The sequence below is a fragment of the Sarcophilus harrisii genome, chromosome 6, assembly GCF_902635505.1.
Source record: "Sarcophilus harrisii chromosome 6, mSarHar1.11, whole genome shotgun sequence".
In the NCBI taxonomy this organism is placed as follows: Eukaryota; Metazoa; Chordata; class Mammalia; order Dasyuromorphia; family Dasyuridae; genus Sarcophilus; species Sarcophilus harrisii.
The window spans coordinates 254,330,782-254,402,870 of NC_045431.1; the positions used below are offsets into that span (position 1 = coordinate 254,330,782).

Here is a 72,089-nt window from a genome sequence, read left to right on the forward strand (position 1 = left end):
AATGATGGTGGCTTAGCTGTACCAGATCTAAAATTATATTATAGAGCAGCAGTTACCAAAACTATTTGGTATTGGCTAAGGAATAGATTAGTTGATCAGTGGAATAGATTAGGTTCAAGGGATAAAACAGTCAACAAATATAGCAACCTAGTCTTTGACAAACCCAAAGATCCCAGCTTTTGGGATAAGAACTTACTGTTTGATAAAAATTGCTGGGAAAATTGGAAACTAATATGGCAGAAACTAGGCATTGATCCATACTTAACGCCGTACACCAAGATAAGGTCAAAATGGGTTCATGACCTAGGCATAAAGAATGAAATTATTAATAAATTAGAGGAACATAGGATAGTTTACCTCTCAGACCTGTGGAAGGGGAAGGTCTTTATGACCAAAGCAGAACTAGAGATCATTACTGATCACAAAATAGAAAATTTCGATTATACCAAACTGAAAAGTTTTTGTACAAACAAAACTAATGCAGACAAGATTAGAAGGGAAGCAATAAACTGGGAAAATATTTTTACAGTCAAAGGTTCTGATAAAGGCCTCATTTCCAAAATATATAGAGAATTAACTCTAATTTATAAAAAATCAAGCCATTCTCCAATTGAAAAATGGTCAAAGGATATGAACAGACAATTCTCAGATGAAGAAATTGAAACTATTTCTAGTCATATGAAAAGATGCTCCAAGTCATTATTAATCAGAGAAATGCAAATTAAGACAACTCTAAGATACCACTACACACCTGTCAGATTGGCTAAGATGACAGGAAAAAATAATGATGATTGTTGGAGGGGATGCGGGAAAACTGGGACATTGATGCATTGTTGGTGGAGTTGTGAACGAATCCAACCATTTTGGAGAGTAGTTTGGAACTATGCTCAAAAAGTTATCAAACTGTGCATACCCTTTGATCCAGCAGTGTTACTACTGGGATTATATCCCAAAGAGATTATAAAGAAGGGAAAGGGACCTGTATGTGCACGAATGTTTGTGGCAGCCCTTTTTGTAGTGGCTAGAAACTGGAAACTGAATGGATGTCCATCAGTTGGAGAATGGCTGAATAAATTGTGGTATATGAAAATTATGGAATATTACTGTTCTGTAAGAAATGACCAACAGGATGATTTCAGAAAGGCCTGGAGAGACTTACACGAACTGATGCTGAGTGAAATGAGCAGGACCAGGAGATCATTATATACTTCAACAACAATACTATATGATGACCAGTTCTGATGGATCAGGCCATCCTCAGCAACGAGATCAACCAAATCATTTCTAATGGAGCAGTAATGAACTGAACTAGCTATGCCCAGAAAAAGAACTCTGGGAGATGACTAAAAACCATTACATTGAATTCCCAATCCCTATATTTATGCACACCTGCATTTTTGATTTCCTTCACAAGCTAATTGTACAATATTTCAGAGTCTGATTCTTTTTCTACAGCAAAATAACGTTTTGGTCAGGTATACTTATTGTGTATCTAATTTATATTTTAATATGTTTAACATCTACTGGTCATCCTGCCATCTGGGGGAGGGGGTGGGGGGGGTAAGAGGTGAAAAATTGGAACAAGAGGTTTGGCAATTGTTAGTGCTGTAAAGTTACCTATGTATATATCCTGTAAATAAAAGGCTATTAAAAAAAAAAAAAAGAGAGGAAAAAAAAATAAAAAAAAAAGAAAGAAAAATTGACTTTAATATAAGGTTTAAGAAAAACATAAAAAGGTAAACTGGAAAGAGAAATCATAAGAGATATAATAATGTTAATCTGGTTACTTTTCTATATGCAAAGATAATATTTGGAACTCCTAGTTTTTCATTTTAGGGCAGTTAGATGAAGTATATGTAGACAGAGGGCATGATTATAAGTTGGATGTGATGGGATGTTTTTATGTTTATAAAACTAAAATTAAAAAATGGAAAAAGCAATGCACTGATAGAAGAGGAAAGGGGGAGATTTGGCATACAGTACACCATTTATTCATATCTACCAGAACACTCAAAAACACCAAGAAAATGATGGGTAAATGCAGAAGCTGCTAAGTGAAAAAAGAGACCACCTCAAGAATTATCAGCAGGATAGACCATCCATTTCTAAGTCTTAAAGACACAGATATAGGACTTTTGACTTAGTAAGAAAGCAGATGAAATTTAGTTTTACACTGAAAGTAACCAGTAAAAGTACTTTTATGGGGTCCTGAATGCTCTTTGTGAGCCAAAGACTATGTTGCATCTCAGCTACTCAGTGCTGATGGAACAGGATAAGGACGTGATCCTGGAGAAAGGGACTGAACATTTTATTGTGTTCCCAACATGCCATCGTCAATCAATGCTGAAGACACTGACAGTATTCTTCAGGTTGAAGTTGATCTCTAACAAAATTTCTAACTGAAGAAGATATTTTAAATGCCCTTAGGCTCCAGTTGTGTGGCAAAACACTTGGTGCTGATTCTCTTCCAGTTGACACAGAATAGGGATTCCCTGGATCATGCAACAAGTGAAAGAAATTTTTTGAGTTCTGTGACAAGAATTGGTTAAGGATTGCTCCATTCTCCAGCTCTATAAAGATAAAGGGAAGAGATTCTCCTTTAACAAACATGGGATGAGGTCCCCTTTCTTAATCACAATATTCTTCCCAGAATTTTCATTAATGGACTGATCCTAATGAGGACATTTATGTTAGCAAAAATATGGTACCATAGGAGATTTGAAGGTAGAATATGGTTCATATTGAGCTTTAGAATGATGACTGTCAAATATTTATGTCAGAAGGACAAAAACATCAAATGAGGGAGATGACATCAAAGGTAGTTGCAGTTTTGCAGATGGAAGATCAGGTAGAAAGTACAGATAGTAAAGAGTATCAAAACCTGAAGAAAACTCAAGGAGGGATGAAAACAGAAAATGTCTTCAGATTTGAGAATTTTAAAAACTTAAATTTATATATATATATATATATATGGAGAGAGAGAGAGAGAGAGAGAGAGAGAATTTTGAGTTGAATGACAATGGACAGCAAAATGATGTGATGTATATCAGAGTAAACATTTATAAATAGGTGTTCATTTTTAGTAATTTTTGAATAAGAGGAATATTTAAATAAAGATGAAATGTGAAGGAATATTGGAGATTTTCTTGTTGCTTTTTGTCTCAAAAAGGACCAATGACATCAAAGGTGATATATAAATTTGTACATGCAATGGATTTAAGGGATACACATACACACATATATATGTAAATGTGTATGTGTATATTTATACATATATATTAGCTTATATATAAACAAAAGTAATAAAATGAAAGTTATCCTAAACAAAAAAGGAAAAGGAAACATAAAAATTATAAAAATAGAATTATAAAAATTAAACAAGCCTTATAGGAAAATGAATGGCAACTTCCCACCTACTTTGTGGAGGTAGAAGGTCAAATGTTATTATACATTGCACATACTTAGGAGCTTTCGCTGTGTATTGATTAGTTGTCCTGGTTTTTGTTTTTGTCTCTAAAAATATTATTTTTATATGGAATGACTGACTCAGTGGGAGAAAGAAAAGGCTATTTGGAATAACTTTATTATTGTAAGAAATGATATTGATAAAAAAATTTAGAATTCCATTATTTTGCCAAATGATTCCATTTATTACTTTCATAATATTATTTATGTGTACAAATTCACTCTTCATTACATTTTATATCATCTCCCTTACTTGATGTTTTCTTCTTTCTGACACAAATATCTAACAATCATTTGAAAGTTTGATATAGACCATGACTCTGTCTTCCTTATAAATCTCCAGTGGTCCCTGATTTTTTCTAGAATAAAACTGCCATAACTACAATTGTAGCCTTCACCACATTGGACTCTTCCACTAACCCAATAGTTTCCCTTCCTAAATGACCCTTACCAATCTAATTCATTTTCTCTTGAGAATCCATGAAAAGTTCTTTAAAATATAATTCTGGCATTGTCAGGCTCAAGCAATAAACTCCTGACACTCTGAATCAATTAGTAAGATAAATAAGATAAATTAATAAGATATATAAAGAGCTGAAACTCTGAATAGGTGTACTGGAATTAGACAATGGAGCACTTAAGGCTAATTACCCATTGGACAATACTCCATTAGCATATGCTTGGGAAAATAGCCCTTCTCACTATTCTGTGCTGGCTCAATCTTTTGATATATACAGATAACCAGTAAGACACCCCAGGATCACTCTGGAGGAGGATGAGGAGAAGGGAGGTTGGTTGGTGGAGAGTGTATGGCAGTTTTGTTGATCCCCTTCACTTCTCCCCCTAAAGACCAAGGACTTTTGCTTATCCTGACTTGGCTGATTCTGAGGCCTCCAGGGAGCTAACCCCGACTTCACAAAGATAAAAGCCAGTTCCTGTTGTGAGAAATTTATCTTCTGAATTATGCAAAAAAAAAGTGCAAGTGTATATTACTTCTATGAATAAGCAATGCTTTGATCCTCAAGGCCCATTACTTCAGCTTATATTTCCTCCCCACCTACTACTGTTTGATGAACTAAAGCATACCATAGGAAAGAATATTTTCAGAGCACCTGGGGAACCCAACCATACACATCACCGGTGTAGTGAAGAAAGTGATGGTTTGGAAGTCAAAAGCTTGAACTTGTATCCTAATTCAGTCACTTTCCATTTGTGAGAGCCTGGGAAACTCAATTAATCACTTCTTTTTTATAGTTATTCAATCGTAAATGATATGTGTCTGTTTAAATCTTTAGAGAATCTGATGGAATATTGCCTGTAAAATTATATCAAATCATAAATTGTGATGTTATTCATTCATATTATTAGAGCAAAGGCTATTATTCCTTGATTCTCATAGTATAAAAATAACATCAGGAGACCTAGAATACAGGGAATTTTTAGTGCACACATCAGTGCTCATAAGAGCATGTGACCATAAGAGTTCTTCATTCCCTTTCTCCTTCTGATGACAAAAGAGAAAAAAAACCTCTCTCCAATTGTCCTTTGATTCTCTTTTAGAGTTTCTAATTAATTACTGGGTTGTTGGGGGTTTGCACCTGAGACAAAGGTTTATTTCTTCTTCAGACATTTGTCAGATTCCTCCTTCCAATAATGTTTCCCCCCTTGCCCCACACTGATGACATGATAATCACAGCTCTTCAGGGAAATGAGACAAACCAAGGATGTCCCTATAATTGTAGCCTTGGTCATCCTCAGCACACATATTCACATGCACACACATAATTGTGGACACAATTCTACACCATCTGGAAAGACAGACCAGTCTGGTAAGTGCCTTTATCTCAAGAGCTCAGATACATATATTCCTAGAAAATATATTCAAAGAGATATAAATACAGATATATACACATATGTGTATGTATACAAAAATATACATAGATGCATATGTGTGCATTATATTCTCTTTGATTTTTAGATCTTTCTAATTTGATAGGAACACACAAGTTTTTCAGTAAAACATTTTAATTGAATTTTATTCATTCATTAACAATTTCTCCACACCCATTCTCTGTCTGGAAAAACAAGTTGGATGAGTACCTTTGTCCCTGAACCCAGAGACATGTGTATCTGTGTTTTGTGCACACATATACACATAGATGTATATGTATGTATTGTGTTCTCTTTGGAACACAAGTTTTTTCAGTAAAATATTTTAATTGAATTTTTATTCTCTCATTAACAATTTCTCCATTTCTGTTTAATATCCAGAAAACTTTGTCCGTGGACTCAGAGACATGTGTCTGTGCTTTGTGTATGTGTGTATACATGTATATTATATGTAGATGTGGATATATGTATATCTATATATATATATATATATATGTATTTGTGTGTGTGCATATATTTGTGTGTGTGTATGTGTGTGTGTGTATGTGTGTGTGTGTGTGTGTGTGTGTGTGTGTAACAACACTCAGTTGGAATTTAGCACAAGGAGCATTAGGAGTCCCTGATCCCTAATCCCGACTCTGTTACACTCTAAGGTCAAAGTCTTGAATGTTTTCCTACATAGATCAATGTGTACATCAAAACTCTTGGCTTCTTCTATCATTGTCTTTAAACACATAAGTGTGACCCTCCATCTCCTCCCTAGTTCTGTCCCAGGGTTCTGAAATAATGTTAAAGCAGACTGAAAGTTCCTGTGAGAAGAGCAAAACTGTGCACATGTTTTGCTGATATGACAAGGTATGATCCCTCTGTATCTTTTTTTCACTTTCTTTCACCTTTATTCTCTTTCTCTCTGTCTTTTTTTATCTCTCTGTGTCTGTCCCTCTCTTTGTCTCTGTCTCTCTGTGTTTTTCTCTTTGTGTGCCTCTCTGTCCCGCTCTGTCTCTTTCTGTCTCTTTTATGTGTCTCTCTCTATGCTCTTCTCTGTCTCTGTGTATTTGCCTGTTTCTCTCTTTCTGTGTGTGCATCTCTCTGTCTCTCTTTGCCTGTCTCTGTCTGTCTCTGTCTCTTTTTGCCTGTCTCTGTCTGTCTCTGTCTCTCTGACTCTCTGTCTTTGTTTCCATCTGTCTGTCTGTCTTTCTCTAGCTCTCTCTGTCTCAGTATCAGTGTCTCTCGGTCTCCATCTCTTTTTCTCTCTTTGTCTGTCTCTGTCTGTCTCTGTCTCTCTGTTTGTTTCTCCATCTGTTTGTCTCTGTCTCTCCCTTCCTCCTTCTCTCTCTCTCTCTCTCTCTCTCTCTCTCTCTCTCTCTCTTCTCTCTTTCTCTCTCTCCCTCTCTCTCCCCCATCCCCCCTCCCCTTTGTTTTCCTATATCTCTGTGTTTATCTCTTTCTGTGTCTATCTCTCAATCTTTCTCTTACCACATACACAAACCATGGGTTATAAGCAGTAGTGAGGAAATACACTAATTAATCAAAAATCCTCACTATACACATGAGGAACTGAGGCAAAAATATTCAATGACTCATCCAAAAACACAGAAGCAGCACAGACCTGAGAGTATATTTGAACCTACATCTCAGTTTCCTCATTCAATACTTTCCTCCTCTTCCTTCTACTTGTAAGGCATGAGATGCCTACTATATCTTAATACAGTCTTAACACGCAAAGTGCCAAGCAGCTCTGGCTTTATATGCCATCACTGAGCCCCCATGACTATCTGTTCTATCTCTCCCTCTTTCTTTTTATGCCCATACAGGGTGTTCACCACCTCCATTCATTTAATCATGGCCAGACTAAGATATCATGGCTTCTTACATTTTATAAATTTTTATTCTCTTTAAAAAGACAAAGGCCGACTCTCAGCCTCTGCAGGCCATGGTAGCCCTTCAGCTTGGAGAGTTGGGAAAGGTACTTCAATAGAGGCAGAGGTATTGGGAAAAATTGAATCTGGCATTTTTACTGCCTTTTATAACTTGGGAATATATTTCCTTTTTCTATTCCTTCTTTCTGGATTATTTAGAGAAAAAAGTGGGGGGGAGGATCTGGAATAAATATATTCTAAGGTTCCCTTCAGTACTAACTTCATTACTGGGATCTCTATATGCCTAAAAATACCTCTCCCTCCTTGTCATACATCAACCTCACCTTCCTATTCCTCAGTTATTGTGAACAATGCATTGACAGATGCAAAACATGTCTGTGTGTTTGTGTATGTATGTATTTATGTTTTCTCAGATTAAGCCTTGATATCCATGGGGCATAAAAAGGCTAACTTCAACTCATCTCCCTCATTTCTCTGAAACCGCCATTTCTTATAGCCCATTAACAATCCATCATGTTTATATTCAACAACTGATTCAACCATTTCAAAGATCGATAGATATCCCCTCAGTTTTAAATATAAAGAATTATGGGTTCTTTCAAAATCTATCTCTATTGACAATATGAAATTCAGAATTTCTTATAAAATGTATTCCTTTTTTTCCAAGTCATCTTCCAATTTTGTCATCTGAGAGATCTAAACGTATTTTGTTCTATTTATTTTTCAGATTTTTCCAAGGTTTAGAAATACCCAAGTTTTTTCAGGAAAACTTTTTTTTGAATTTTATCCACTCAGCATCATACCATGACTTGTTTCTCTATTCCATACTTGTTTTTTTTTTTGTTTCCTCTGATCCAAATATTTAAATTTATATATATATATATATATATATATATATTCATTATATTTATTTATCTTTATGTTACATATTTATTTATAATATTCATATATGTGTATATTATTTACATTTTATATAATATTTATTTATATATTTATGTATATTATATAATATTTTATATCATCTAACTGAAATTTGTAACCAAAAAATTGCATTTCATTTTATCTTCAACAGTTAAAATATATTAAATTTGGGGATCTAAATGAAGGTAAGGTCATTCTTTTTTTGTTAACAAAATCAGAGTGAGCAGTATTTATGGCATAATTTGTGCATGCTGTTATCAGTTCCTTGGAATTCAAGTGCTGACATATCAGATCTGTAGCTACATTTAATACTTGTGTCCATGCAAGCCAAAACTACAAGAGCATATACTTCTATTTTTTACTTGTACTATGCTAGAGACAGTTTTTTCCATAATTCTCCACATTTATCAGGGGACTGGGAACAGTATCAAATTTGGGTAAGATTTAGGTACTGTTTAGACAATGACAAAAATTTAATGTAGTATTAAAAAATGTAAGTCGTTTTATCTAGCACATATAGTTATTGAGCACCAATGATGTATGTGGTTCTTTGAATAGCTAAAAACAGGGAAACAGATATGATCCTTACCTATTAAAAATTCTAAAAAAATTCTAAAAAAAGTTGTTGAGGTAAGGCAAAAATGATGAAATTAATGTGGACAATTGCGTATAGATTGAGGAGAAAACAAATGTCACAAAGTAATGCATTGATACTTATATTATCAAACTCTTTTACAGCATTATTTTATATAATCTATACTAGAAATACTAGAAATTGTTTCATAAAAGTAAAACCCAAAGACAAGAGAAATGGACTATTTTGTTAGAAGGCTTTTTAAATCATTAATCAATTTGTTGAAAATTTGTGATTGCCCTAAAACCTCACCATGATGCAAATTACTAATAAAATTAAGATAAATATTACAAGATGCAAAGTTAAGTGATCTGTATTTAGTTAAACACCTAGATCATAGAAGGAAATGAATGCAATCATTCACTTATAAAGAGCATTTACTTCAGGTTTCTTATTCTGTCTTTCTATTGTGTGGGATTAACAAGTGCCTAAGCAAGTCAAAATTGATAGCATGATTGATCCTTGTACAAGATATCAATAGTCTTCTTAGACTCTCTCCAAAATGTATTCTGTCCTCTCATTGTAATCAAGCCATGTCTCCTAGCTCTGAGCTATTTTCTACTTTACTTTAGATGCCCTTGCTCTCAATTTCTTGAGTGAGAAAAGTGACTTGCTATGAAATTCCAAATACTTATTCCCTTTCCATTGTAGCCATACACTCTAACATGGTCAATCCATTGTTTTCACCCCTTTATCATTTTTCTCTATAACTCTCTATGACTTTATTTATGAATTCTAAATAGTCGATTCCATTCTTCTGAATTACTCTATAATATTTGGTTTCTCCTTGAAGTTCATTTCCTACCTTCCTCCCAAATACTGGGCTTTTATAGAAACATAGTTTATGAAACCATATTTATAAGTTGCCCCGGCTTACCTATTTTGTTATTTTTTTATAAAGTATCCTTTTGTTTTTATTTCCTAATTCAATGGCTTTCTTACTTTCGATTTTGTTAATCTGTCAGGATTTGCATTTTGGCATTTAATTAGGTATTTTAAATTTTTTTCTGCTTTATTTTTTCAGTTACCTGTCCAATTCAATGAAGTGCTTTTTCTCTGTCTTATTGATGTAATTAGAAATATACAATTTCCTCTAAGAATCACTATGACTGAAGGCCAGAAATTCTGAGTTTTGTCTCATTATTTCTTGAATGAAATTGTTGATTGTTTCTATGATTTGTTCCTTGACCCAATTGCCTTTTAGGATTGAATTATGTAATTTCTGCTTAACTTTTAGGGTTTCTTTCCATTGCCCATTATTGGATGCAATTTTTATTATGTTATAAACTGAAAAGGATGTGTTCATTATTTCTGATTTTCTTCATTTTGTTGAGGGTTTTTTAGGCCCTAATACATAGTCTTTGTGTGTGTGTGTGTGTGTGTGTGTGTGTGTTATATCATGCTCATGAAAGTTATATTCATTTTTTCTCCCATTCTCCAGAGATCTATCATATTTGACTTTTTCATAATTTTATTCACCTCCCTAACTTCCTGTTCATTTTTTTGTTAGAATTATCTATTTCTGAATAGAAAACATTGAGGACTCCAAAAGTATACTTTAACCATATATTTCTTTCTGTAACTCATTCAACTTTTTGAAAAATTCTACGTTATGCATGTGATAAAAGAAAAATCAGACAAAATGTGGGGAAATGAAATAAAGTGAAAACAGTGTACTTTGATCTGCATTCAGAGATCATCAGTTCTTTCTCTGTCTGTGGATAGCATTTTTCATCATGAGTCCTTTGGAATTGTCCTGAATTATTTTCTTACTGAATTTCATAGTTTATCATTATAGTCTTGCTGTTCTCATGGTTGTGAGTTTAACTTTGCAGTTCATGTGTTTCCAAGATTTTTCTGAAATCCTCCTGTTCATCATTTCATACAGGACAATAACATCCCATTAAATTCATATAACTTTTTCAGCTGTTCCCTAATGAATGGGATATAGTATTTTCTTCAGTGTTTTTGTGTCTTTTTATAACATATTTGACTCTCTTTTAGTAATTTTATTGCATGATTTTCATTTATTTTTCTCATTTTTCTATTTTTTATTTGATTTTTAAGATCAAATGTTTTAAACAATTCTTTTTGGGTTTCTAACCAATTTTTTTCCTTTGAGACTCTTTATAGCTGTTTCGATATCATTGACTTCTTTGTTTTTACCTTTATCTTCTCTTACACCAGGAAAGTGTTTTTATGGTTAAAGTTTTGTTGTTGTTGCCATTGTCTTATAATTTCCCCAGTCTATTATCTTACTTCTAACTTTAAAGTTAAAATTGTTGTTTTCTGCTTTCAGGGATGATGAAGCACCCAGGTTTGAAAGGGTTTGTATTGCTATTTTTATATTTAATTTTGTAGGTCTGTAGGTTTTCAGTGCTTCCAAGATGGTATGATCTAAAGAAAAGTGTGGTCACTGATCTCCTGGCTTGCAGTCTAGTCTTTCCTAGGAAAGAAATATTTTCCCCTTGAAATCACAGATACTGTATTGCTTTGAGCTTTATTAACTGTGATAAAATCCCTTGCTCTCCTCCACCCACAATCACTAATCCTTCTTTTAACCTTAAAAGTGAGTTCAAGATCTCTGCTTCCTTTTGAGTGACTATAAACACTTTTCTCTGTCCTAAAACTATGACCAGAGTCCCTATGCCTCCGGGGCTATAAGTGGTAGTCTTCTTTTCCTTGGAAGAATGATTCGGAATTGCATATAAGCAATGAACAAAGGTCCCATACCTAATCCCAGCAAAGTGCCCTCTATGATCTCTTTCAAACCAGTTGTCTAAATTCCTTGCCATTTGTGGATTAAGAGTTCTAGAAGCTGCTTTTAGAGCCTCTAAACCGGGGGTCCTCAAACTTTTTAAATAGAGGGCCTGTTCACTGTCCCTCAGATTGTTGGAGGGCTGGACTATAGTAAAAACTTTGTTTTGTGGGCTTTTAAATAAAGAAACTTCATAGCCCTGGGTGAGGAAGATAAACGTCCTCAGCTGCTACATTTGACCCACCTTTTAGAGGTCTTGCTACAGCATGTACTATAGTCTGGACTGATCATCACCCTACTGATGATATTTCTCTCACTTTTAAATTAGTCTTGAGCTGGGAAAAATGTCTCATGAAAGTTTTTGTTGATTCTGCTACTCAAAAATGCAAATTTAAATGTTTGTTTGGTGGGGAATGCTGGAAATTTCAGTGATTTGCCTCCTATACTCCATCATCTTTGTCCCACCTTTCCTGAGAAGTTTGATGTTAATTAATGATTTCTACATAAGATCTACAGAGAAGATAAACAACCTCAGACACTTTTGATAACAATGTTAAAGCCTTATGTGGTGTTTTGAGGGTTTTTTTGGGTCATCAAAGCATATTTTGAATGTCTAAGGTTACATAAATATATGATATTTTCTTTCCCTTAATCTATCCATAGTAACTCACATACTTCAACAGGTTTAAATATAAAATGTACTTACTTTGGAGCTAAATTTAGAACCCGAAAGGTTAAGTTTTAACATGAGTATCTATGGGTTTTAGTTAATATTTAAAAATTGGTTATAATTATACTTGTATTATTTTCTCAATTTTTTGGAAAATAAAGCCCTTCTGAATGTGCAGAAAGCCCTCCCACTTCTATCTAACCTAAATAGGGGAAATGTTACAGCCATTCACATATTAAACAAAGGTCTGTGAAATTCTATTTGGCGAACTCTTTATTTGTAATATTCTAAATGTGCTTCTCCCTAGGCTGCCCTGGGTATGATAACAACAGTTCTGTCCAAATAAACAATGATCCCTCAAGAGAAAGTCCTATGGATTGTCTTCGTGATCCAGTTCTACCAATAACTGGTGTTCTTGGTAACAGTATGCTTTTTTGTATGTATAGCTTTAATTTTACAACTGGCTACAGGAAAAGATCTATAGACCCAATACTCATTCATCTGGTCTTTGTCAATGCCATTTTGCTTCTGTTCAGGGGAATCCCAGAGATGTTAAGGGTTAAGAAATGGGAATATTTTGTGAATGACATTGGGTGCAAATTCATAATTTACTTGCAAACAGTATTCAGGGGCCTTTCTCTGTCCAGCACTAGCCTCCTGAGTGTCTTCCAGGCCATTACCATCAGTCCCACCACCCTCTTTTGGTCTAAGATAAAAACTAAAGCGCCAAAATGTGTCTTACCATGTTGTCTTCTCTGCTGGATCTTCAATATGTTAATAGATGTGTTTGTACCTGTCTATGTGACAGGTCCAAAAAATAGCACAATTAAAGGGAGACTGAGCTTGGGGTTCTGTTCTTTAAATGTAAATGGCATGCGTCCTTTAAAATCTGTAATCTGGAAATCTGTGTATGATTTTGTATTTGTGGGTATCATGGCCTATAGTAGCATGTACATGGTATTTATTCTATACAGACACCACCAGCAAGTCAAGCACATTCACCACTCCAACCTCACCTCTAGTGTCTCCCCTGAGATCCAAGCCACGAGATCCATTCTGCTGTTAGTGAGTACTTTTGTCTGTTTTAGCATAGCCAGTGGACCTTTTATTATTTATATGGACAGTTTTCAAGGAACTATTTCCTGGACATATTATGTCTCTGCCCTTCTGTCGATGTCTTTTCAATCACTCAGTCCCTTTGTACTTCTCAGCACTGACATTCAGATGGCCACGTCTTTTTGTGTTCTCTAAAAAATGATAAATGTCTACAATACTTCTACTAATGTGATCTCAGATCAAATCCAATTAAAGCCTTACATGCTCTAAATGTAGTTTTACAACTTTAAAAAGTGTGAGAAAATTATGTGTTAGAGTTTTTTAAATGAAAACTATCAATATTTAAAAGATCCCTAGAGATGCAGAGTCCATAAACTTGGAAGGGGAAGAAATGAAATTATTTTTACAAACATCTAAGTGAAATTTGTTTAAGATAGTCAAGAAACAAAGCTAGCACAGGTATATTCAGGGAAATGATGATGAAATTAGAAGAGGAAGAAAAAGCAAAAATTGGTTAATTGCACAATATTTTTAAACAAAAGTAATTTTTACCTTCAATGTAAATGGACCTATCATATTTTGATTAAATTATGACAAATCCTATTTTGAGGAAGAAAATTTAGTGCTTCAGAAAATGACGAAAAGAAAGAGAATAACTACCTACTATGTGCCAGGAATTCTACCAATTGCTTTTTATAAAGTATATCACAATTGATCCTCACATCAACTCTGTAAGACAAAAGCAATTACTATATTTATTTTATCATTGATGAAATTTTGGCAGAAGTTAAATTTCTGTCCCAATATTACATACATTGTAAGCTTCAAGCTGGATTTGAACAGAGATCTTCTTGATTCTGGGACCAACATTCTATCAACTGTTCCACAAACTGCCTTTAAAGACATCTAACAAATAGATTATGAGAGGCATTAGGGATTGGGGTGAGTTGAAGGAAAGCCTTGTGATAAATGCTTTATAAATGTAATCTTACTAGATCCTTACTTCAACCCTAAAAGGCAGGTCATTTTATGTTATCTGATTAACCCTTACACAGAAGATGAAGATGTGGAAGGTATGGAAAAAATCAGTAATTTAGCAATTTCCAACAATGATAACAAAGATATAAATTCTCAGTTGCAATTATTATCTTGTTATAACCTTCAAAATATAAAAGAAAAAAAAATTACTGATTAAACAATTTTGAAATTCTATACATATTCAAACAAAATCCAGCACAAATAAAGGCCTGAGTCAAGGGAATACTTGAAAAAAGTATTTCAAGAATGGAGCCGGGTTTTCTCAACTAATAATCTGTAATCTAAAAATCCAATAATCTATAAATTTACCATGACACATTTATTTAAATATTTGGCATCTATGAGAAAACATTTTACTTTTGGTTTATTGAGTATTAACAAGTATTTGATTCCTCTTCAAAAATATATTTCTATGAATGTACAAAATTATAGTAGAATATTTAAATGATATAATTAGACAAAATGCACCCAAATCCTTTGATTTTATCAAACCAAGATTCACGAATCCACTTCTAACTAAGCCATCCCTCATCCATCTGTCCTGACATAGCAATTTTCTCTATAAGATACCGACAAAACATATTCAATTTATATAAGAGAGTTGTCACCAGTTTTAGAACTCTATAGGAATGTGATTTTCCAATTTGTAGGCAACAGTACAAACATACCAAGTCCAGTGAGACAATAGAGAGATATTGAATCTGACACTAATATTTGCAACTTCTGAGTTATTCTCTCTCTCTCCTTCTCTCCCTCTTTCTCTCTCTCTCTCCCTTCTCCTCTCTCTCTCTCTCCTCTCTCTCTTTCTCCTCTCTCTCTCTCTTTCTCTTTCTCTTTCTCTCTCTCTTTCTCTCTCTGTCTCAGTCTCTCTGTCTCTCTCAATATAGCTATTTTATTATTTTGTTTAGTTTTTCAGACATGTCCTATTCTTCATCATTCCAAGGACTATACAGGGCATATTCTTGGCAAAGATATTGTGGTACTTTGCCATTACCCTTTCCAGTGATACATGAGATGGGGATGGGGTCCTCTATTAGTCACTATTGGCAATATTCTTCCCAAATTTCTTCTTAATAGACTGATCCTAATGAGGACTTTCAAAAACAGGGTACCACTGGAAATTTATGGGGAAGGTGGACTTATGGCCCATATAGGTCATTCAAATAATTGTCAGATATTTGTGTCAGAAGAAGACAATGAATGAGAGAGACATCAAAGCAGATTACAATTTTGCATATGGGAGATAAAGTAGAAGAAAGTGTATTAAAGAGAATTAAAACTTGTAGAAAACTCAAGGAGGATAAACATATAGAAAAAATCTTCAGCTTTGCCAATTTTAAAAAACTTAAATTTGGATGTAAAATTTTGAGTTGAATGATAACATCAGTAGACAGCAAAGTGATGTGATGTGATGCGAATGAGAATAGAGGAAACATTAATTATAAGTGGCAGTTCATTTTTTTAGTAATTTTTGAATAAAAGTTTAAGATTAAATTTGAGGAATAATTAGTATTTTATTGTTGCTTTTTGTCATTCATTTTTCAAAGAAAACTACTGACATTACAGTTGATGTATTGATTTTCAGATAGGTTGGATTTAAAAGGATGCACAAAAACATGTAAATGTATAAATACAACCACAAAAAAATACAAAAAATCAGAAAAGATAAAAATTAAGCAAGTTTCAAAGGAATCTATGAGTGGCAACTCCCCACCCATTTTATGGAGGTAGAAGGTCAATGTTGTTACCCACTGCATATGTTTGGGAGGTTTTTCTGTGCATTGATTGAATGTCCTGCTTTTTGTTTTCTTCTCTAAAAATATTGTTTTTGTAACAAATGGCTGTCTCAATGGCAGGAAGGAAAGACTATTTGGAATAACATTATTGTAAGAAAAATAATATACATATATATATATATATGAAATATTCTAGAATTTCAGATTTTTACCATATCATTCCATTTATTACTTTCATAATATCTCCTGTATATATGAAATTGAGTATAACAAGAAACTGCCATAATTAGTTTTAGCCTTCACTACATTTAGCTTAGACTCTTCTAATAACCAATAGTTTATCTTCCTAAATGGCCCTAACCATTCCCATTCATCTTCTCGTGAGCATCTAGCTAGATTTCCTTAAAATGTAATTCTGGCAATGTCAGGCTTAAATAATGAACTCTGTAGTAATTAATAAGATAAATGCCTCAATTCCTGACCTGAGAAATTTATATCTTGAATTATGCAAAAAAAGTGTAAGTGTATTTTACTTCTATAAATAAACAATGCTCTGACTCTCAAGGCCCACTACATCAGGTTATTTTCCTCCCTACCTATTGCTATTTGATAAGCTAAATCATGCCATAGGAAAGAAGAATACCTTCAGAGCACCTGAGGAACCCAACGATACAGATCAGTGGTGTAGTGAAGAAAGTGATAGTTCCAAGTCAAAAACTTAAACTTGTATCCTAATTCAGTCACTTTCCATTTGTGAGATCCTGGGGAACTCAATCACTTGTTTTGTTTTATATATATGTATACATATATATCTGTTCAAATGTAGATGATAATGTGCCTATTTAACTTGAATCTTTAGAAGAGCTGATAGTATACTGTCTGTAATAATATATAAAATCATAAACTATGACGAATGCTATTCATATTATTGTAACAATTATTATTCATTGTTAATTAATTAACAATTAATTAAAAATTAATAATATAACATATTATATAGCATTATTCCTTGATTCTCATAGTATAAAAATAATATCAGGAGACCTAGAATACAGGGAATTTTTACTGCACACACCAGTGCTCCTAGATCGCTATTCTCTTTTTCATGTGACTATAACAATTCTACATTCCCTTCCTCTTTCTGATGAAACAAAGAGAAAAAAAATCTCTCCAATTGTCCTTTGCTTCTCTTTTAGGGATTCGAACTAATTACTAACCATTGTTGATGGGATTTGCACCTGAGACAAAGGTTTGTTTCTTCTTCAGACACTTGTCAGATTCCTCCTTCCGACAGTGTTTTCCTTGCTTGCCCCACACTGATGACATGATTATTACAGCTCTTCGGGGAGATGAGACAAACCAAGGATGTCCCTATAATTGTAGCTTTGATCACCCTCATCACAAATATGTACATACACACACAGAGAGAGAGACACACACACACATACACACACAATTGTGGACACAATTCTACACCATTCTCTGGCAAGATACATATATTTCTAGAAAATAAATTTATAGATATAGATAGATAGACATACATACATGTATATACACAGAGAAATAAACACACACACACACATATATATATTTACACACATATGTGTGTGTTCTGTTCTCTTTGCTTTTTAGGTCTTTCTAATTTTCTAGGAACATCCAAATTTTTCAGTAAAATATTTTACTTGAATTTTTATCCATTCAGATGTTAACAGATCATAATACTAAGAATCTCTCTAGACATTCTCTATATAGAAAAACAAGTTGGGTGAGTACCATTGTCTCTAGTGCTCAGAGACATATATATCTCTGTGTGTATGTGTATATGTGTATACATGTATATTATATGCAAATATTTATAGATGTATGTGTATATATATATGTGTGTGTGTGTAATAAGGGGGGAGTGTGTGTGTGTGTGTGTGTGTGTGTGTGTGAAACAACACTGACATAGAGTTTAGCACAAGGGATCCCTAATCCCAGTTCCATCATATTGTAAGGTCATAGTTTTGAAAGTCTTCCTGGATAGATCAATGTGGACATCAAAACCCTTGGCTTCTTCTATCATTGCCTTTAATCATATACATGTGAACCTCAGGGTTCTGAAATAATGTTAAAGCAGGCTGAAAGTTCCTGTTAGAAGGGCAAAACTGCATGCATCCCTGACATGACAAGGTGTGATCCCTCTATATCTATCTTTTGTTTTCCCTTTCTCCTGTATTCTGTCTCTAGCACTCTTTTATGTGTCCCTATCTTTATCTATGTCTCTGTCTGTCTCTGTTTCTTTCTGTGTCTCTATCTCTATGACTCTCTTTCTCTCTCTCTCTCTCTCTCTCTCTCTCTCTCTCTCTCTCTCTCTCTCTCTCTCTCTCTCTCTCTCTCTCTCTCTCTCCCCCTCTCCTCTTTCCCTCTCTCTCTCTCCCTCTCTCTCTGTTTCTGTCTCTCTCTGTCTCTTTCTCTCCCTCTCTCCCTCTCTCCTTCTTTCCCTTTTTCTCTCTTCCCTCTTCCCCTCCTCTCCCTCCCTCATCCCTTCTTTCCCTTCCCTCCCCTTTGTTTCTCCACATATCTGCCTTCCTGTCTTTCTATGTTTGTCTCTTTCTGTGACTGTCTCTCAATCTTCCTCTCATCACATACACATGGGTTGCAAGCAGCAGTGAGGGCATACATTAATTAATCAAAAATCTTCATGACATAGATGAAAAAACAGGCAAAAAACATTCAATGACTCATCCAAGAACACAGAAGCAGCACAGAACTGAGAGCATATTTGAATCTACATCCTCAGTGCGTGAATTTAAGGTTAGGGTTAGGGTTAGGGTTAGGGTTAGTTTCCTCATTCAATACTTCCCCCCCTTCCTTCTACTTGTATGATATGAGATGCCTTTTATATATTAATACAGTCTTAACACACAAACTGCCAAGCAGCTCTGGCTTTATATGCCATCACTGAGGACCCATGACTGTCTGTTTTATCTCTCCCTCTGTCTTTTTACACCCATACAGGATGTTCACCACCTCCATTCATTTAATCATGGCCAGACTAAAATAGCATGACCCCTTACATTTTATAAATTATTCTCTGTAAAAAGACAAAAGCAAGCTCTCAGCCTCTGCAGGCCATGGTAGCCATTCAGCTTGGAGAATTAAGAAAGGTACTTCAGCAGGTATTGGGACAAATTGAATCTGGCCTTTCTTATTGTCTTTCATGACTTGAAGGGATATTTCCTTTTTCTATATCTTCTTCATTATTTAGAAAAAAAAAAAAACAGGGGGTTGGAAGAGATATAAGAATCCTTTCAATACTGACTTCTATACTGAGATCTCTCTGTGAGAAATATTTGTGACTGAGTGAAAATATTGGTATGATCTATTTCAATGAATTTTAAAGTAAAATTTCAACATAGAAAGTTTCCTTGCCCCCAGTTAAAGTCCCTGGCACAGAAAATTGTGTTACAAAAAATTGAGGCCATTCACACAATGTTTATATATAAGCCTTCAGTACTGAAAGATCTGGGTGGGAATGTGTCTGACAAGTGCTTCAGGGGTAAGTAATATTTAAATTAGGAATTCATCTGAAAAAATGAAATAGATTTACTTCATGACAATAAGCGCTAGATAATGTAAAGAAGATTTAATAATAATAATCCAGATGTGAAAACCATTTGGAAAAATCATTCATCTCCCACTTGCTGTTATTTTCTTTATCTATTCTCCCCTCAAATTCTAAAGAAAAAGAAATATCTATTATATTACCTTATTTATTAACAAAACTATATTAACTCTCCTTAATTAGATCTGACATGCTCCAAATAAATATTATATTTTATATCAAATTAATAAATTAATTTCTGATTATGATTTATTCTAGCTTGAGGACAAAGACAAATGCAACAAAATAACACATTGATATTTGCATTAACAAACTTATTTATAGCATTATTCTATAGCAATCAATACTTGCAATATTATAAATTGTTTTGTAAAAGTAAAACTTAAAGACAAGAGGAGTAGGCTCTTTTGTAGTAGAATGCTTTTTAAAATCCTCACTTAATTGAGAATTTGTGATTTCATTAAAACCTTGTGGCAATTACTAATAAAATTAGTATGCAAAATGCAAAGAAGTTAATCAATTTGTATTTAGCTAAACAACTAGTCACAGTTTCTTATCTAAAATAAATCATGGAAAGAAATGAATGTTATCACTCACTTACAAAGAATATTTACTTCAGGTTTCTTTTCTGGTGTTCCTATTGTGTGGGATTGATAAATGCCTAAGCAAGTCAAAAGTGATGGCCTGACTAACCTATGTACAAGGTACAACAGTCTCCTTAGACTTTCTCCAGAATATATTGTTTGTAATCATTCATGTCTCCCAACTCAGAGCTATTTTCTACCTTGCTCCAGATACTCTTGCTCTTACTTTCTTGTGTGAGAAAACTGATTTTCTATGAAATTCCAAATACTCACCCTCTTTCCATTATAGCTATGCACTCTAGTCAACCCATTGCTTTTACCCCTTTGTCATTTTGCTCTATGATTCTCTGGCTTTATGACCTCTACACAGCTAATCCCGTTCTCCTTAATCATGCTATAATATTTGATTTTTCTTTGAAATACATTTTCTACCTTCTTCCTAAACACTGGTCTTTTGTAGAAATCTAGTTTGTGAAACCATATGTTTAAATTGAAATGGTTTACCTATTTTATTAATTTGTTTTTTTTCCTTAAAACCTCCTTCTGTTTTTTATTTACTAATTCAAAGATTTTCTTTAATTTTACTCATCTATGCTTTGATTTTCAAGATTTCCAATCTGGTATTTAATTGGAAAATTTAAATTTGTTCTTTTTTTCTAGTTATTTTTTTAGTTGCATGCCCAATTCATTGACCTGCTTTTTCTCTATTTTAATAATGTAAGCAATTAGAAATATATAATTTCCCCTAAGAATTACTATGTCTGTAGCTCGTAAATTTTGATTTTTGTCTCATTATTTTCTTGAACGAAATGATTTATTGTTTGTATGATTTGTTCCTTAATACTCTTGTTTTTAGGATTAGGTTATTTAATTTCCAATTAACTTTTAAGATTTTGTTCATTGTCCATTATTGGATGTAAATTTTGTTGCATCATGATCTGAAAGGGATGTGTTTGATATTTCTGCTTTTCTTCAACTGTCTGAGGAGTTTTTATGTCCTAATAAATGGTCTTTTGTGTGTGTATGTGTGCAGGTCTCATGTACTGCTGATTAAAAAAAAAGATATAGTCCTTTTTATTCCCATTCGGTTTTCTACAGAAATATATGTGATTTTATTCACCTCCTTAATTTCTTATTTATTTTTTGTTAAAATTATTTAGTTGTGAGTAGTAAAATCTTAGGATCACAATAATATACTTTTATTACTATTTCCTGAAACAGGAAAACTCATTCAATGTATCCTACAAAAATTCTATTTTAATCATGTTGTAAAAGAAGTATCAGATTAATAATTTTAAAAAATGAAATAAAGTGAAAAGAGCTACTTTGATCTGCATTCAGGTTCCATCAATTTATTTTTCTCTAACTGTGGAATTGCCTTGGATCATTTTAGTTGCTGAATAAAGCTATCATTCATAGTTGACTAATTATTACTTTAATTTTCTCTTCCTGAGTGGTAATTTCAGTTTTGAGTCTGGTTATTTGATTTTTCTTCTTTCCTTTTTCTAATCAAATTAACTAAAGGTTTAACTACTTTATTTGTTCATAAAACCAAATCTTAATTTAATTTTTAGTTCAATAGTTTTCTTACTTTCAATTTTATTACTTTCTCCTTTTATTTTCAGAATTTCAAATTTGGTATATAATTGGGGGGGGGGGTTAATTTGTTTTTGTTCTAGCTTTTTAGTTGCATGTCCAATGCACTGATCTTCTCTTTAGCTATTTTTTTTTTAATGTAAGCATCTAAAGATATAAAATTAGCTCTAAAAACTACTTTGGCTGCATCCCATACATTTTGGTTTGTTGTCTCATTATTTTCATTCTCTAGGATGAACTTATCAATTGTTTCTATGATCTGTTATTTCTCCCTTTCATTCTTTAGGATTAAATTTAGTTTGCAATTAAATTTTGCCTATTATTAAACCAAAATTAATTTTATCTCGTTATGATCTTAAAAAGGATGTCTTACTATTGCTGTCTTTCTTCATTATATATGAATTTTTAATTTCCTAATACATGGTGAATTTTTATGTAGGTTCCATGTACCATCAAAAAAAAAAAAGAGATTATCCTTGAATATATTTTGAAAATTAAAAAAGAGAAAAGGGGAATTTTTTTTAAAGAAAGAAAAGAATCTCAATCTCCATAATAGTTATCTATAGTCAGAGCTCTTTTTGCATTTTTTCTCATTTTTAAAGGTTGAGTTCTGCTCCTAGGACAAATGGGGAGATTGTTCAGAGCTTAGGCTATAAGGATTTTACACTGTTCTGGGGCTTGTGATGCTCCAGGCTTCCTCCCCAAGCTGAATGGCCATGGCCAAGTCCCACCTGTTATACTGGAGTTGAAGGGCTCACTATTTGCCTTCTGTAATTGCATTGCAGGTCTCACAGCTATTCTGCTGATCCATTGGCTTCTGACCAGGACAAAGTAGCCAACTGTGCTGTATTTTGGCTAGGAGCCTCCCACTAGATTCTCCATGGTGGGGCCTCTCTGACCTGGATTTCCTTGTACCATACCTATGTTAGGCTGTGTTTCCCCCTGTTGATTCAGACAGATCTTTCCTGAAGGGTTTCCAAGATACTTTCTACTGAAAATTTGTTACCTTCAGAATATTTGTGGGTTCTGTAATTCCAAAATCTGTCCAGAAGCTTGATCTAATATTGATTCTGAGGGAAGCCAGGAAGGCAAAATGTGTCTACTTTTTACCATCTTAGCTCCACATCTTTCTGCTTGGATAATCCCCCCAATTTTCATCTAACCTAAATAAGGGAAACGTTACTGCTACTCATACAGTAGATGAAGGCCTGTGAAATTCCATTTTATAATATTCTAAATGACTTGATATTTCTCCCCAGGTTGCTCTGGATATTCTGCTCAAGCAAATAAACAATGTTCCCTCAAGAGAAAGTCCTATGGATTTTCTGCTTGATCCAGTTTATAATTGGCATTCTTGGGAATGGTCTGCTTTTCTGTATGTATATCTTTAATTTTAGGAGTGGCTACAGGAAAAGATCTATAGATCCAATACTTCTTCATTTCATCTTTACCAATGCCTTGTTGCTTTTATTCAGGGGAATCCCAGAGATGTTAGGGATTAAGAAATGGGAATATTTTGTGAATGACATTGGGTGTAAATTCATGTCTTATCTACAATCAGTATGCAGGGGCCTTTCTTTGTCTAGCACTAGCCTCCTGAGTGTCTTCCAGGCCATTACCATCAGTCCCACTACCCTCTTTTGGTCTAAGATAAAAACTAAAGCGCCAAAATGTGTCTTACCATGTTGTCTTCTCTACTGGATCTTCAATATGCTAATAGATGTGTTTGTACCTATCTATATAACAGGTCCAAAAAATAGAACGATTAAAGGGAGACTGAGCTTGGGGTTCTGTTCTTTAAATGTAAATGGCATGCGTCCTTTAAAACCTGTAATCTGGAAGTCTGTGTATAATTTTGTATTTGTGGGTATCATGGCCTGTAGTAGTGTGTACATGGTATTTATCCTGTACAGACACCACCAGCAAGTCAAGCACATTCACCACACCAACCTCACCTCCAGTGTCTCCCCTGAGATCCAAGCCACCAGATCCATTCTGCTGTTAGCGAGCACTTTTGTCTGCTTTAGCACAGTCAGTGGCCCTTTTATTATTTATATAGAAAGTTTTCAAAAAACTATTTCCTGGACATATTATGTCTCTGCCCTTCTGTCAATGTCTTTTCAATCACTCAGTCCCTTTGTGCTTCTCAGCAGCGACATTCATATTCTCAAGTCCTTTTGTGTTTTCTAAGGAATCAAAAATGTCTGCAATGCTTCTGCTAATATGATCTCAGGTCAAATCCATTTAAAGTCTTTTCTGATCCACCAGGTCCTAATGACTTCTATCTCAAAACTATTTTTATTTAAAATTTTGCTCATATGTGTTTTTGTTTATTAGCCTTATATTTATATGTGGCCATTATATTTATGTATGTAATATATAAACAATATATTGCTTATATATAGGAATATATAGGAATAAATGGAGTTTTCTTTAATATAATAAATAGTATCTATCTCAAAACATCAACAAGCATTACCTGTAATAGGTATAATCTAGAAATCAATTCAATAACATCAAGGGTAAGGCAAGTGTGTTAATTGTCAGCACTGTTATTCAATATTGTATTAGCAATAAGAAAAGAAAATATTTTAGAGGAATACAAATAGACAATGAAAAAATAAAACTTTCCTTCTACAGACCACATGATAAGCTACTTAGACAATCCTGAAGAATCAAATAAACAATTAAATGAAACAATTAATGACTTAAATAAATCTACAGAATATAAAATAAAATAAAAAATCATCATCATTTTTACATGCTACCAATGAAACCCAGCAAGAAGAGGTAGAAAAAGAAATTACACTTAAAGTAATGGCCATCATAAATATAAGGCCACATTTATATATTGTTTATGTAAATATGTAAAATATAAATATGTAAATATTTATATTTATATATATATAAATGTGTATATATTTCCTTATGTGTTTTTCTCCCCCATTATGATGTAAATTCATTTTATGTTGTATCTGGTTCATTCTTCATATTGTTCCTCTCCTTCTTGTAATGCCCAGTATAAAATCTGGAAATGGCAGTCATTTGATAAATATTTGCTAATTTATGAACCTGTTGGAAACATAATGGTCCAAGATGGACTGAGAAAGGGATTTGAATTCAGGGGAGGCATTCAAATGAAGGAAGTGCTCACAGATGCTAGATCATATACGGAGATAGTGACAAGTTCATAAATTGTGATATTTAAAAAGTTTAGCAAACATAGTTTTCAGGTAATTCATCAATTTATTAATAAATCTAACATTTTAAGATTAGCCAACTCTTTTAGACCAAAGGCTGGTATGGGCCAGAACTTGAAACAAGGTGCTAAGTCAGTGGAATTGATGGAGACAATAGTTATCTAATTTAGCATGGTTCAATATGATTGATTTAATCCTACAAAGAGATGTTTGGGGCCAGAACTTGAAACAAAGTGCTAAGTGGAATTGAGGAGACAATGGTTAAATCTAGTATAGCACTGATTTAATTCTACAACAAATAATGGTTTCCTAGTGATATAATGATTGAGGTATACTCAGGATGGAACATATAAGGAGGAGCTCTCAGGGCCAGAAAGGCTTGTGCACTAGAAGTTCTCAGAGGCTAAGACAGATTCATTTCATCTTCCACCTTTGTGCTGGCTGGAGGCTGAAGCACAAACCTTTGGATTCAGAGACATTCGGAGGGAGTTAGAGGCAGAAACTGGCAGAGGCAAAGGATTAGCTGCAGGAGCTCTCGGAACCCAAGAGAGAGATAGGCCTCTAAGAAAGCTAATGGGGCCTCAGGAAGGACACAAGACTTTGAAGGAGACAATAAAGGATTTGGACTTTCATACTTGGCTGCATTTGGGGTGATTACTGAACTGAAACTAAGACTGCCTCCAGAGACCCCAAGGAAACCCCAACAAGAGAAAATTACATTTTAGAGAAGAATATTACAAAAAGCAATCATATCGAGTACTCACAATACTTCAAAACAGTAGGCGGTGCATCAAAGAGCAATTGCACCTAATTGGTAAAAGCTATTGGAAATGGACTACATTAAAATAAGGGACTGAGTTTCTTTTGGGTAGGGAAAGTTGTTCTTTATCTTTCATTCTAGTAGATGACAATGACCTCATGCAGGTAATACCAAGACTAACAAGTAAGTTAGATTTGAGTTAGATTAGATTGAATGAGAGCTGTGCAAGGTCGCTAGCCTCACTTTTTCCTCCAGAATCACTGGGATTCAATGACCAGAGGTACATCTGGATAGCTGCAGACAGCTCTGGATGGCTAGAGAGCCCTTGGCCTTTTTATGCTCAGGTCTTTAACAGGTAGCAGTATGAGTGAGGCAATCACCCATTCAAGGATTAATACTAGATAAGAAAGAAATGAGGTAAAGAATGATCTTTTTTATCTAGTCAAAAAAAAAAAAAAAAAAAGAGGGGAATGTGTGTAGTCCATTTAAAAAAACTACAAGTTTAGTTTTTTGGGATTTTTTTGGGGGGGATAAACTATTCATTAATCATATTAAAAATTAGAAGAAAAGAAGATTACTGAAATGAAAAATGATAGGGGTAAATATATCAGCAATGAAGATGGAATTAATGCAAATATTTGGAAATATTCAGTCCAATTCTATGCCAGGAAAACTGGCAATATATGTAAAATGATCGAATATATATGTGTGTGTATCTATCTTTCTATCTATCTTTATGTATGTATGCATGTATATTCCCCAGATTAACAGAATAAATAATCAAATAATTAAGTAACCCTATTAGAGTAAAAGAAAGTGAACAAACAAACCACAAATGAGTTTCTTCTCCAATGCAAAGAAAAGAAAAATGCCTAGAATCAGAAGGATTTACAAGTGAATTATAGCAAAGATTTGAGGAAAAATTAATTCCAATACTACATGTTATTTAAGGGGGAAAATAGGTAAAGAAGGAGTCCCACCAAATTTATTTTATATGATAAATGTTTTAATACCTTAACCAGGGAGATCAAAACTAAGAAAAAAAACTACAAAATAATTTTCTTAATGAATATTGACCCCTTCAAAACTTAAATAAAACACTTATAAAGAAATTATAGCAATAGGCCACAAATATTATGTACTCTGACCAGGGAGTTTCAAGATTAGGAGGGCAAAATGGGTTCCATAGTAGGAAAATTTTAAGCTTAATTGACCATAAAAATAAAAAAGAACAAAAATCATATGATTATACTTGTCAATGCAGAAAATACTTTTCAAAATACAACACCCATTTCTATTAAAAAACACTACAAATCATATGAATAAATGGAGTTTTCTTTAATATAATGAATAGTATCTATCTCAAAACATCAACAAGCATTACCTGTAATAGGTATAATCTAAAAATCAATTCAATATCACCAAGGGTAAGGCAAGTGTGTTCATTGTCAGCATTGTTATTCAATATTGTATTAGCAATAAGAAAAGAAAATATTTTGGAGGAATACAAATAGACAATGGAAAAATAAAACTTTCCTTCTACAGACCATATGTAAGCTACTTAGACAATCCTGAAGAGTCAAATAAACAATTAAATGAAACAATTAATGACTTAAACAAATCTACAGAATATAAAATAAAATTTAAAAAATCATCATCATTTTTACATGCTACCAATGAAACCCAGCAAGAAGAGGTAGAAAAAGAAATTACACTTAAAGTAATGGCCATCATAAAATAGTTGGAAATCTAACTGCTAAGGCAAATCAATAGATTACATGAATAGAATTTTAAAATAGTTGTTTTTTTTTATCAAATAAAGACAATTTAAGTGGTTGGATAAATATTAATTGTTCATCTATAAGCCTGGCTAATTTATGGGAACAGGGGAAGATAATTCTACCTAACTAATTTACTTATTCAGTTCCATATCAATAAAATTAACAATTACTTTATGGAGCTAGAGAAAAAAAATGTTGACAAAATTCATCAGGAAGAAGAAAAGATCATGAAATAATTATAGAGCAGCAAAAATTAAGGGGTAGAGCAGTTGTCCTTTTGGGACAACTTGAGAGGACTTTAGCAAGGATTCCAAGGGCTCACATCTGGACTAAAAGTGCAAATACCTTCAGATTGACTTCACTTTATCAACAAACAGTGGCTCTGAGGGAAACAGTCTTAGCTTCAAGAAATTTCATCTCAACTTTCATATTATGCATGGGGAAAAGAAATTTTAACTCAGAAACCGCAACTTTCACTTAATCAACTTTCATCTAAAGAAGAGCAGAATTTTGTTTGTTTTCTCATTTTTTTTCCTTTTTGATTTGATCTTTCTTGTGAAGCACGATAATTGTAGAAATGAGTATAGAAGAATTGCACATGTTTAAAATATATTGGATTGCATGCCATCTAGGCCAGGGGGTGGGGAGAGGGAGGGAAAATTGTAACACAAAGTTTTGCAAGGGTCAATGTTGAAAAATTTTCCATATGTATGTCTTGAAAATAAAAAAGCTTTAATAATTTTTTTAAAAAGAAGAGCAGATGGCTGAATGAGAGAATATTGAAGGATGCCTTATGGTTTTCAGAAGTCAGAGCTGGTGATGCTGAACAACCATGATCCCTGATTGTGCCTGATGCTGTGAGTGAGCATGAGGCATCACAAGCTAGTGAGTGCAGGGAACCAGAACATTATGGGGATCTTAGAAGACTCATAATGTTGGAAATTTTACTTCAACCAAGTTGAGTGGAAACAAAACGTCTGTTTGAAGAAGGTTATGTCTTCTGAAATTCTAAATGTGAAAAAACTTGGAAATAAGGTGAGAAGAACTTTTAAAATGATGGATGGAATAAGATTAGAAGGATAGAGGGAGAAGCTAAAGAAGGAAATTTTAGTGGGGCAGGCAAAATAAAGACTAAGAGGGTAAGGGGGAAAATAAAGTAAAGGGAGATGGTAAAAACAGAGGCTGAGAAGGAATTTAGTGAGTGAAAAAATAAGATAGTAGGTAATTTAAAAATACTAAGTGAAACTTTGTAAAATCTACAAGAATAAGTCATTCCCAAATTAATAAATGGCAATAACAGTGGCAAGACAAAAGTCAATATCATCAGAAATGGCCCAGGACATAATGGATAACCCTGTCATCTTCAATGATTGACCAAGTTCTCAGCCCTTCAGAGTGCCTGGTTGAGCCACTTCCATGGCTGTTGGAACAAATTGTTTTCATCTACCCATTTTGTCAAGGAAAGCTTTCACATGCAAGGGTAGATAACCGCGTAATTTATCAACAGGTTTGAGATCTGTCAGTATTCTCAACCTTCTTTACCTTCTCTCTCAAGAGGCCAGATTAAGGCTTTTCCCAATGCTATAGTTTCTTGAAGCCACAAGTGAGAGTTGGGTGAATTTAGGTAGGTACTATAGGTGATGAGCATCTATAAAAAGAGCTCACAACCCTTCCCATCAGAAATGCTAATCCTCCCTGAACACCCCACACACTCCAGTAACTAAGTGGCACAATAGATAGAGCATGAAGATTGAAATTAGGAAAATTCATCTTCCCGAGTTCAAATATAGTCTGAGACGCTACTAACTGTGTGACCCTGGGCAAGTGACTTATCTCTGCTTATCTTTGTTTTCACATGTAATTACATTTGGCCTTGGAGATTTTTTTTTTAGGGAGTTAATTAATAGCTTGTTAAATTTCTTTTTTCTAAAATAGAACTTTCGAAGTAATTTAATTCCTCTGCTAATTGGGGCAATCTATATTTTTTGTAAATGTTCAACCATTTCACTTAGATTATCAGATTTATTGGCATATAGTTGGGCAAAGTAGCTCCTAATTATTGCTCTAATTTCCTCTTCATTGGTAGAAAGTTGACACTTTTCATTTTTGAAACTAACAAATTGGTTTTCTTTTTTATTTATTCTAATCAATTTAACTAAAAGTTTATCTATGTTGTTATTTTTTTTATAAAACCAGCTCTTACTTTAACATTTGATCTATTTCTCCCTGACCCTTGTTTAGATGATATTTTTATTGCATCATGATCTGAAAAAAGATGCATTTACTATTTCTGCCTTTCTGCACTTGATTGTGAAATTTTTATGCCCTAAAACATGGGCAATTTTTATAGGTTCCATTTAGCACCAGGGGTAGGGTGGAAGTATATTCCTTTCTGTCTCCATTCAATTTTCTCCAAAAGTCTATCATATATAATTTTTCTAAAATTCCATTTACCTCCTTAACTTCTTTCTCATTCATTTTGTGGTTTGATTTATCAAGTTCTGATAGAGCGAGGTTTGAGATCCCCCAGTAGTTTAGTTTTGCTGTCTAATTTTTCTTGCAGCTCTCTTAACTTTTCCTTTAGGAATATGGATGTTATGTCACATGACACATATATGTTTAGTATTGATATTACTTCATTATCTATGGTACCTTTTAGCAAAATGTAATTTCCTTCCTTATCTCTTTTAATTACCTCTATTTTTGTTTTTGCTTAATGTGAGATCAGGATTGCTACCACTGATTTTTTTTTTTTACTTTAGCTGAGTATAATAAATTCTGCTCCAGCCTTTTACCTTAACTCTGTGTGTATCACTCTGATTTAAATGTGTTTCTTGTAAACAACATATTGTAAGATTCTGGCTTTTAATCTAGTTTGCTATCCACTTCCATGTTATAGGAGAGTTCATCCCATTCACATTAACAGTTAAAATTATTAACTCTATTTCTTACCATCTTATTTTCTCTAAGTTATATTTTGCTTTTTCCTTTCCCCCTTTTCCCTCCCCAGTGTTCTGCTTTTGACCACCATCTCCCTCAAACAGCACTCTCCTTTTATAGCCCCTCCCCTTTTCTTATCCTTTTTCCCTTCTACTTCTGTTCTCCCTTCTATTAGCCTCCACCTTTCCTTTCTTCTTCCCTTTCCTACTTCCCTATAGGATGAGACATATTTCTCTATGAAACTAAATAAGTCTGATATTTTCTTTCCATTTTTCTTCATGATTTTCTGAAAGATGTTATCTAGGATTTTTTCATCATGGGTTTCATGTAGTCCAATAATTCTTAGATTGTCTCTCCTCAATCTATTTTCCAGGTCAGTTGTTTTTCCAGTGAGGTATTTTACATTTTCTTCTGTTTTTTTCCCCCTGAGGCAATTGCAGTTAAATAACTTGCCCAGGTCACCCAGCTAGGAAATGTTAAGTGTCTGAGGTCATATTTGAATTCAGTTCCTGCTGACTTCATGGCTGGTATTCTATCTACTGTGCCACCTAGCTGCCCTCATTTTCTTCTGGTTTTTTTTCATTTTTTTTCTTTTGGTTTTATTTGAATGATTCTTGATGTCTTATTGAGTCATTCATTTCCATTTATTCAGTTCTAATTTTAGTGAATTACTTCCTTCAGTTAGATTTTTTCATTTCCTTTTGAATTTGGCCAATTGAACTTCTAAATGAGTTATTTTGTTCATTGAATATTTTTTCCCAGTACACAATTCTGTTTTTCAAGGAGTTTGTTTCTTTTTCCATTTCATCAAATCTATTTTGTAAGAAATTATATGTTTCTTCCATTTCACTAAATCTATTTTTAGGTATTTTCTTCAGATAATTTTTGTTTCCTTTTCCAAACTCTCCTGCCAAGATCTCATTTCCTTTTTCTATTTTTCTTCTAAGTCTCTGAGTCCCTGTACTCTTCCCTCTCATCCCTCCATTTCCTCCCTTTTCGGAAGACCTTTTCTGAAGTTCTGCCAAAAAAAAAAATTCTGAAGCTCTGAAGTTCTACTGGAAATTTGTTATACTCCAAAAGTTTATGGGTTCTGTCTCTCCACAATCAGTAAAGAGGCTTGATCTGATGTTGATCTAAGGAAACCCAGGAAGAACTCAAAGATCTGTCTGATCTCTGCCTTCTTGGCTCTGCCCCAGAAAAGTGTTTTGGTAATAGTAGAACCTTGCACATGCTCAAACCTAGATTTGGGAAGTGGATGAAAGATCTTTTTTAAAAAAATTTTTTATTGTTTTAATTTTTCTGGTTATACATATACATTTATTTTTATACACATTTCTTTATGGATCATTTTGGGGGAGAAAAATCAGAACCAGAGAGAAAAATCATGAGGGAAAAAACAGAATAAAAAGAAAAAAAATGAACATCTGATTTATATTCAGTAAGTGATTTACTGAATGTAAATCATTCAGAAAATTTTGATTTACTGAATCAATTTTTTTGATTTACATTCACTTTTCTTAGTTCTCTCTCTGAGTATTTTTAATCTAAAATGTATTAGAATTGCTTTGGATCACTTAATCATTGATAAGCCATTATTTAGGTAAATAGAACTCTATGATCAGGAGCCCATCACTCAGTAATCCTCAAGGGTTCCCATTTTGCTCTTACTCTGACACTCAGTGAGCCTCATCTTATCCTCTTTTTTCCCCTAAAGTAGAGAAAAATTGTTCTCCCACCTGCTCATTGGTCCTTCTTTGGAGTTTCTAATTAATCAACAAATATTGTAGATGGGAATTGATACAGAAGCGGGAAGCTATTATTATGTTGTTGCTTTCCACACACCACAAAGATTTCTTGGGAGAACATTATTAGTTTTCTTGCAAGTGACATGATAATAAGACCTCTGCAGGGAGATGTTCTTAGACACAGCTTAACTTATAAATTGATACTCCACCCCATATGTATCTACAGAGAGAGAGAGATAGACAGACAGACATACAAACAGACAGAAACAAAGAAAGAGAGAGAGAGAGAGAAACAAAGACAGAGGAGAGAGACACACAGAGAAACAGAGACAGAGACATGTTGCTTTACTTATTCTGGCAATGCTGAACCAACCAGGTAAGTGACTCTTAATCTCACACAGAAGCCTAGAAGGGAAAGTAAGTTTGTTTGTTTCTTCCTTCCTTCCTTCTTTCCTTTCTTCCTTCTTTCTTTCCTTCCTTTCTTCTTTCCTTCCTTCCTTTCTTACTTTCTTTGTTTCCTTTCTTTCTTACTTTCTTTCTTTGTTTCCTTCCTTTTTCCCTTCCTTCCTTTCTTTCTTTCCTTCCTTCCTTTCCTTCTTTTCAAGAAAAAAGATTCCATGACTGTGGCTCTCTAGGTGCTGAAGCTGAGAATGGAACAGAATCTTTTCCTAACTAACTGTGATGCTCTGTTTTTGAATCAGAATGTGGTTTGGTTTTTGTTGTTGTTTTTACCAATTTTGAAATGAGGCTGAGTCATCTCCCCCTGTTGCTTCTCTGTTCTGGGGTCTTCCAGGTTGATTCAATACATTTTATATAAGGATAAAATTTCTAAGTAAAGGAGAATTTTTTGTTCCAACAACAGAATCCAAAATTGTCTTTGTCCTTCTCAAGCATAAGTGACAGCAAAAGAATCAAAACTCTACCTGATCCTTAGCTATTACCGGTTGTATTTTCCCTCTAATAGAGCCTTTATTCTAATTCTAAGACTTCTGCCCTTTTTGCCAGTATCACACATAATAATTACAGGTCCTATCATGAGTTCACTAAGTCATAACACTTATCTAGGTGCCAAGACATCTGAATTAACAAATCTAACAGTGTTTCACTTCTGCCAAAATTCTCTGAATTGTGAAAAAGGTGGCCAACAAGTGGAGTGAGTTTCTTGGAACAGGGGAGGATGTACAAATGCTCTTTTGTTTGCAGAGATTACTTTTTCCCTTTATTCTGGAGTACAAAGACTTCCAGATATCAGTGCTTATATGGTATTCAAATAGCCAAATTCCTCTGCTTGCAGTCATAATTACGATAGAGTATCCAAAGCTTTGTCCAGGGCACCAATTTGAGAAAAAGTGTGGTCAGAATGTACATGTGCATCACAGAAAGAGCAGAAGTTAGCAAAAATTAAACAGAAATAATTAGCTAAACAGGATGCTGTTAATATATACTAACAATAACAATTGAAAGCATTTATAAATGCTTTAAATCACATTATTATTTCCCTTAACACATACAATGACTTTGTAAGATAAGTGTTATTCTTCTATATATAAGATATAAATCTTTGCATATATGTTTATATATAAGAAAACTTTACACATAAGAAAACTGAGAAAGTAGTTTAATTGACTTGGACCGTCACAGAGTTAATTAGTATCTGTGCAGGATTTCAACTCTGGTCTTCATTACTAGAAGTTTTGAGTACTGTCCATTAAAGCACTCTCCCATCTAGCATACAGTGGTCCCCCCTCCTCCTAATGTAAAGACAGATTTTGTTTTGGACATTACACAATAAGTCTTCCTTATGTCTCTCCTTCATCTTCATTCCCCTGACCCCAGATGAATAGGAAAATGTCATTACTCTCACCAATTATAGGACAGTTCAGAAGAAGAATGGTTTAATAGAAATGATATAGAGTTCTGTTTTGAACACAATGAACTTGAAATATTGATGGGATGTTCATTGGGAGATGTCCAATATGAAATTAATGATTACAGCATGCTATCACAAAAATAAATGGGATTTAGGTCTAAAAGTCACATTGCAGAATCCAAAGTGCTTTTTAACTTGTCAAGAAAGTAAGCTTATTCATCAATTTATAAATGTTTATAAAATAGATTCAAAACCTTCTTGGAGTCATGGACTGTTCTGTAATTGTGGTGAGGTCTATGGACCCATTCTAAAATACTTTCTGGAAATGCGTAATATCAGATACATGGGATTAGTAAAAAATCCTATTAAACTTAAATGAAGAAGGACTTTTCTCCCAGAAATCTTCATAGATCCTCAAAAATTTTTGCATACTCACTTTCAGGAATCTAAAATCTCCAGGCCATAAATCCTTGATTTTTAAGCTAAACTCATTAAACTTATTCTTTGACTTTATTATATTATATTCTTCTTCCATGATTAATCAATCAAGTCAAAATCAAGAATTTACTATACAACTGCACTAGACTAAGTGATGGAGATGAAAGGAAAGCTTTCAAGGCAATTTTCTCCAAACTGTAAGTATAAACACCTAGTTTTTTGTGTACTACAAAGTCTAGTCTCTCCGCTAATAGAATTAACAATTCTTATTAGATAGAGATCTCCAGTTTTCTGTGTTTTTAAAAAACTGACTCAAATAAATTCAGGATAATTGTATGATTAAGATTTTCTTTCTAGTTCCCAATTTGCTATGTATTTTGATGTTTTGATAATTCATTGCTTTAATATCTTAAACAGATTTTGAAATACATACTTTTTTGAATTATAATAAATTTTCACACTATATTTATGAATTTCATTCACAATGGGAACTCAGAATAAGCAAAATCTATCCACCATTATAGATTAGCAAATTTTCTGCAAGCTATAGAGTCAGTCATTTTATTGCAGGATAGACCCCAATCTGTAAGTGTCAGAGGCATGATCTGAATCTTGTTCTTCCTGCCTTTGGGGCCAGTTCTACAACTACTACTCTAGGGCTGACTTGGACATCACTTGAGCAAAATAAGTGGGTTCTGTGTAAAGGCAGATCTTAAGACATTGTCAGTCTGGAAAGTCACAGGACATTGAACAGAGAGCATAGAGTAAAAAGTAAACAAGGGAAGGTTACTACAACATCTGCCAACTCTCTGTACCATCTCCCACAACACACACACACACACACACACACACACACACACACACATACACACACACATACACACACACACGTATAAGTTGGATTGATACCTTGAAATGACAACCAGTAACATCTAATTTCAAATGCTTCATTCTTAGACTTTCTTGTTAACTCCTCCTTAATCTTATCAACTGTTTTACCATTTTGGAGAAACTTTCATCCTAGAACTCCACTTTCCTGATTGATGAATGAATCCCCTAGGCTACTATCTCAGCAGTGAATCAAAAGTCTGACAGCTTGACCTGATTTGAAAATCAGAACCTATTTTAGAACATCTGCATGTAGTTCAAAGTTCAATATAAGTATTGGGTTTGGCAAGTTCAACATTACCTAAATTATTAAAATTTCACAGAGCAAGTATGTAATAAATGTTCTTGGTGAATAGATGTGCCACAAACATTTATAATCCCTTACCCTTCTTCATAGAGGATGGTATAGAATTCCATTGAGAAACCTTGAGTTATTAACAATCACGATGTTTTTGTTTCTTCCAGGTTACTTTGGATTTGATGAAAACGCCTCTGCCCAAGACATTAAAGAATGATTTCTCATTATGAAATCTTCAGAATTCTATATCTTAATCAAATAATTATTGGGGTTCTAGGAAACTCTTTCCTCATATTCCTATACAGTTTTAATTTAATCACAAATCAAAAGATAAAACCAATCATTTTGATTCTCATTCACTTACTCTTTACCAACATAATTTTCCTTCTTTTCCGGGGAATCCCCAAAATAATTGAATTTTGGAGTTTAAACTATTTTGTGGATTATACTGCTAGTAAAATCATATCTTACCTGCAGAGAGTTACCCGAGGTCTTTCCCTCTGCAGCTCGTGCCTCCTGAGTGTCTTCCAGGCTATCACCATCAGTCCAAGTAGTTCCAGGTGGGCAGAAATCAAAGCCAAAGTTCCAAAGTATGTCTTAGCCTGCAGTCTTCTCTGCTGGATTTGTAATCTGCTGATGGATTTAGTAGTGCCTGTATATGGTGCTGATTCAAGCAACACAACATACAGTAACAAGAGATGGCAAATAGGTTTTAGTGCTTTAGACCTCTATCCCACCAAAACTTTATTATTCCTTATCTGGAAATTTGTTTATGATTTCATGTTTGTAGGTCTTATGGCCATTACCAATGGTTACATGACATTTGTCTTCTACAGACATCATCAGAAAATCCAAAACATTCAAGTCACCAGTCTGTTTCACAGGAGTTCCCCAGAAGTCCAAGCCACAAAAACTATACTGCTACTGGCCAGTACCTTTGTCATCTTTAATTTAGTGAGTTCCACATTTATGATTTATATGACTTTTACTAAAGTAGTGAGTTCTGTGATGCTTAATGTTTCTGCTTTCCTTTCTTTGTGCTTCCCAACAATCAGCCCCTTTATTCTCCTCAAGTGTGACTCTAAGATCACTAGATCCTGCTGCATTTATCGAGGGATCAACAAGCTGTCTCTGAATCCAAAATTGAAACCATAATCCTAGAGAATAATAGAGACAGATAATGTTAACAGTGGAAGGAATATAGGAAAATGTGAATTTTAAAGCCCTCATTCTATTGCAGAGGAACTCAGGTCTTGAGCCATAGGATCAAATTTCTTCCAAACAATACATTTTCTTTTAATTTCCCAACTAAGATCTTTTCTGTATTGGCCACTATGTATAAGACAATTATATCTACTTCCCAGTAATTGAGAGTATAGTTCTCAATGGTACAGTGAAGGATAAATCCACTTCCAGGAAGGAAATCCTAAGTCATTAGATCTGATTAAATTCCTTCAAACTCCATTCGCCCATTTCTTTCTAATATAGTGTCTTCATGGTATGTTCACAACTGCCAATAACAGGAGATTTACTTGTAGGCATATCAATATTAGGTCTCCTATGAAATAGATCTCTTATTGTAAACTTTGTGAAATAGCTTCCTGCTAAAAGCTTCATCTGCAAAAAACTGGACCTGAGCTATAATTGTGAATTTTCAAGAGTAAACTCTGGGTGTGGACATGAGCCAAAAAAAATTTGTTGTTAAGGTGAGTCCAAGAGAATGTGTAGACAGAATGATGTCAGAGATTATGGGTCTATCAATATATTATATATATATATATATATATATATATATATATATATGTATATATATACACACTAATGTATATTTGTAATAATATATAGTAATGTAATCATATTATATTAGATAGTAAAGTTCATCATGCTGACTCAGTCTGCCTATAATCATCAACTTTTTTTTCATATTATTATACCTGCCTTCATTTCTGTAAGGAATATTTTATTCTATTTCTATGGTTCCTTTATGTGTTTTTATAGACTCTCAAGCATTTCATGCTTTCTGTGTTTTAAAATGTTAATGGAATTCCTCATTCTATTTCTTATCTGATTAAAAATAAATTCAGATATTAAATAAGCTTATTTAATTCATTAAATAAGTCTAATGCATTGAATGTGTATAATCATTAAATAAGTCATTAATTCATTGAATTGTATAATTCATTAAATAAGTTTAATTAATTCATTAAATGAGAAGACATTAAAGTCTAGTAATTAAATTTTAAAAAAAGATAAAAATCAACCTAGATACGTTATGATCAATGATATTTACCTCTTGACAGAATGCTGATAAACGAATATGAAGAATGAACCACACATTTTTGGACATGAAAACTATGGGAATTTTATTTCCATTAATAGAAGTATGAGAGTGTGGAAAGAAAAACATGATGATGAATAGTAAAATCAAATAACATTTAATTTTTTAATGTCATCAGATGCCAAAGTCATTTTATTTTGCTTCTTTTTAAAAATATTTTCTGAGGCAAGAAGATGTAGGACATGATAGGGATAAGATTTACCTGGATTTTTACAATGTAGTTTGCAGTGAATCTTCCAATTTATTTGTGAACACAAGAGTTTTGACCAATAAATAAAAGTTAGGAAGATTTTTTTTAAATGATCAAATGTTGATGTAAAAAAGAGTAGTCATTGAATCAAATTGTTAAATCTTAGAAATCTGTAATGATTTTATCAATGACTTGAATAAAAAGATAGATATCTGATATGTGAAATTTTAAGTAAACATTCTGCTAAAAGGGACAACTAACAGATGATGGAATTAGGATGGAAAAATATAATATTAGAAACAGAAGTTATAACATTAAAAAATAAATTATGACATCATTGACAAATACTGATTTTTACTTTATACATGAAGACTTTCCACCCACATTCATGGCCATATGAAGCTCTTGAATCCCAAGCCCAAATATTATGCCTCTAAAGGGTCTTCCTTAAAGACCTTATGCATGCCCAACATTAAAACCAAGATATATTTCTCCCAAAAAGCCTTTCTCAAAGGCTAAAACATAATAGTCACTCACCAGGTTGACTTCTGACTATAGGCTAACCAACATCTGTACATAATGAGGACAATAATGGGTCAAATTATAAAACAACCTAAACTGAGCTAATCCTAAATCAAAAGAGCCTTTTCCATCCATCTTTTCTAGAAGATTGTCTACTCTATCATCTCTATTCTGTCATGAATCTTCTATAATTTATGTGTATTGGTTACTTCTACACTGCCAGAAACAGGTCCATGTCATCCCTCAAAATTCAATACTCCGTTGATTGAAGAATATACATATTTGGTATATAAATGTAATAAAATATTACACATAGTATAAGAAATAATAAATATGATGATTAAAGAGAACCTTAAAAATACTGTCATGAAATTAGACAGAATGATGTAATCATTTCTAGAAACATCTATAACAACATATCATTACAACAATGTAAATAAAAAGAAAAAATCAAAATAAATGTTACACAATTACAAGGAATCAGTATAACTACAATGAAGAGATGTGAGAAAACATTAACAGACCACTTCCTCACAGAGGAAAGTCATCCACAATGGATACCTATTTTTGGAGTCTTCCAATGTATTGAATAGTTTTGTTTGTGTGTGTGTGTGTGTGTGTACACTCAGCAGGAGAAGATATCAGACAAAGAGGTTCTTTTTCAAATTAAACAGCCAAGCATTCCAACTCTACTCCAGAGAGCACAATTCCACTGGACTGGCCACATTGTTCAAATGTAAAATGAATGTTTTTCTAAAAGATTGTTTTATGGAGAACTCACAGAAGTGCTTACAAAGTGATTAAAAAAAAAAGCAATACAAGGACACTCTTAAGGACTCTCTTAAGAATTTTAAAATTGATTGCATGACATGGGAGATATAGGAACAGGACCTTCCAGCATGGTGGGCCTTTATCAAAGAATTTGTTGTGTTCTATAAGCAAGCAGAATTGAATTAGCTTAGAAGAGATGCAAAATGTGCAAAGTTAGAGAAGCCACCCCAAATATTCATGAGTTCTATTTGTGTCTGACCTGTGACAGAGCATTATGAACTTGTATTCGTCTGATCAGCTCCAGTCAGACACACTGTAACTCAGCTCTAACATAGAGATGTCATTTTGATCCTCTTCAAGAACAAAGGAATGGAGCTAAGATGGCAGAGAAGGCACATGTGACTTTCTAAGCTCTTCTCATCCCCTCATAACCAACTATTAAATTCAGCCTCAAAAATAGCCCTTGATTGCTAAAATTCATGAAGATTAGAAGCACACAATTTACCAGCCAAAGATAATCTGGAAGATTTCCAGGAAAGGTTTGTTCTGAGGAGCCAGGTACAATCCAGGGCAAGCAGGGAGAGCCTAGTGTCCTGAGCAGATCAGGGGCGGGGGTGATCTCTGTGGCTAGAGAAGTTATAGAGACGACTCTGTTATAGGATAACTGCTTTGCCTTGATTACAAAGCAGTAAACTGGCAGAGAAATTAAAGTCTAAAACAGAGGGTACTCTCTAAAAAACATTAGAACCTAACAAGATCTGGTTGTAACCACTCAAAACAGGAATTGACTCAGGCAGACCGGTAATACAGCCCTGCAGCCACATCCTGCTGCAGGGGCAGTTACAAATCTGTACTGCAGGGGGGGACAGCCTGGGCAGCCTCTAATTTGCAGAGTGGGGGACTTAGTCTGGGACAATAGAACTTCCCCATCAAGACTGTGCTTCTGGGGCAGAGACACTTCCAGTCCCTGCAGGGTTCTTCACTGCTCAGCCACTAAAACCCTCAGCCCCAGGGCGGGATTTGGCTTGAGATAGTGAAACTTTCACTGCTCAGCATCTAGCCCCAGGGCAGTTGTTAACCTGCACAGCAGGGTTCTTTGCAAGGCACTTTCCCAGCTCAGCCCTGCAGGCCTGTTACTTCTGGGTGGGGAACTCTCTCCCAGAGCACTCCAGGACCTCTCAGCTCTTTGTAGCTGGTTTAGCTAGCCATCCATACACCTATCATTGCTCTGCAGAGGAAGCTGGTAACCTCCTGGCCCTGAAAGCAGACCCTACAGACTTTAAAAAATGTGTAAAAAAATCAAAAGGACAATTGATAGTTTCTATATAGAAAGAAAGCAGCTTTTCAACCCCAAGGAGACTAATAGCAGGCAGTCTCCAGACAATTGTTGGTCCCCAATAACAAAAAGCTCTCCTAGAAGACACTATTAAAAACCTTAAAAGAGAACTAGAAGAAAAACGGGAAAAGGAAAGAGAAGCTATGCAAGAGAGCAACAACTTCCTGAAATGTGAATTGAAAAAGGTAAAAACTTCCAAAAAATGCAGGGACACAGAATTTGTGAATTGGAAAAAGAAATAACTCACTAAAAAAAAAATTAGTGAAATGGAAAAAAATTCCATAGAGCAAAACAACTCATTTAAAAACTCAATTGGACACATACAAAAAGAAGTTAAAAAAAAAAAAAAAAAGCTACTGAAGAAAATAACTCACTAAAAATCAGAACTGAACAAATAGAAATGACTGATTCATTGAGACATCAAGAATCAGTCAAACAAAACAACAACAAAAACAAACAAACAAACAAACAAACAAAAAACTGAAAGATTGGGGAAAAAATGTCAGATATTTACTTGGAAAAACAACAGACCTGGAAAATAGATCTAGGAGAGATAACCTGAGGATCATTGGACTACCCGAAAATTTTGATGAAAAAAAGACCCTAGATGCTATTATACAGGAAATCATCAAAGAGAACTGCCCAGAAGTAATAGAACTAGAAGGTAAAATAGGTGTTGAAAGAATTCATCGAACACCTTCTGAAAAAACCCTACGATAAAAACTCCAAGGAATATTGTGGCCAAATTTCAGAATTTTCAGACTAAAGAAAAAATATTACAAGCAGCCAGGAAAAAACAATTCAAATACTGAGGTGCCACAATAAGGGTCACTCAATATCTGGCTACCTCAACATTAAAGGATCAAAGGTCCTGGAATCTGATATTCCAAAAGGCAAAAGAACTTGGATTGTAGCCAAGAATAAACTACCCAGCTAAGCTGAGCATTTTCTTCCATGGAAGAAGATGGACGTTTAATGAAACAGAGGAATTCCATTTGTTTCTAAGGAAAAAACCAGATTTAAACAAGAAATTTGATCTCTAACCACAGGACTCAAGAGAAGTAGAAAAAAGTAAAAGGAGCTCTTGAGAATTGTATTTCTGTTGTGGATATACATAAAAAGCACATGTATAATTTGATTTTACTGATACAACATAAAAAAGGGAAGTAGAAATGGAAAGGGGATAGTGTCAGAAAAAGGGAAAAGGGGAGATAAAAAGGGAAACTACACCCCCTGATGAGGCAAAGGAAACCTATCATATCTGAGGGAACTTAGAGAGGGGGAGGAACATTGTGTGCATCTTACTCTCATCAGAGTTGGCTCAAAGAGGAAATAATTGACATATTTGTGTTACAGAGAATCTTCTCCCACTTCACTAAAAAGTTGGAGAGGAAAAGGGAAAAGGAAAAAGAGTAAAAAGGGAAGGGTACAAGAAAGGGGAAAGGATTCAAAGGGAGGAGGGAGGGATCCTAAAGAGGGAGAGCTGCGTGACGCAAGTGGCACCCATAAGTTTAATACTAGGGAAGGGGAGAAGGGAGACAAGAAAAAGGAAAACATAATCTGGGGATATTAGGATGGCAGGAAATACAGAATTAGTAATTCTAACCGTAAACGTGAATGGGATGAACTCCCCCATAAAGAGGAGGCAGATAGCAGGCTGGATCAAAAGCCAGAACCCTATAATATGTTGCTTACAGGAAACACATTTAAAACAGGGAGATACATACAGAGTAGAGGTAAAAGGCTGGAGCAGAATCTATTATGCTTCAGGTGAAGTCAAGAAAGCAGGGGTAGCCATCCTTATCTCAGATCAAGCAAAAGCCAAAACTGATCTAATCAAAAAGATAAGGAAGGAAACTAAATCTTGCTAAAGGGTACTATAGACAACGAAGCTATATCAATATTAAACATATATGCACCAAGTGGTATTCAACAAAGAGAAGATCTAACTCAGTTTCACTTAATCAATGATGGACAGAAGCAGCTACACTCAAAGAAAGAACATTGGGAAATGAATGTAAACTGTTTGCATTTTTGTTTTTCTTCCTGGATTATTTTTACCTTCTGAATCCAATTCTTCCTGTGCAACAAGAGAACTTTTTGGTTCTGCACACATATATTGAATCTAGGATATACTGTGACATATTGAACATGTGTAGGACTCCTTTCCATCTGGAGGAGGGAATGGAGGGAAGGAGGGAAAAAGTCGGAACAGAAGTGAGTGGAAGGGATAATGTTGTAAAGAAATTTTTTTTCCAAATAAGAAAATTTTAAAAAAGAACAAAGGACAACAACTAATCATATGTACATATAATTTGTTTAAAACATAAAAAATATGACCAATTTGGATTTATATTCAAATGCTAAGATGGTTCCACATTAGAGAAACAATCAACATAATGAATTGTACCAATATAATGAATTGTACCTAAAACAAAACCATTAAAACAAAATTCTTTCAACAAATTTATTTTTTTAAATCTTATAACACAGTATTTATGTCCCAAATATTTAGACATATAAGTATATAGCATAAAACAGTATCCCTTATTTGATTATTCATACAGCTAGACGATATTTGTTGCACAATATCTGGTTATCCCTTCCTTTCATATTGTAGAATATCAGGAGAAAGGCATATTGACTATGGTAATATTCTCTATTTAGGTTTCTAGGCTTTGACTTCTTTTCATTTCATCATCACACAATTGCTATGAACTTGATAACTGATAATACAAGTAATGAAAAATATAAAGTTTGCTGGCCATAAGTTCACTTAACCCTCATATTTGAACTCCATAGCCATCTACCCCTAAAACCACAAAGAATCCAGATTCTACCATTTTGACCCATTCTTGCACAAGAACTGTCCACATGAATATATACAATCAACACCAAAGATTTAGAAGACTATATATAAAAGGACCCTCCACACCCTGCAAGGATCCTTGTTTCCTTTGTGTGACGCAGATTGGATCTCCCTTTACCTTTCTCTCTTTTCAAGCACAGAAAACTTTTCTTTTTCTCTTGGCAGTTTACTGGTGCTATAATTAATCAATAAGCACTGTTAAGATGAATTAGTTCCTTTGGGAAAACTTTGGTTTTGGTTCTAGAGACATGTTAATATTCTCTTTGAAGACTTTATTTTTGTGCAAGTGACACGATAATCACAGATTCGAGGGGAGATGATTTCAGACTTAGTTTAATTCATAATTCTGGTTCTGACTATACAGATCCTCAAATGTATCTATATAAACACAAAGAGACATATACACAATCATTACTGCAGCTCTACCTACTGCCTTAGCAACAGAATCCAATCAGGTAAGTGAACCTAAATTTAACCACAGAGACACAGGTTCATAGAACGAAATTTTCTTCTAAGATAAGAAAACCAGGGTCGAATTCACTGGGTGCTAGGAATTGAACAAGGAATTTGCCTAAATTAGAATGGTACTGTCTCTAGTAGGAAGCAAGAATTATATGCCTGATCTTAGGAAAGGACTGAGTTCTCTCATTCCCCTGATCTGGGTGACATCTATATTATATCAGGAGATTATGTTTGGGATTGGACTTCAAAAAAACAAGTAAGGTCAGACCTTGTCCCTGTTGTTCCAGGCATAAAAATTCTAATTGTAATTATGGTAAGCCTTCATTTCTTTGTTCTTGACCACTACTGACATTATTATTTTCTTTGAAACTATCTAGTACCTTCTGTATTCAGAAGCTTCAATTTCTTCTTTGTCAAAAAAATAAAAGGTATGGAATTACATGACATGCATATTCTTTCATCTTTATTTCTCTTTGCTGTGAAAGGATTTTGTACTTTTTTTCATTGGAAACTCACAAAATGATGCTGGTTAATTTGTGACAATTTCCCAAATCTTGCTGGGTGGGAGTTTGCAGTCATATAAACTGTCTCAAATAAAGCATTCATGATATTTCCTCAGAGTTTATCTTCTTAGAATTATGAGAGACTACCCTACATTAGATGAAAAAGATTTAGATAAATAATGATTAGATAAATATGAAGAAATAATTATATATGATGATATGTTTATGTTTTATGTTAATTTAATAAAATGTTTAATTTTAAAGTGAAATACAATTGATTTTAAGCCAAAAATTCTATGAGATTCTTAGGATATGAAACAAAATACTGAAGGCATAAGGGAGAGGGCACAACATGGACACCTAAGAAATTATACTTGAGAACAGGTGCTATCTTTTGTCTTTTTTATTGTTATTCTTAGTACTTAGCACAGGGTCTGGCAAAGAGTAGACACTTAATGTTTACTAACTGTCAAAACATGCATATATGAATATATGTATATATATAGAAATATATATATATATATATATATATATATATATATATATATATATATATACTTTGCTTTTTACTTGCATGCATGTTATGTGACAAATACAAAGTATTTGGGAGAAGAAAGAGGAAAAGTACAACTGAGGTAATTAACAAAGGAAAATTGTAGAAAATGGAGAAAAAGAAGAATAGGACGGGGAACAGGAAACCCAAGAGGCAGAGGGTAAAAGAATTTTTCAAGAATTAGGGATAGGCAGAATGTATCAAGGGAGAGAAGCAGAAATGAGATGCTTTTTATGAGGAACAATGAGACAGTCTGGTCAGAACTGAGAGTACACAGGAGCAAATACTGTGAAATCAAGCTAGAAAGAGATGATAAAGGATTGTGAAGGGCTTTTAGTACCATCAAAAGAGTTTGCATTTCATCCTAGAGGTGACACAAAAACTCTTAACCATAGAAGTGAAGTGCTTGGACATGGGCTGTTGGAAAATCAATCTGACAAGAAAGTTTATTTATTCTAATTTAAGAAACATGTAAATGATAGTAGAATTAGGGAGTAAAAATCCAGGAATTACTTCTGCAACAGTCCCACCCTAACCTGTATTAGTTCCAATGTCTGCTTCCCAATTGGAGAGAGGGACCTGGGGGGCCAAAATACAAGTAGAAAACCATTGGAAAGAGGGAAGCCCCAAGATGAAGGAGGGCAAGAGGGTTAAGAGGAGCACAGAGAAAGGAAAGATGTCCAGGTGAGGAAGAGGAAGGATGTCTAGAGAGGAAGGAAGAAAAGATGCCTAGAAGGGCAGGAAAAAAGGATGTTCAGAAGAGGAAGAAGGAAAAAGGTCTAAGGAAAGAAAAAGGAAGGATATTTAGAGGGAGAGGATAAAAGATATCCAGAGGGAGAGGAAGAAAGGATGTCCAGAGGTGGAAGAAGGAAAAATATCTAAAGGCAGCTGCTGGCCTCTGCCTAATCTATCAAATGAGAAAGCATATGTGGGTGGGTAGGTGAGTTTGGAGGAAAGATGAGGTGACAAAATCAAATTTTGCCTTTTACAGGTGTTCTTCTGATTGTGTACTTGTCCCATTTTTTCTCCAGATCATAGGCCTCCCTCTGGTTAACTGATATATGCTTGTTCTCATACCACTTCCTGAGCACCACCTTTTCTGCTATTATCAATTATCTTTCCATCATCCTTTTCCACATGGCATCCCTGAACCACCAAATATCATCACTGATATCAAAGTGAAAGGGGGGGGGCATTCTTTCCTCTGGCTTTGCTAATGAAGAAATTATAGAAACTATAGTGATGAGGTATAATCAGATCCTCCTTTATGCACAGGAGCTGCTCCACTTCTACTTATCTCAGCTCACCAAAGTTTTTTCTGCAGGATAGACAGGACCTTTTGCAGAAACTGTTGAATCATATTTCCCTTCTTTATCTTTGTGGTCTTCCAGTGCCCAGAGCTGTTCCAGTAACTAATTTACATTGTTCCTGCTTTGGGTTTATATAAAGTATAAATTATATAAGAATTTTATCATAAAACAGTGTTTTCAAAGAAATAAATTATTTATATATTTGCCTCATTCAATCAGTGAGAGAAAGTGGGAAGAGAGAAACAACACACACACACACACACACACACACAGAGAAAGAGAGACAGGGACAGAGAGAGAGAGACAGAGAGAAAAAGAGACAGAGACAGAGAGAACAAAATGATTATTTTTGAAGTATTTACTTTTAAAAGTACTAAATAAATGTGTGGTATTGTTAAAACAACAAAGATATCTAGTCACATTTCCTTCCTGGGCTCTCTGACAGCATGTTGTATGCATCATTCCTATGACTTTATCATGTTTTATTTGGCATTCAAATGTATCTAGTCAACCTCCCTTCCCTCAGTTGATACAGTTAATTATGTAAGGAGACACATATTAGATTTTCTCTCTCTGTTGAAACTCCCTCCACCCTTCCATGTCCAGTTTAAACCAGCCTTTGCACACAATTGGTACTTAATAAATTGAAAAAGATATTTAGAAAGAATGGTATACATTGAAAACTCATATAAACTGCTTTTCTTTAAACACAAAGACATTCTTTAAGTTGATCTGCCCATTTTTCTTGCTTAAATTTCAATTATTTGAGCAATTTTTAAATAAATGCAAAACTTGAAAACATACTTTAAAATGGTCAGTTTTACAAGTTTATCTACATCAGTTTTTGTCATTATTTTTGTTTTAAATGTCATGAGAAAGAGAAATCCCATTCCCTTGTCAAGATGTTTCATCTATTGTCTTCAAAGTACCATTAGCCTCCAAAACAAATTTTTCTGCGTGATTATTTTCCCCTCTCCTAGCTCATTCTCAGCTCATTATGATGAATAGAGGTTGTTCTGAAAATTACTGATATTGGAAATGGATTAAATGGGCAACACCATATGGTCTTCAAGCAAAACAAGCGAAATCTTTTCCCCGGGATTTTAGAGGTACAACTGAGGAATTTAGAGGTGTTTTTCTAATGTGATTAGATAGATCCCTATTCCTGTGAATTATCCAATTAGTGCCCTAGTTTCATTTAATTAACTCATAGCAAACAGTTCTTTAAAAAGGATATTTACTGTAAAGATAAGAGGGTAGAATAAGACTGAACTGCAGTGGAAACTCCCCCACCTATTATATCCATCCAGGGAGAGTAGGTTCAAACATGATGCAATATAAATAAAGTATGGACCCTAGAAGTTCATTGCCAAATGTGGCATATCCATTGAATGAATTGCTGTCAGTATTTCTGGGTGGTCTTTGGTCTATGAGAGATCAAACAGGACTTTGTTCCTCATTGCAAGCTGGAAAATCCAGCATGGACTCCAGGCCCCATTGGTTTGCCGTTTTAACCTTTCAAAATTTACAGGAAAGTAACTCTCTCAAACATCTCTTCACCTGAAAGTGGGAAATGGCACATTTAAAGGCACAAAAATACAAGGCTATGTTCCTAGGCTACTTGCTAGCCCCAGAGAGCCAGGGACCAAGACATCTCCCCTAGAGGATTAAAGCTCCTTTCTTGTATGCAGCCAGGTAAGGAAAAATAAAGGTGGTCAGCTTGGATAATCCCTACCTTCTAAATGCACCCCATTTCTGACTCAGTCAAGCCAAATTCTGCTTATTAAAATAAACATATAGTTATAAAATCAGAATTCACAGTGCTTATTCATTCTTCAAAGTATAAGGGGATGGGGATTTAATCAGCTGCCCATTCTATGCATTCTATAGTAAGCAGTGGGTTTGAAAGATCCCTTGTTGTGTAGCAATGTGTTGTTAATTTTTATAATACAAATTAAGTACTTAACAACTAATTCACTGATTAAAGGATTGACAAATCTATGTTTCATGAACATTGTCTGACCATTTTTTTTTCCACACATAAGAAGAGGAAGACATTCTACTGAAGAACCTTGAGTTAACTGCCATATTACTCTCTATTCCTTGCCAGGTTAATTTTTATCTGGTGATATTTTTTATGAAAAAGACATCTAAATACATCTAATGATTTCTCGTGTTGAAGTCTTTAGGATTATCTATCTGAACCAGATTTTACTTGGAGTCCTAGGGAACTTCTTTGTCATATTCTTATACAGTTTTAAGTTCAACAGTGCTCAAAAAGCAAGATCCAGAATTCTTATTCTCAATCATTTTTTTTTTGACCAACATCCTATTACTTCTTTTCAGGGGTATTCCCAAAACAATTGAAGTCTGGGGGTTAGAATATATGGTGGATTCTATTGGGAGTATATTTTTAACTTATATGCAGAGAGCTACTCGTAGCATTTCCCTCTGTAGCTCTTTCCTCCTAATTATCTTCCAGGCTATCACCATCAGTCCAAACAACCTCATAAAGTCAGAGCTAAAAACCAGATCTCTGAAGTACATCTTTCCCTTCTGTCTTTCCTGCTGGATCTTGAATCTATTGATAGATATAGTTCTTCCTGTGTATATCATAGGTTTTAGGAATAGAACACAAAGTAAAGAGAAACAGAACATTGGATTTAGTGCTTTAGACCTTCATGCAAAAAGGACTATAATATTCATAATCTGGAAGTTTGTTTGTGATGGGTTTTTTGTGGGTCTCCTGGCTATTACCAGTGGCTATATCGCATTTTTCTTATACAGACATCACCAATGATTTCAACATATTCACATCACTAACCAGTCTCGAAGAAACTCAGCAGAGATCCATGCTACCAAAGCCATCCTGCTACTAGGGAGCATCTTTGTTACCTTTAATTTAATGAGTTCCATTATTGTGATGTATATGACTTTTTCTAAAGTTTCTAGCTCTGTTTTACTCCATGTCTCAGTTTTTTTTCCCTGAGCTTTCAAGTAGTCAGCCCCTTTATACTTCTCAAGAGTGACACTCAGATCATGAGATTCTGCTGTACTTGTCTGCAAATGTAAAGCCTATCACTCATTAAATCAAAAATTTAAACCAGAAACCTTTAGAAAAATAAAAGTAGTATATTTTAGCAGTGGAAGAAAATCCTCTTTCTTTTGATAGGGGAACTGAGCCAAGATCAAACTTCTTTCAAAGATGGGTTCAAAAATATCTTAGCTGAGTTATTTTCTATTTTGGGATATTTACCCTGTGAAAAACCATATCCTGAACAACGTTAGAACCATATCCTTTGCAATGTGACAAAACTTGTAAAATGTGACAATAGGTTCCCTTAGTGAAGGACTGATCCTCTCCCAGGCTGAAATCCTAGAAACTTCTTTAGATATGAACCATTCCTTTTTTCATTCTAAATCCACTCATCTCTACTTGGTCACCACAATCTCTTTTTCATCATTCTCACAACTATCGACCATTACATAATGACTTATATAGATATCAGTAGTGGATTTCTTATCAGATATCTAATAGATACATTGTAACTGGATCTTCTCGAAAACTTGGTCCACTAAAAGAAATTCCTATGCCTTGGTCACCATTATGTTAAATATTCCCTCTACTCTGAACCTTTCCTAATTTAGTGATTTATGTATTTATTTATTGGCTTGTTTGTTTGTTTCGCTGAGGCAATTGGGGTTAAGTGACTTGCCCAGGGTCACACAGCTAGAAAGTATTAAGTGTCTGAGATCAGATTTGAACTCAGATCCTCCTGACTTCAGGACTGGTGCTTTATCCACTATGCCACTTAGCTGTCCCTAGTTTCGCGATTTATATCAACAAATATAAACCATTCAAAATAATCCCTCTAAGTAATTGTGTTCTAGGAGTGTATCACTAGGTCGAATGACATAATCATAGAATTTGAGAGTCAAAAGGGACCTTGATGACCATCTGCATCATCTACAAAAGGAGTCCCAAGTACAATTTATCACCTTGACAATGTTCAAAAAAAGAATTCTCCTATATGTCCAGGTATTCTATCACACCCTGTACAACTTTAATTTTTAGGAATATTTTCTCTTGGCGTTGTCTAAACTTCTTTTTTTCATAAATGTCATCTACTGCTTCTGGTTCTAGCTTCTTGGAAACATTTGAATAAACTTAATCTCCCTTATGCTTGAAATCCATTTAAATACTAAATGCCAGCAATCAACCCTTAGTCTTCTCTTTTCCAGGTTAAAGATCCCCTTTTCCTTCACACAAATCTGATATAAAAAATTATCTTAAAGCCCTTCAGCAAACTGATTACTTTTTTCTGGACATTCCAGCTTATCCATGTCCTGCTTAAACTATTTTGTGCCAAAAAGAACAAAGAACTCTTAAAGCTGATTAGTGAGGACAGAGTGCCCAGGTACTGGCAGCCCTTTTACTGAAAGCTAAAACCATGTAAAAACAAGCCAAAATACCAATGAAATTTTTGGCTCCTACATCACACAATGCTAAACCAAATTGAAATCATTATCCACTAAAAACTTCAGAACTTTTTAAAAAATATTTCTCTTCCCCAGTGAAAAAATTCACCCTTATCCTTAATGAATTTCAACTTATAAGATTCAGTCCATTTTTTCTTATCTGTGAAGAAATCTGACCATAAAACTTTGTCAGCCATAATTCATACTTAAATCCCCGAAAAATATGATGAACACATTTCATGCATATAGTTAAGTCTTCAAGAAAAAAATTCAATAGTGTAGGATTCAGCACAGTTTTCTGAGATCCTTCATTGTAAATATGTTGAATCATTAACCAAAACCTTTAAGTCCACACAATCAGCTCTAAATTCATCTGATTTCTTTATTTAACAAGAATAGTATAAAATAACTTGCTAAAAGTTTTGCTAAAATCTAGACAAAGTAAATCTATAATATCCTGCTCATCATGAAGGGTGGAGATGGGCAATGAAATTAAGTTACTATGGCATGTTCTGTTCATGAGAATTTTCCCAGGAGCTAAAATGAAGCTAAATGGCTTATAATTTGCAGCATTCATTATTTGCTTTCTTTTTTCTTTCTTGTTGAAAATTGAGAAGATATTAATTTACATCAATCTTGTCATTCTATCATTTTTCTGATCTTGAAATTATTGCTAATTTCTCAGTAATTGTATTTAACAGGTCTTTCAAGACCTCAGATGACTTGAATTTATCAAAGGCACTTATTTTTAAAAATTATCTCCTTACTTATTTGAGGTGTCATCTTCATTCCAGTCATTTTGGGCTTGTCATTTTCAGAGTAAACATTATCTTTATTTCAGAGAAATATATATATATATATATATATATATATTATATATATATATATATATATATATATATATTAACAGCAACAACAACAACAAAAAGGAAATGAACAGAGACAATCCTCTCTGTTTTCATTCACTGTAATTCTATCTACCACAAGCAAAGGTTGTGTCCTAGTTTTGTTTCTTTTTTATCTTTTTTTTTTCTAAGAAGGAAACAATAAGATCCTTTTTCAAGTTTCCATTGTTTCAGCTCCCTGTGAGCATTTATCTTCTGGATAATATTTTACAAGGTCACAATACATTCTTATAAGAGTATCACTGCTTTTCAGGAATATCAATTGCACACCTTTAAATTTAGTTATCTGGGATAGCCAAAGTCTAAAGAATCAAAGGAAAGAATCAAATCCTATAATCTACATTCTTTATGATCTATTCTATAATCTCTATAATCTTCATAATCTACATAGCCCTCTCAGTTTTAAAATAATATAGTCACTATTCAATGATCTATGCTGGCTCAAACATTTTATGCTCTAAAATCCAAAATCAATTCCAGTTCTGACACTCTATGTTTTCTGAGGGTAAGTTATAGTTCTAACACTTTGTAAAAGATGACAGGTATTAAAGATTAACAGGCAAATTTTGTCATCAATTCTAGAGGAATGCTTCTTTTCTTACTATTGACATTGGTACTTTCTTGGGAAAACTTTATGATTCCTTATGAGTTTGGGGGCAACTAGGTATTGCAATGGAGAGAGAACCAGACATAGAATCAAGAAGACCTTGACTCAAAATCAGGCTGAAACACTTAATAACTGTGTGATCCTGGGCAAATCACTTAACTTCACCTCAGTTTCCTTATCTGTAAAATGAGCTGGAGAAGGAAATGACAGGCTACTACAATACCTTTGTCAAGAAAGCCCAAAAAGGGAGCATGAAAGGGCAGATATTACTGAAAATACTGAACAACAACTCCAGATTTTCAATGATTGTGCCTTTTCACCAGGATGATTAAAAAAGTAAAGATTCTTTACAGGACAGACTGGCAATTAGATTATAAAAGTGAGCCAATACATCTATTTAATATTTGTTGTTATCATTTCAAAGATATGTTAGTATATATATATATATATATATATATATATATATAGTTGAACTTTAAGATGGGAAGTGAGTTCTCTGATAACAAGAAAGTCTGACAATTGTCTGTCATTTCTATTCAGTGAGATAGAGCATGGAACCCCCAAAATAAAATCGAAATTCCCTTTAAGTAACAAAGCCTTTTAGTTGAATGGCTAGAACACCACATAATGAGTAGGTTCCACCCTGACAAAGGAAACTACAAAGCATTCAGAAGTGAAGATTGAAAATTTATAATGACATCCCCAAAATACAACCACTCTGCTTCTAATGCAGAGGTAGAAAACGCACAAGTAGCACTCATTACATGTTTGAAATATTAAGTAGTTTTTATTGTTTTGCTTTTTTCCCATTTTTTTTTCCTTTTAAAAATATTTTTTTTTAATTTGGACTATCTAGGAAATGCTAGGAGAAAGAAAATAGGAGAAATTGTCATGATGCCAAACAAAAAGATTGCTTTAAAATTTTATATAAACAAATAAATGTTTGTTGTCCATTGAATGACTGAATAAAATAACTCACTGACTTAAATAAGCAGGGATTTTTCTTATGGTCTCATTATGTGATTTGAATACATCTTCCTATTCCCAGTATAGAAGTTTATAGATGAGGTGAAAACTCACAGAAGAATTCAGGATGCAATGGAATACCTGAGACAATTATATTAAGAGCACTTTAAGGACAGACACTGTCTTTTGACTGTTTTTCTTTCCTTCTTTCCTGCCTGCCTTCCTTCCTTTTTCCTTTCCTTCCTTTTTCTTTCTTTCTTTCTTTCTTTTTTCTCTTTCTTCCTTTCTTTCTGTTTTTTTCTTTCTTCTCTTCTTTTTTCTTTCTTTTCTTCCTTCCTTCCTTCCTTCCTTCCTTCCTTCCTTCCTTCTTTCCTTCCTTCCTTCTTTCTTTCTTTCTTTCTTTCTTTCTTTCTTTCTTTCTTTCTTTCTTTCTGTTTTTTCTTTCTTCTCTTCTTTTTTCTTTCTTTTCTTCCTTCCTTCCTTCCTTCCTTCTTTCTTTCTTTCTTTCTTTCTTTCTTTCTTTCTTTCTTTCTTTCTTTCTTTCTTTCTTTCTTTCTTTCTTTCTTTCTTTCTTTCTTTCTTTCTTTCTTTCTTTCTCCAGAACTGTGCACAATGCCTGAAACAAAGTAGAAGGTTAAGAAATGTTTGTTGACTAACAGACAATGCCTAGCTTGGGAGTTTTGGACTCTTATTTTTCCCTGTGCACAGCTAATCAGTCATCCCTGCTGTGAGTTGCTTCACAACCTGATCTGAGAAATCTGATCTCCATATATTTCCATTTAGAAAGTTCAGCGGCTACCACACCCTGGCAAGGCTACTTTATTCCAATGGAAGAAGAAATGGCAAATCACTCAAATATCTTTGTCAATAAAATCCCATGGCAGTTGGCATTGGAGTGCTATGGGCCACGTGGTCAAGAAGAATCAAACAAATGTCCTTCATTCTCTTATCTATGAAAAGGAACACAACCTGTATGGATTACAGGGGGACATACAAAGAAAATATCCAAACAAAAGGAATAAAAAGAGATAGTCAAAGAAACCATGGGAGAAAATTTGAACAGAACACTAAGGCCACATACACATACTCATTACTGACCAATCAGCTCTCAAGAACCTTTGTTTTTCTCTCAATCAAACCCTACCTCATCCTCACTTGCCTCTCCCCTCACCAGATACAGAAAAAGTTTCTGTCCCTAATGCCCCAATTAATCAATAATCATTGATAATGGGGATTTGTGCTTGAGACCAAAGGTTACTGATTCTTTTGACACAACTCTGATTCCCCAGACAAAATTGTCACTTCTCCTGCAGGTGACATGAAAATCACAGGTCTAGGAGATGTCATACCCATTCCTATATCTAGAGTCCCAGACCTATTTACTCTGTACATGTCCACTTCAGTTTCTAACCCTAACCCTAACCCTAACCCCGACTCTAACCCATTTCTCTGGTATCAGAGACCAATTTGTGAGTTACTTTATTTCTTTGCCTCAGAAATTAGCTGGGAAAGAGCCTCCTCCAGAAGAAGACTATAAGTCTAAGTCTTTAGGTGTTAGAAATAAAGCAGGAATCTCATGGAAGTTTTCTACACAGATCTGATGCTCTCTCTGGAAAGTAAAAGGTAGGAGATGTTGCCTGATATGGAGACTCAGCTGATTCTGCTTCTTTTTTTTCTTCCCCTGCTTTTGGGACCTAATCTAGGCTGTGTCCAAGAAATGAGCATAGGCTCATGTGCATCAGATTTTGCCTTAGATAATGACCCAACCACAGCCTAAGAAAATCCTCATCTGGTCACAGGCTGAACACATCACAGATGGTGAGGTCAGAGATGGGGAGTCATAGTTATAATCTCTTAGCCCAGACTGTTGACTAAGACTTACTCAGTTTTACTTAAAACAGCCTCTGTAGATGGAGAGAAAAGGACCTAATATATAATAATCTCACAGAGTAAACTTGAGGTTTTAGGTCTTATTATTGGGTTTGGAGGAGAGCGGGACTTTGAAGACATCAGTTTTAGATCTTAGTTCCACCTCTACATCCCAGATTGCCCTTCATAGAATTATTGTCTTTTCGCTTGGCTAAAATACTCAAATAAAAACAAGCTCTGTTTTATTGTTGTGGTTGTTGGAACAGCACCAGTTGAGTACATATGGCTTGCTGCTGTTATTGTGCTAATAGGAGTGCTAATACACTCCTATTATTCCAAAATTAATGCCCCCATTTAGGGATGTCATTTAGTCCAATTCTCATAGTTTTACATATGAGGATCCTGAGTACATAAACAAACAACAAATGAGTGACTGAAAGAATGAATAAATAAGATACTTACCCAAGGTTAAATAGATTGTAAGAAACAGAACTAAATCCTTATCTCATGTTCTCTTACTTTAACTTCAGAATCATTCTTTATACCAGAATACCTTTAATGTATCATTATGTGACCATTCTATATTGATGAAGTTGTCTTAATTTGCATTTCTCTGATCAGAAGTGATTTGGAACATTTTACATGTGATTATTAATACCTTTGATTTATTCTTCTGAAAATAGATTGTGATGATTGTTATTGCTATATCTGAAGGGTACTCACTCATTCATAATATTTTTATTAAACACCAGCTATATGCATAGCATTTTCAGAAGTACTAAGAAGACAGTCTCTATCCAAAAATACTCACAGTCTCAATGTGGAAGGATGGAAGAAGCAAACTGATCATGCAACTAAATCAGTTGGGTGGCATAATAGACAGGGTGCTAATATTATATACAAGAAGAATTGAGTTAGAAACTGCCTCATACACCTACTGGCTCTGTAATATTAGGTACGACAGACTCCTTCAAGCTTAGTCTCTCTTTCTCTATTGACATATATTATATATATATATGCATGTGTATATATATAATCATAATACAAATTGCTATTGTGGGTAGAAATTTTTAAAAATACCCCCTCAAAAATATGTTTCTCTCTTTCTCTATCTCCTTTTCTTCTCTCTTTTTCTCTCTCTCAATTGGTCACTGAAATTTTTACAAAGGCAGAGCCACCCATTATTTTTACATTGGCAACATCACTGATGCTAATAATATGCTGGTACAATCCTTTATCTCCTCATCTCTAGATTATTTCAGTAACTTGATTTCTGGTCTTAATGCAATATTCAAAGTTAGTCCATATTCCACTCAGTTGTCTAATTGATCTTTTTAAAGCAAAAATCTATTCATATTACATGCACATATATTCATTCAATCATTTTTAATCAGTGAAAGAATTAGAATAGACATTGAGAAAACAAAAGTATCACACAATACAATTTTATTAGCTCCCTATTGGCTCCAGAATGAAATTTGAAATCCTATTTGGTTTTTAAAATTCTTAGTAACCTGGTATTCTCAGTCTTATTAGTCCTCCTCCTCCTCCTTCTCCTCCTCCTCTTCTTCCACACACACACACACACACACACACACACACACACACACAGAAAGAGAGAGAGAGAGAAAGAGAGAGAGAGAGAGAGAGAGAGAGAATGACATCAGCCTCCTTCCTGTTCCTCAGACTAGACAGTAAACTTTCTGCTTCTAAAATTTCAGACTTACTATCCTCCAGCCAGTAAACTATCAATGCCCATCTTTGCCTCCTAGTTTTCCTTTTTGACTTCAAATCTAAGCTAAAATCCAAACTTCTAAAGGTTATTTAAATAAAATTATCTTTCTCTTCTTTCTGGAATTTTTAGTAATATGTAGAAATATAGATAATATATGTGTTTTTTTTTTAATATTTTACAACTTTGCTAAAGTTGTTAACTATTTCAAAGAGATTTTAGTTGATTTTCTAGGATTTTCTAACTATACCATTGTATCGTCTGATACTTTTTCCCACTATTCAAATTCTTTCAATTTTTTTATTCTTCTCCTATAGCTAAAGATAATATATCTAGTAAAATATTGAACAATAGTGGTGATAAGGAGCATCCTTGTTTCACCCCTGATTTTACTGAAATCACTTCTAGCTTATTCAAATTAAATATAAAACTTGCTGGTGATTTAGTAGATGCTGCTTATCATTTTATATAAAACTCCGTATATTACTATTCTTTCTAGTGCTTTTTTATAAAAATGGCTGCAACATTTTGTCAAAGTCCTTTTCTATGTCTATTGAGGTTATCAAATGATTGCTTATTAGCTTTGTTATTGATAGGGTCAATTATGTTGATAGTTTTCCTAATACTGAATCAACCTTGCATTCCTGGTATAAACCCCTCTTCATCATAATGTATTTTTTTTACATTGATATTTATTAGGGAAATGGATCTACAATTTTTTTCTCTCTTTTGGCTCATTCTGTTTTAGGTATCAGCACCATATTTATGTCATAGAAGGAATTTGGCAGGACTCCTTCTTTACCAATTTTTCCAAATAATTTCGATAGTATTAGAATTAATTGATCTTTATATGTTTGATAGAATTTACTTATAAATCCATCAGACTCTGCATATTTTTTCCTTAGGGTCTTCACTGATGGTTTGTTCTTTTTTTTTTTTCTAAAATGGGCTTCTGTAGTTTATTTCTTCTTCTTTTATTCTGGGCAACATACTTTTCATAAGTATTCCTCCATTTCACTCACATGGTCAAATTTATTAGCATATAGTTGGGCAAAATAGCTTTGCATTATTGCTTTAATTTCCTTTGCATTGATGGTGAATTCACTTTTTCATTTTTGATAATGGTAATCTGGTTTTCTTCTTTCTTTTTTTTTTTTAATAAAATTAAGAACAAGTTTATCTTATTGTATTTTTTCTCATAAAAGCAACTTTTAGATTTATTTGTTATTTCAATGATCTTCTTGCTTTCAATTTTCCTTTGATTTTCAACATTTCTAATTTGGTACTTAATTGGGGATTTTTAAATTTTTTCTTTTAATTTTTTTTTAAGCTTCATGCCCAATTCATTGATCTCTTTCTCTATTTTATTTGTATAACCATTTAGGTATGAAAAATTTCTTCTAAGAACTGCTTTGACTCCTTTGTTCCAGTGTATACAAGAAAAACTCCTTTTAGGAAACCTGTAATGTCTGACCCAGAAAAAAAAAATCAAAGCCAAGAGTAGTCCAAGATCTTAAAGAAGCCATGCATATATTTTTTCAATAATGCAAAGTCCCAAACTCAAGAGTGTAGGAGCTTCTTCTCTCCTTTAGATTTTCAAAATATAGATTTTTTTATTTGGATTTTTTAAATAAGTAAGCTTAATCATTGGCATATCCCCAAATTCCTTTTATCTCTAGAAGATTAATTCCCAGAATTAAAGAATAAAATTCATCAAGGGTAAGCTGGTTGATCAGATCTGTTTTGTTATACTGATTTTATCCTAGGAGACAAAATCACAAACCCACATTAGGAAAGATTTCTATGAGAGAGAATCTCTGTACTATTAGTAAAAATAAAGCAATTTATCTATTGAATGGCAAAGTGGGGCTACTACACACAAAATAGATGACATATTCTCAAACCCTCACAGGGCAGCTCACATGTTCCTAATGGCCTGTACTTTGGGGTAATATGTCCAACCATTCATACTTCCCTCTTTAAAGTAGGTACCCAATACATGGGAACAGACTCCCTGATACCTACTCTGATTTACTAAGGATGGTGTTTTCTATCATGGCTTTTTAAAAGTATCTGACTTCAAAAAAGTGTATTTTGCAAATTTATTACACAAAAATACAAATGACAAGGAAGTATGAGGGGAAAACTTGTAAACAAAGAGGGATCTAGCTTGCTAATGATTTCAAAATTTTGTCAATAAAGGATGCACATTACTTCATATGCTATTTGGGGAAATGTTGTATTCATATTCTTCCCAAATTTATTATGCATTCTCTAAAAAGTAGGACATTGCACTATTGAATCTTCTCTCAACCTCATTCCAATACCTCACCAAAATCTGAAAGCAAAAAGCTAAGAAGAAAGGGGACCTAAGGTTGGATTTCTGAGGATTCATTTTCACTTCTGTCTCCAATATTTAATAGCTATATGAAACTGGGAAAGTCATTTAGCATTTCTAAACCTTACTTTCCTTGATATAATATTCTGGGAAGTAACTCTAGAAAGTATTTTCTTTATAACAGCTATTTGTGATGTAAATATTTTTATCAGTTTTAGAGTAGAATCCTGAAAGCTAGAGCCCCCAGATGCATCTTTTCCTCCTGTGCATTCTGCTGGATCCTCAATCTGATAACAGATGGTGTGCTTGCTATAAACTTTGTAGTCCCTGCTATAAACTTTGTAAGACTTCAGAATCTCTCTCTCCTTCTTCCATCCCTTTATGCTTGATATTAATTTTTCTCATTTTGCAAAGAATATTAAAGAAATAGTATTAATTTTTATAAAACAGTATCCTTGAGTTTGGTGGAGTTTGTGGAACTTGATCACTTTGGGGCAGACTGATTAAATACACTTCCTGATAGGTTCCTAACAAGCTTTGAAGGAGATGTGATCAGAAAGGTTTGCTACACATTAGCACAAATTCTAAATCTTAACCATGTTTCTTTTTTTCTCTCAATGCATGCAAACACATGCATACACACAGAAACAAGTGCACACAATGTTAATTATTTAATGTATACAAATATTTATACTTTACAATTATAATGACAATATGCAAAATAATACTTTCTCTTGAGGAAGAAGATAGACATCATCTAAGATTAATTTAGAAATTATATGATGATAGGGCAGCTTGTTGGTGCAATAGATAAAGCACCAACCTTGAAGTCAGAAGAACCTGAATTCAAATCTGGCCTCAGAAACTTAATACTTTCCAGCTTTGTGACTCTGGGTAAGTCACTTAACCACAATTACCTCAACAAAAAAAATTATAGGATGAGGCAAGAAGGACCAAGAAATTCAAGCATTCCTTTCTAAATATGGATCTGACAGTTACTTTGAAATGAGGTGCAATTCTTATCACTGTTCCGTAACTTATTTTCCTCATTTCTCCAATGGAATAATAATCCCTTTTTGTTACTTTGGTTGGTTGGTTGAAAAATTCAAGTTAAATCATAGAAACTCAAAGAAAAACAGGTCTTAAAAGGTCCAATTTTCCTGCTTATAAAAAAGCATGCATTTTCTCTATACCAGAACAATAGTTTCAATTCACTTGTGAATAATCATCAAATTCTTAAAATGAGCAAATCTACTTTTGGACAGATTTAATTGTTAGGAAGTTGCTTTCTAAAAACTGAGGTTTTCCCCTTTGCAATTCTCATTCACTTATCCTAAGTTGTTCCTATGGTTCTACCCAAAAAAGCATCATCTTTTCTCCACATAATTGTTTTTAAATATCTAACAAACATTCATGAGCTCCTGCTAAATTTTGTTAAGAATAAATATCTTCATTTGCTTTACTCTGTCTCATTGACTGTTGTCAAATATCCTCATTGCTCAAGTTACATTCTTTAGGGAATTTCTTTACAAAAATGTCCCATCAATATTAATAATATTCATCGTATTGCAAATGTGTTATTATGGCAGTTAAATGAGACAATGGATACAGAGGGAGCAAGATTTTAATTACAGTCACAATCACTAACTAGCTGTGTAATCTTGGGCAAGTCACTTAACTCTGCTTGTCCCCTATGTCCTCATATGTAAAATTCACTAAAAAAGGAAATGGCAAATCTCTTCAGATCTTTGCCAAAAAAAAAAAAAAAAAAAAAAAAAACAAAACAAAACAAAACCCAAATGCAGTCATGGAGATTTTGACACTACTGAAACCACTCAGAAACAACAAGAAATGTGTTTTAACTCAAACATAATACAAAATAATTATATACACTATTGATGAAGGCAAAATTCTTTTATAAATAGTTTCATATGTTTTCTCCTTCTTTGATGGTTATAATATATATAATTCATATTTAACTTCCACTTAGAGTTCATTCAAGGAAGATGGAGGATTAGGTAGAGATGTTCATACTCTAGATTTCCTCTACAAAAATAATAATAATAATAATAAACAAACAAAAAAAATCCGGAAAATCAGAATACCATGAATGTAGAGCAGCAAAAATAAAGGTACCAAGTATTTGTCCTCCTAAGAAAACTTGAGTGGATCTCAGGAAAGACTCTAGGAGCTAAGGTTTGGATTGAGTGAAGTGTAAGCACCAACAGGTCAACTCCACTGAATCAACAAATAGGGGAGCAGTTTATCCAGAAATAGAAAAATCAAGAAATTTTATCTCTCAAACTTTTACCTCACATACACATGAAATTTCACCTCACCAACTTTTGGTTAGCAAATGATGGTGGAGTCATACAGCTAAGTGGGGGGAAGATTAAAAGATCCATTAATTTCATATCTAGGACTACCAGTGCTGAGCTGGACTGCAGCTGTAGGGAGGAAGGAGCTCATGCCCACTGTGTGGTATCCCAGAGAGCAAGAATAATTGTGTCTAATGGGGTGGTTTTAAAAACAAAATTAAGTAGGAAAAATAAAAAGAAATTGTTTATCTCATAAAAATTAGGCAAAAAAGAAAGAACTGATTCGGAGGGAAAAGGTGGAGGTGGTCAGTTGGTAATGTTGCAACTGTTCTTTTATCTGATTTGAAGAAGAAACATTATGTACACGTAGAGCAGTGTAAAAGTCTTTTAGACTTGTAGAGAGATAAAAGAGCTGAGGTACAGAACAGAAGACAGACTTTTTGATGGGTGTGTAAATTTAGGAGAGTGGGTTGAAAGAGAAAAATGGAGGGAACCTTAGAGGGGTGAAAAGAATAAGAAATAGAGTGTAAGGGACAATGCTACAGTAACATGGATAGGATAAAAAATTATCTGAAAGAAAATAGTGAGTAAAAATAACAAGGAGGAAAAGTGTGATTAGAAATAATACCTATGAATATAAATGATATGAACTCATCCATAAAACTTAAATGGACAACAGAATCTATTAAAAACCTCATGCAAAAAAAAAGTTAACAGCAGCAATTGTGATCTCAGATAAAGCTACAATAGATTTAATTAAGGAAAATAAATATAGTAACTACCTTTATTTGATAAAAGGAACTATAGATAATGAAGCAGCATCATTGAACCTCTATGCACCAAATACTATGGAATTAATTTTTTCTTTTAAATATTTCATTGAATTTCAGGTAAAGACAGATAGTATATAAAAGTGGGGGCCACACATAATGGAGGTTAGATTCCTTAATGCCAAGGATTTAGCACTACTTTATTTTCTGCAACCTCATTCACAGGACTTCATCCAAACCTGACAGCACAAAACATAAAAAAAAAGAGAAATAAGGTTGGATTAAGAGAGTTCCCTTTTCATTTCTTTTCCCAATCCTTATTTTCATGTGAAACCATGAAAATCATTTATCCTTTAAGAGATTTGCCCTTTTTAATACTACAGATTTTGTTTGTTTTGTCTGTTTGTTTTTAATATCTGCAACCCAAGGGAATTTATATTTTACTTTACAGAAATTCTAAAAGAAAAGCCTTTTCTAAAGTGGTTTCTATTGTCTGGGAAGAATTTTTGTTATTTAGTGAAAAGATAAAGCAATTATAAAATCTCATCAGAAAACTGAAACTGGGGCAATCACAATTCTATTGGTTTTTGATTTTTGGTTTTTCTCCTCAGGTCACATTGGATTGGAGAGCAGTTCCACTAATCTACTTGTCTAAGAAATGACTCCTCATAATGTAGTCCTAGGAATTGTGTACCTGCTGCAGATTATTATTGGAGCCCTAGGAAACTTTTTCCTCATTTATCATTACTCTGTTCATTTCATCACTCACAACAGGCCCAGACACATAAACCTAATTCTCATCCAGGTATCCTTTGCCAATGCCATGTTTCTTCTTTCCAGAGGAATTCCAATAACCATGTTTTCATGGGGGGTCAAATATTTTCTCAATGATGTTGTGTGTAAAATCACAATTTATCTACAGAGAGTATTCCGGGAACTTTCTCTCTGCAGTACCTGCTTACTTAGTAGCTTGCAGGCCATTGTCATCAGCCCCAATAGCCCAAAGTGGGCAATCCTTAAAGTTAAATCCCCAAAAGGTATCATTCCCTGCTGTATTTTCAACTGGGTCTTCAATCTCTTCATAGATTCTGTTCTTCTTGTATATATAATTGGTCCAACACAGAACAGCACAAAGAATAAAGAGATAAACAGGCTGGGATTTTGCTCTCTTGACCCATATGCCATTTATTCACTAAAACTTCAACTCTGGAAGTCTTTGTATGATTCTATGTTGGTGGTTTTCATGACTATTACTAGTGGATACATGGTGTTCCTCCTGTATCAACACCACCAACGAGTCCAACATATTCATGGCACCAGCCTCTCCTCCAGAGTCTTCCCTGAGATCAAAGCCACTAAAGCCATTTTGCTGCTAGTGAGCACCTTTTTGCTCTTCAACTTAGTATGCTCTATCTTATCTACTTATGCAAATCAGCCTAATGTAACAGAACCATGGGCGTTCTATGTCCCTATGTTTTTATCTATGTGTTTTCAAGCAATCAGTCCTTTTCTGTTGCTCAGTAGTGAAAGCTGGGTCCCCTGGGAAGTCTGTTGCTTTGTCCAAGTAATAAAAGATTCCTGTGGTACATCCATATCATGCCGAATAACTACAGCACCATAAAACCAAAGATTTGGGGAATATGTGGAAAAATTGGAGACCATTAAGCTCAATCTCCCAAAGTTCAAGGGGCCTAGAATCCTCCAAATACAAAGGATTCTTTCCCTCAATAATAAGGATATTATACATGAGCCATTCAAATAACGGCCAATGTTACCTTGGAAAGTACACACTGAAAATTAGTTACTCCTTCAGATCAAGATCTTGAAAATCTTTATATGTTACTAAGGCATAAATTCATTTCCCCTTTTTTACAGTATCCTTTTCACTAGCATTCATACAACAGCAAATAAATAATCAGTGTCCTCACCTGTCAGATTGGCTAAGATGAGAGGAAAAAATAATGATGATTGTTGGAGGGGATGCGGGAAAACTGGGACATTGATGCATTGTTGGTGGAGTTGTGAATGAATCCAATCATTCTGGAGAGTAGTTTGGAACTATGCTCAAAAAGTTATCAAACTGTGCATACCCTTTGATCCAGCACTGTTACTACTGGGCTTATATCCCAAAGAGATTATAAAGAAGGGAAAGGGACCTGTATGTGCACGAATGTTTGTGGCAACCCTTTTTGTAGTGGCTAGAAACTGGAAACTGAATGGATGCCCATCAGTGGGAGAATGGCTGAATAAATTGTGGTATATGAATGTTATGGAATATTATTGTTCTGTAAGAAATGACCAACAGGAAGATTTCAGAAAGTCCTGGAGAGACTTACATGAACTGATGCTGAGTGAAATGAGCAGGACCAGGAGATCATTATATACTTCAACAATAATACTATATGATGACTAGTTCTGATGGACCTGGCCATCCTCAGCAATGAGATCAACCAAATCATTTCTAATGGAGCAGTAATGAACTGAACCAGCTACGCCCAGAGAAAGAACTCTGGGTGATGACTGAAAGCCATTATATTGAATCCCCAATCCCTCTATTTTTGCAGACCTGCATTTTGGATTTCCTTCACAGGCTAATTGTACAATATTTCAGAGTCTGATTTTTTTATACAGCAAAATAACGGTTTGGTCATATATACTTATTGTGTGTCTAATTTATATTTTAATATATTTAACATCTACTGGTCATCCTGCCATCTGGGAGAGGGGGGTGGGGGGGTAAGAGGTGAAAAATTGGAACAAGAGGTTTGGCAATTGTTAATGCTGTAAAGTTACCCATGCATATAACCTGTAAATAAAAGGCTATTAAATAAAAAAAAAGAATCAGTATCCTATGAAGATGACACGGAAGAAGACTGGCTCTCTAATTGGGCATAGTAGCCACTTTAAACTTGTAAATTTATTTTCCCTAGGTAACCTTCACTGTTCTTGATGACTGCCTTGTTGTGGCAAAAGGGTTTGGATAGCTCAATGAAACTATGAGCTATTTTGTGCAGGATTATCTCAGACATACATGTCAAAATTAGTTTGATCATAGAGAAACGAAGTTTCAAGAAAACATTCTTTTCTTCTTCATTGTCTACGGTAAAGCATTTGATTGTGTAGATCACAACACAATGTGTCAAGTCCTCAAAGAGATAGGACTGCCTCATCAGAATGTTTGTCTTGATGTATCTTTTTATGAGCCAAGAAGCAACAATTCTAATTGAACATGGACCACCATTTGATTTAAGCTTGAGAAAGGCTTATATTCAAAGAATATCAAGTGAAATGCCAGAGAAGATAAAAAAAAAAAACCTATAATTAAGGTTTTTAGGTGAAATGTCAACAATCTCAGATATGCAGATGGTACCATTCAAATACCAGAGAATAAGGGAAAATTAAAAGTCCTTTTGATGAGGGTAAAAGTACAGAGTATCAAAACTGAACTGAAGGTTAACTTTTTAAGTGAACCCTAAGATTATGACAGGTGGAACAATCACTTAGTGGAACAATCATTAAAATCATTTCCTGAGGAACCTGTATATTCACGAATGTTTGTGGCAGCCCTCTTTGTAGTGGCTAGAAATTGGAAAATGAGTGAATGCCCATCAGTTGGAGAATGGCTGAATAAATTGTGGTATATGAATATTATGGAATATTATTGTTCTGTAAGAAATGACCAACAGGAAGATTTCAGAAAGTCCTGGAGAGACTTACATGAACTGATGCTGAGTGAAATGAGCAGGACCAGGAGATCATTATATACTTCAACAACAATACTATATGATGACCAATTCTGAAGGACTTGGCCATGCTCAGCAATGAAATCAACCAAATCATTTCCAATGGAGCAGTAATGAACTGAACCAGCTACGCCCAACGAAAGAACTCTGGGAGATGACTAAGAACCATTACATAGAATTCCCAATCCCCATATTTTTGCCCACCTGCATTTTTTATTTCCTTCACAGGCTATTGTACAATATTTCAGAGTCTGATTCTTTTTGTACAGCAAAATAACGGTTTGGTCATGTATACTTATTGTGTATCTAATTTATATTTTAATATATTTAACATCTACTGATCATCTTGACATCTGGGGGGGGGTGGGGAGAAAGAGGGGAAAAATTGGAACAAGTGGTTTGGCAATGGTCAATGCTGCAAAGTTACCCATACACATAACCTGTAAATAAAAGGCTATTAAATATATATATATATATATATATATATATATATATATATATATATATATATATATAATAAAATAATTTCCTGGCAAGCAAAGGCAGAAGAAATGGAAGAAGTGTCCAATTTTATATTTCTGGTTTTGAAAATTACTTCAGACAATGACAAATGCCTTGAAATGAAGATACTTATTCTTTGGAAGCAAAGCTATGGCAAATCTAGACAAGAAACTAAAAAATAGAAAAATCAACTTGCCAATGAGGTCCCTATAGTCAAAGCTAAGAGTTTTCTAATTTTAATGTATGGTTGTGAGAATTGGATTATTTAAAAAAAAAAGTTGAGTGCTCACTACAGAATTTAAATTGTGGTGCTGGGAAAGACTTCTGAGAATACTTTGTACGTCAAGGAGAGCATGTCATTTAATCCTTAAAGAAATTAAATCAGATTATTCATTAGAAGCACAAATACTGAAACTTAAGTACTTTGGTCATATAATGAGAGGACAAGACTCATTGGAAAAGTTTTTGATACTAGGAAAAATAGAAGGGAAAAAGAAAAAGAGGACAGCAGAGGAGGAGGCAGATAAAGAATATCATGGAAACAATGAACATGAGCTTGGACAGACATTAGTAGATAATTGAGAATAGAATGGCCTGGCATTATCAGGTCCATGTGACCACAAAGAGTCAGACCTGACTGAAGAATTGAACAAAAACAACAAAAAGTTGAACTTGATAACTGGAAGCATTCTACTTAATTAGTCATTCACTTGAAAACTTCCCCCAAATATTAAATAAATGCTATATCTCCTTAAGTTTACTATGAATGAATTGGCTGGTAAGTGATTCTTTTGCGCAAGATTGATAAAATCAAGCTCTTCTTCCTACAAAGGTAAGAGCAGAAGACACCCTGTGGTTATTCTGACATTATGAGAGGCACAATTTTAAAGAGATTTTCTTATTATTGTTTAGTTGTTTCATTCATGTCCAACTCTTCGTGTATTAAAGGCTAAAAAGAGTTAGTTTTCAGAAGAAGAAATCAAAGAAATCACATGTAAAATGTCCCAAATCACTTTTGAATAGAGAAATACAAATTAAAACAACTCTGAAGTATTACTACCCACCTATCAGATGGAATAATATGACAGAAAAGGAAAAGAATCAATGCTGGAAGGCTTATGGAAAAATACAAACAGCAATGTGTTATTGGTGGAGTTCTGAACTGATCCAACCATTCTCAGGGAAAATTTGGAACTATACCAAGAGATTTGTAAAATTGTGCATACTCTTTGACCAAGCAATCCTGATGGGTCCCAGTCCTTGATCGCAGAATTTCCTCACCCCAAAAGGCAGAAAGAGACAATATGATGGGTCAGAGCTGTGGGTCTTCTCAAAACTGCATACTAAGCTAAAGAATGTGGAGCAATAAAATCTCTTATCTATTGCTCCTTATTTTTCTATCTATCTATGTCATCGATCTATCAATCTATATAATACTAAGGCTGTCTAAGAGGATTTCTTTAATATATGTGAATTACTGGAGTTATCTTTTCTTAATCATGGGAATTATGGGACAGGCTCCTCCTGTAATCTGGAGAATCCATGTAAACTAGTTATTTCATCCATTCCTGTCAAAAAAAAAAAATCCTATTTGATTCACTATACCTTGTTAAGGGGTATATCCCTTTTACAATATTTTACAATTACAATACAATATCCCCCTTTACAAAATTCTCTCTCTCTCTCTTTATCCTTCTTCTTTCCTTAGATGAAAAGGAAAGTCTCTTGTCTCCTTATCTGGCTTCTTCTCTTTCTTTTATAACCTTGCAGATTATTAGTCTACTAGCTAATCTCAGTATGTAAAGCCTCCCCCAATTATTTCTAATTTGCTAGACTTCCTTTAGAGGTTCCCCTGAACTCTGGCATAAATAAACTATCCTTATGATTTTAAGAAAATCTCTTTGAATTCTTTCAAACTATGAACTATGTCTCTCACATACTTCGGCATCGCTATTCAGTGCATATCTCAGAATAATGAAAGAATCATCTGTATATTTGTATACAAATATTTATAACAACTGTCTTATTGCAAAGAATTGGAGAATGAGAGGATAGTCATTAATTGCAAAATGACTGGATAAGTTGTAGTACCAGATTGTGATGGGATACTGCTATACTATATGAAAAAAAAAATGAACATGATGGAATTAGAAAAAATTATGACAACACTTATATGAAGTCATTCAGAATGAAATAAGCAAAATCAGGAGAACACGCTATACCTCAATAGCAATATTTTAAGAATAACTAACTGTGAAGAACTTAGGTACTCTGATAAAGAAAATGAACCCAAAAAATCCAGAGGATCCATGATGTAAAATACCATTCACCTGCAGAGAGAGACATGAAAACTTTTTTTTTTACTTTATTTTTTTATCTGTGGTTTCTTTTGTAATATAGAAATATGTTTGCCATAAATTAATTTCAATAATCAATGTCAAAATGGTTGCCATCTCAAGTTAAGAAGGAATAGAAGGGAGGGATAAAATGTGGATCTCAATTTAGTAATATCGTTGTTTACATATGATGGTAAATATATAGTTTTATGAATAAAATATGTTAAAATGTAAATAAAAGTGAGGTTTACTGAACATCTTATCAAGAGAAGGAATATATCAAAGATTCATTTCATGTATGGTTTGGACTAAATGACTATTGTTGCTATTTTCCAGTTTTCAGATTTTGTGAATTTCTAAAATTTCTCAAAGCATTTTTGTAGATATATATAAAGAAATGAATCTCTTCCACATTGCATTTTTATCCCATCAATGATTTGATATATTATGGATAAATATTTTTTTAAAAATAGTGGGAATTTTTGGGAACTTCGCAGAAGATGCTGAGAACAACTAAAAGGCAACATATGACACAGAGCCCACAAACAAATACTTAACCCAAAATTTGCGATATTGTATTTAACCCATAAAAGAAAAAAAATTCAGATTTCTTCTCTGAAATGAAGGGAATGGCAAAAAACGTTTACATGGATTCTCCAGATTACAGGAGGAGCCTGTCCCATAATTCCCATGATTAAGAAAAGATAACTCCAGTAATTCACATATATTAAAGAAATCCTCTTAGACAGCCTTAGTATTATATAGATTGATAGATCGATGATATAGATAGATAGATAGATAGATAGATAGATGATAGATAGATAAAGATAGATGCGGAAATATACATACCTAATTATATGTTGTATTATATTAAATCATATTATATCATGTTAGATTTTATTATATTTATATATACCTATATATTCTATTGTATATTTATACAGATAGAAACATCTATATTTAGAAAAACAATAAAAAATAAACATATCCAAATGTGTTTTGATTTTTTGCTTGTTTGTTTTTGTTGAGACAATTGGGGTTAAGTGACATGTCCAGAGTCACACAGCTAGGAAGTGTTAAGTGTCTGAAGCTAGATTTGAACTCAGGTCCTCCTGACTTTTGGGCTGGTACTCTATCACTGCACCACCTAGCTGCCCCAAAATGTGTCATTTTTAACAGGCAGCACAATATAGTGTCTAGAACTTACATGTCTGACATATCCTAGACATAGGACCTTGAGCAAATCACTTAAGCTCTTCGTTCCCTAATAAGTCAATCAACAAACGTGTATTAAGGGCTTACCAGTTGCTCAAAGATATGTGCTAAGCACTAGCGTTAAACTCAAAAAAGCACAAAACTCAAGGCCTTTCCTTAAGGTGATGACATGCTAGTGGTGGGGAAAATATGCAAAAAAGAAAAAAAAAAACAACTATGTATGGGGAACATATATAAAACAAGATCCAATATATAAGATATAAACTATATAATAAAATGTGGGAGGCAAAGCTGGGAAAGTTCTCTTGCAAAAAAAGAGATATTTGGAATCAGTAGTGAAGCCAGAGAATTCAGGAGGAAGAGTTAAGAAGAGAAAACATTCTTGCCTTGGGGACAACCAGCTTTGCAGGGCATGGATGCTTAACAAACTTTAAGATAACTATCTAAATAAGATTTTTGAAATTCAACCTTTATGGTTATTTAATAAATTTTTTCCCTTCACTAGTTGTTTACAAATTACAAAAGACACAAACCTTTTGACCAAATGATTTTTTTCAAATCAAGATCTGTGGTTCATCCATATTGACAACTCCTATTAAGAGGGTTCACAAATAAATGCAGATCAGCACCTGTTGTGTATCTTATATTTCTCAAGAGTTTCTTGATCTAATCAAATCTTAAGTTTTTTCTAGGATTACATGGAGGTAGGTGCTGAGCCCAAATTGTCTGGCCTCTTAAGGTCTATCAACTACACCAGTATTCTTTCGTAGGCATCATCTAGGCAAAATCATGATGCTTAAAGAATGGCTGAAGAAGACATTGCAAAAACAACTTTTTATTACACTCTGTTATGGAAATGTTTGTTAATAAATTAAAAATAAAATTTCAGAAATAGAATTACTAGGTTAAAAAAAGGTATTAGGATACTGTTGGGTTAACATATAGATAGTAATAGGACAAGAAAGGCCAACAGATGTCTAGCAGTTAACTGAAGATTTTCATAAAAAAAAGGACAAGGACTATCAGAGTTTGAAATGCAGGAAGGTAAATAAAATGTAGGATCTTTAAGGTCTATAAAATTAGAAGAAAACCATAATCCAGGAATGCAAAGAGAGCCCAGAAGAGAAGAAGTAAGTAAAAGAATGATGATGATGGTAGTGGTGGTGATGGTAGGGATGAGGATGGGGATGAGGATGATAATAATAGAAATACATATTGAAATAATCTTGGAACTTCATCTCATACTCAACAAGTTTGAAAAATGAAAAATGATGGGAATAATTAGTGCAAGAAGTGTTGCTGAAAGATGTCTATTAATGCTTTTCTTTTCCCCATTTTTCTTCTAGCTTTTTAAAAGATCTTTTTTTTATTTCTTCTAGGAGAGCCTCGTGTAATAGAGACCAATTTATATCACCTTTTGGAGCTTCATCTGGAGATGATCTGCTTTTAGTCTCCTCAGGGTTTGAAATCTGTTCTTCTCTTTCACCATAAAAACTATGTATGGTTAGAGTTCTTTTTGCTTTTTTACTCATTTTTTTTAAAAGTTGAGATCTGATTTTAGGACAAGGGATATTGTCCAAGCTTTCTCTACGAGTGAAAGCAGCTGCATTGAGTCTGTGCTTACTGAATGGGTGGGCATGGTCAGGTCTTGTGAAATTTTGGCCTTTTGAGGGTCAGTATCTACCTTTTATGTCTGTGTTG

General features: G+C 33.9%; 4 protein-coding genes and 1 pseudogene across 4 annotated transcripts; all 5 read left to right on the forward strand.

Moving 5' to 3' along the window:
* Positions 1–12,567: 12,567 nt before the first annotated feature.
* On the forward strand, positions 12,568–13,469 carry LOC100933436 (vomeronasal type-1 receptor 4-like). The gene is given in 2 exon segments (XM_023506695.1): positions 12,568–12,615; positions 12,618–13,469. Coding segments are annotated over 2 exon segments (900 nt in total).
* Positions 13,470–23,128: 9,659 nt separating this feature from the next.
* On the forward strand, positions 23,129–24,025 carry LOC100934736 (vomeronasal type-1 receptor 2-like). The gene has a single exon (XM_003774342.1). It carries the CDS (start codon positions 23,129–23,131, stop codon positions 24,023–24,025), a length of 897 nt encoding a protein of 298 aa, XP_003774390.1.
* Positions 24,026–35,968: 11,943 nt separating this feature from the next.
* On the forward strand, positions 35,969–36,910 carry LOC100935001 (vomeronasal type-1 receptor 4-like). Its single transcript, XM_012552990.1, has one exon. The coding sequence runs from the start codon at positions 35,969–35,971 to the stop codon at positions 36,908–36,910; it is 942 nt and encodes a 313-aa protein (XP_012408444.1).
* An 11,862-nt stretch (positions 36,911–48,772) lies between these two features.
* Positions 48,773–49,681, forward strand: LOC100935258 (annotated as a pseudogene).
* A 13,570-nt stretch (positions 49,682–63,251) lies between these two features.
* Positions 63,252–64,214, forward strand: LOC100927455 (vomeronasal type-1 receptor 3-like). Its single transcript, XM_003774321.2, has one exon. The coding sequence runs from the start codon at positions 63,252–63,254 to the stop codon at positions 64,212–64,214; it is 963 nt and encodes a 320-aa protein (XP_003774369.2).
* The last annotated feature ends 7,875 nt before the right edge of the window (positions 64,215–72,089 follow it).

Coding starts and splice junctions, on each gene's coding strand:
- LOC100927455 (XM_003774321.2), top strand. CDS start 63,252: ATGACTCCTCATAATGTAGTCCTAGGAATTGTGTACCTGCTGCAGATT.
- LOC100935001 (XM_012552990.1), top strand. CDS start 35,969: ATGATTTCTCATTATGAAATCTTCAGAATTCTATATCTTAATCAAATA.
- LOC100934736 (XM_003774342.1), top strand. CDS start 23,129: ATGTTCCCTCAAGAGAAAGTCCTATGGATTTTCTGCTTGATCCAGTTT.